Below are 52,489 nucleotides of genomic sequence, written 5' to 3'. Positions count from 1 at the left end.
GAGAAGTGTAAGCACGTGTCAACTCGGGAACCGATATAAATTCGTCTTCCGATATATATAATATGATTCCCCGTGAAATACCTCCGGCATTGTGTGGCTTATTCGAAAATCTCATCAAGAAATATGGGTCAATGTTAATTCTTGATCTTTTTCCAATAAGCTTTCCATTCCAATAAAACGTTCAAAATTAATTATTCGCAGTTAATATTTTAGCATTTCTTCTCTTGCGAACTGGAAATAACTCCTACAATTCTGTTAAATTAGATTGCTTCCTCTACGCTTCGATCTACAATATTTTGACTTTAAAACAGGCTGCATGTTCCTATATTTTATTGATTTCACAGGTGTTCGGTGAGCAATCCAAATCTTTTAATGGTCGTCTAGGTAGATACGTGAAATTATACTTCATATTTTGCTAGCCAACTGGCAAGATTCCCACTATTAATTCACAAATATCTGCTGTAATTTGATGCATTATGTTATGGCTCTGCAGTAAATAATAAAATGTTGAATTGAGATCGCTGAAAGATACTTTCCAAGTTCAACTTCAGTGGAGCAGATCATGAGCATTAAATTGAGGATTAGTATTATATTTAGATATGGTGAACGCGTACATGGAAGTAAGGAGGAGGGATATTAATATTCGTAATAATAAAAATGTTCAAAAATGCCTTCCTCCAGGTTGAAACATGAATCGATTTAATGCAAGCCAATTGCCAATTTGTTTTCTTAATATTTATCTGCCATAGACGTTCCCAAGCCCGTTTAAGAGAAGGGTATGGACTAGTCACTATAGCTTAGATGCAAAGGAATTGCAAAGGAATAGAAGACTATACTGGCCTTCTTAACCCGCCGTTCTATTATATGTTCAATTACCAATTTAGTTTTGGATTCTGAATTACACTTAAATACTTTACATTGAAGGGAAGAACCAATCTTTGTTCATTCAGCCGCGGTAGGTGGAATTATGGCGAGTTCGCATCTTGCAGCCCACAGGCACACCTTTCGCACGGGTTCTTCCAAGATGTCACTCATAATGGAGGGGAATGCTCCTGACACCCATATCATCAAGTCGTTGGCATACACCACCTTGAACCCCCTGCTGTCCAGTATTCGCAAAATTTCGTCCATTACAGAGCACTGGAGAGATGGCGCGACCCTGAGGCTTGCCTCTGTTCAGAACTCTCGTCGTTCTCCCAGATTCGACTGGATTATCCTAGTTCTTAGCATGGATATAATCCAATGCATAAGATAGCCCTGCAATCCAATACTGGTCAAGGCTTCCTTGATCGTGATGAAATTAACGTTTTTGAATACTCCCTCTTTATCGAAGAAGGCAGCTGGGGTATACTGCTTGTACTGCAGTGACCCCTCAACCGAGCCTTACTTCGTGGATAGCAGTTTCTGTGGATTTGCCTTTGAGGTAGCCATGCTGCGATTTAGATAAAGGTGTTCTCTCCATAATCGCCCTTAAGTGGACGTGCAGCATGCGTTCTAGGGTTTTCAACACGAAAGAGGTGAGGCTGATCTGTCGAAAGTCTTTCGCGGACTCATGACCGCGCCTGCCCGTATTCGATATAAAAACCACCCGCGCTCGTCTCTGAGACTGTGACACGTATCCTAAAGAGATACAGCTCCGGTAAATTTCGATAAGCCATGACACAACCTTTTCCTGGCGCTTCTGTAGCATGACTGGTATTATGCCATCTGGGCCTGGAGATTTATATGTGGAGAAGCTGTTTATAGCCCAGCCTATCTCATCCTCAGTAATTACCGATTTGACAGTCTCGCACGGCTGAGGTGGCTGCAACCCTTCCAAGCAAGGCTCTGACTCACAGTCCTCCTCGCTGGCGGGAAGTGCGTCTAACCCAGCGAATTCCTCCCAGATGCCCTCCGACTTTTTAAGAAAATTCGTCTGTCATGCCAATCTTGCCAATTTGGGCACCGGAGAGTTTGGTTTTGATTACTTGACCAAGCTTTCCTCAGTTGATCCCCTTGGGGTATCTGAAGGGTTTGCAGACTTCTGCGGCATAGTATCCAACTGTAATGAAATGTTGTAGTTCTTCTGGCGGAGCTGATCCGTCTTGAGTCATGTAAGCCGAGGAAATATACACATTCTCTTCCCACGCCTGCTCCAGTTTGACAATGACCAATGGAACTCAGTTCCAGACACAGAAAAGGGTGCGGAATCTGCCACGCGAGGATACATGGTCTAGGTCTGTCCTGGTCATCGTCTCCTGTGCTGTGGAATAAATTATAATATTTGCTTTGGAGCCCTTTGATGGTTTGGTCGCCTCCGACCCAAGGCTTCGGTATTGGGGCGATGTCGATGTCGCTCTCTAGGAGGAAGACAAGCAGTTTAGCCAAGGCGCACCTTGTACTGCGTTACCCTTAGCATGATCTGCTTGCGTGTGGGATGTCAGTCCCCGATCGTCGATCCTTATCTGCTCCAACAGCTCATTGGTGGCATCGATTGGATCTAGATCGTCGTCCGGTTTTGTAGAGCGGAACACTTTCACCTTTGCGTTCCTCATTCCGAACCGGACCTTTTAATCTACCTGTCCAAGGATTTTAGGCATTCTCCGTTTATACGGAGCAGAAAATATTGGCTATTTGCCTGGGGTTCCTCCTCCTTGATAACTGCTTCGTTATCTATGAGAATTCTGAGGTTTTGAAGGCGCAGGGATTAGACAAACTTGTCGGATCTTCGGCAACTACATACAAATCAGCGGTGTCCTGGGAATCTCTTCACAGGGGATAACTTTGAGCTTTATCCCCTTCCATACGTCACTGATCTTAGCGACGCACGAACTGAGAGCTATAACGTGAAACCCACGGACCACCTGAGAAAAATCAAAACAGGAAATGGATGGTCCAGGAGATGTTCAATGAGGCTGGCCTCAACACTGGTAAACACCTTCGACGCTAGTTTAACGCCACCATCACCACACGTAAGTGGTTCCTGGCTACGTCGCTGAAGAGTTTCGCAGTTCGAGGCCCATCGACTGCCTATTGCGGCTTACTTTTCTCCAGATGTTGCTTAGCGTCCGAGCTCTTGCCCAGCTTGTGATCTAGTTCAACCTCAGCTTAAGACCGATTGCGTTTGAGAGCGGTGGGTTTCGTCTTTTGTTCGTTTGCCAGGCGTTTGTTGTTATAACCCTCAACGATCGCCTGGTATTTAGCGAGGTCCTTCGAGGGTTTCGGGTTCGGAGTACTATATCTGGTATTCGCTATACTCAGCTTCTTGGCAGTGGATTCCAGGCTAAAAACACTATTTCGTCTGCCGCCTCGCTCCGGTCGGTCCTTGCGGTTGGTTTCAGCACAGCGGTGCTACGGCTGGCACCGAGTGTACTGTTCTCGACAGCTGCCGTCTCCTGGCTGGATGTTTGTAATTCGTCCTCCAGTGATGTATCTGGCATAACCGCCTTTTCTTCTCTAGTCGGTTTGTTTGTTTTCTGATAAATGAGTCCATGTCTTAGTCCCACGAGCAGTCCAGGAAGAACGTCCACCCTGGCGAGTTCGGTCACCAGGGTGGATTCTGGAATATATGAATGCTTCTTGTCGACGGTATTGAGGCTTTTAGGTATATAACCTAGACAAGCGAGGTAAGATGGAACTGTAGGGAGTACTTCTCTCTTTTTTGCGTCACTATCGCTGTTACATTTTCACATATCTACCGGAAGTAAGCGTGATCTCGGTGTCGGATTATTCAGTTAGGTATGCACTATGCGCGCGTCATGTTCTGAAAATGGGTAACTACGATATCCTGGTCCAGGGCGAGGAAGATTTCAATATTGGGGAGATCATCTCGGCCTTCAATGCTCAAGTGAGGCAAGACCGCTGAGTTTGACGTCCCCCTGCGAAACTGTTCATTGTGCGTTTGACTGCCTTTGCAGAGCTCCTTCTTCCACTCATCCGTTAATTTCGCCCAATTGAGAGGTTTCCCTGTGAGTGGAGGAAGAGTTAATCATCAAGGTTCCGAAGAAGGAGCTCGTCTTGAGTGCGATCGATTGGCGAGAATTTTTGTGCTTTTCGCTATTGTGGAGATATTAGCTAAAGTCATCCTGAAACACATCAAGTTAATCTCGAAAGCTTGATAGGCAGTTGGCAAGTTGGTTCCTGCTCTACATCCTCTTTTGCCGCCCATATTAAAATCCCCTGGATCATTGTGAAGCAGTGAACAGCCCTTTTTTCAAATGAACCTTCAACTTCGCTGGCCTTGCTGCCAGTAGATACGAAGAGGGTTTGTCATGCTGCAGGTTAATTTGACTAACTATTATGCTTGTAAACATGAATGTAATCTAATATGAATACCGCTGCTTACCGAAAAATCTGTTGCGTTCATGGCGGATCTAAAGGCGTTATCAGCTTGTCTTCACTTTCCGCCGAAAGTTCCGCTTTCTTGCGTCTGATTTCTCTGGATATCGCCATACTTGTTGGTGTACCAACGCCCATGCCCTCATTCTGAAGAAACTTCGCCTTTTTTCGCAGTACCTTCCGTCGTCGTCCACTGGGAGTAGTCGAAGTTTCACGGTGTCCAGGTTGTATGGATCTGTTTTTCACATAACGGAATTATACCAGTTGCGTCAACATCACCAACTTCCCGTTCTTCCGCTTTTCCCGGTAGAGGCGGAGGAGAAGGTTTTGACAGGCAAGTCTGTAGTCCCTCCTCCATTGCAGCTGAAGTTTCCTCTACTGAGCCTTCGTTTCCCGTCTTTTGGAAGAATTAGACAACAGTGTTTCCGACAGGCCGGCTGTAGTCGCATTTCCAGTTATTCTCATTAAGGTAGTTGTTTTACTATCCTTTCTGGCTGACTGCGCTGTGGAGTGCAGACACCGGGTGCAGGTATTTCACTGAAGTGGGGACCCTGTCCTCTAAAGATCGGGGAATCAGGAATTTGGTGAGGCCTCCAAAATCCGTGCCTCGGCCACAATCTAATTTCTCAAAGTCGGGGGTGGATTCGAAGTCTGTTACTTCTTTCCACTTGAGGAGTTAGAATCCTTTGTTTCCATTTTCATGAGCTTTCGGACACGCTGAGTGTAGTAGTAAACTACTACAAGCTCCGGAACCATGACTTCTTACGTTTTGGTAGAAATTCCATAAGCTAATAAGCAATACATATATGCTGGCCGACAAAGTAGACAGGAAGCACGGGAATTTCTTCCTAGTTTGGTCCTTTGGTACGGTTTGGTAAAAATCCTTCGTAGTCAAAAGGAAGGTTGGTCGACGACGTCAAGATTGTGGGGTATGTCATCTTCAAGGAAGCTATTACAAGGCCGGGGTACCATTTTTCATTAGCTTTACACACGAGAAAGACACAGCAGATGTGCAGGCTTTGCTCCTGATGTAGTCGAGAATGTCATCGGAATGGATAGGATATTCTAATCTGGATACGAAAAATTACCCTTGTGATGCAGGATTTGGCAGCACCGAGCCAGTGATATAAGTAGAAGGGGAGCTCGGAGTGATGGCAAGTGTAGCTTGAGGTGATGCGGTGGTTATCGTCAGTGGGACGTTGGAAAAGCAGGGCGTTGGAATCGGTTCAAAGTCCACATGGTGATCTGTGATGCTACGTGGCGCTACTACCGTAGGTCGCATTGATTCTGGGTGGACTTTGCTCGAAGAGATAATAAGATTGATATCAGCATATGAGATCTCACCTGAACCGTATAGAGCACGTACGCACTCAATAAATAGATTATTTGAACAAATATAAAACTTTATTGACTTCTAGAAATTAGCATATTTTTTTAATTTATCTTATATTGATCATAGCCTCTGAATTGATTATTTAATTGTACTGTTCCTCAATCCACTTGAGTAAAAGAGTCACTTCTTTTGTTGACGGTAACCGGAATTCGGCATTTGTTTGAATTTCTCCGTCTGTAGATACTCTAAATGATTTACCAACTCCTTTGCAAATCTGTAGAAAATTATTTAAACATTAATTTAATTTACTTAATTAGCTTAATTGGTGTCGTATTCGAGATTGTTAAGGAAACATTAATAACAAGTAGGCGTTTATTTTGTTGTATGCTCTACAGCAGTTTACGCCAGCTTGTGAGCAAAATATAAACTTACTTTCATTAAATCTTCATCGGTAGTGTCATCGCCAACAGCAATTGTCTTAATAGCATGTTTCCAATCTTCTCCGAAATTTTTTCGCAATAAAAGTAAAGCTGCCTCACCTGAAAATTATTTAAAATATTTTAATTTTTTATCTGTCCGACGGATTAATATTATTTCAAAAATAGATTTCAAACAGACAGCTGAGTGCGTTTTAAAGATTTAGAGTTTTCTCGGGTAAGAAATTTTTATTGACTAAGTGCTGACTTTCACTAAACTTCCCAATATCGTGTTCCATTTCATGGCCTACATTACTGGAAAATTTTATGATTTCAAGATGGATGAATTAAGGGGGTATCTTGCCAAGTAATGTACCATTATTATCTTTATTTGAACAGATGGTGGCAAGGAGGGTATTTTGTGGTCTTCCTATTAAAGGGGGTCCTCATGATAATTTTTTCAGATTTTTCGATTAGATAGTTTTAGGGAATAGGCCTTTTTTTGGTAACGACATTTTTCACCCCCAACTCGTCCCCACTCGCAACCAAAGCCGCTTACACACTACATTTGGCAAAATTTCAATGCGAAACGATGGCACTTGCTACATGTGTAATAGTTCATAGTTACAGCATTGCAACTGGAAAAACAAGGGCCAGAAACGTTACTCTAGCGTGTATTGTCTTCTAGGCGACAAGGAAATGCTAGATTCCTGAAAACTGCATAGGGACCCTACAAGGAAACCAAAACGAAGGAGGAGAAAACACAACTATTGATTTTGCTCAATGGGAGTTTACCAGATTATTCAGAGAAATACAACGAAAACCCCTTTTTGAACTAAAGTGGGGAGGCTCTGATTCATTATCATCATCATCATCAACGGCGCAGTAACCGGTATCCGGTCTAGGCCTGCCTTAATAAGGAACTCCAGACATCCCGGTTTTGCGCCGAGGTCCACCAATTCGATATCCCTAAAAGCTGTCTGGCGTCCTGGCCTATGCCATCGCTCCATCTTAAGCAGAGTCTGCCTCGTCTTCTTTTTCTACCATAGATATTGCCCTTATAGCCTTTCCGGGTGGGATCATTCTCGTCCATACGGATTAACTGACCCGCCCAACGTAACCTATTGAACCAGATATTATCCACAACCGGACAGTCATGGTATCGCTCATAGATTTCGTCATTGTGTAGGCTACGAAATCGTCCATCCTTATGCAGGGAGCCAAAAATTCTTCGGGGGATTCTTCTCTCGAACGCGGCCAAGAGTTCGCAATTCTTCTTGCTAAGAACCCAAGTCTCCGAGGAATACATGAGGACTGGCAAGATCATTGTCTTGTACAGTGCGCGGATTTCATCATTGTAGCTGTTATCGGTTGTGACTTTCGACCCTAGATAGGAGAAATTATCTACGGTCTCAAAGTTGTAGTCTCATATCTTTATTCTTCCCGTTTGATGTTGTTGGTTGGTTGATTTCTGGTGCTGACGTTGCCACTATATACTTTGTCTTACCTTTATTGATGTGCAGCCTAAGATGTCGCGCTGATTACTGCCTGCTCGATTTGGATGAAGGCAGTTTGTACGTCTCGGGTCGTTCTCCCCATGATGCCCATATCGTCAGCATAGGCCAGTAGTTGGGAAGATTTAAAGAGGATCGTACCCCTTGCATTTACCTCAGCATCGCGGATCACTTTCTCGAGGGCCAGGTTAAAGAGGACGCATGATAGGGCATCCTCTTGTCTTAGACCGTTGTTGATGACGAATGGTCCTGTGAGTGATCCTGCTGCTTTTATCTGGCCTCGCGCATTGGTCAGGGTCAGTCTAGTCAGTGTTATTAATTTCATCGAGATACCGAATTCTCTAATGGCCGTGTACAGTTTTACCCTGGCTATGCTATCATAGGCGGCTTTAAAGTCGATGAAAAGATGGTGCAACTGATGTCCATTTTCTAGCAGTTTTTCCATCGCTTGCCGCAGAGAAAAAATCTGATGTGTTGCTGATTTGCCTGGAGTGAAGCATCTTTGGTATAGGCCAGTTATATTCTGAGCATATGAGGCTACCCGGCCTAGCAGGATAGTGGAGAATATCCTTGAGGCAGGTCTAGTACTCAACGTTGAAAATTTCTACAATCGCAAATGAGAGTCCTCGGCCATCTGATTACACCTGAAGAAATCAAACCGGAGCCAGTTAAGGTGCAAGCGATTTCGAGCTTCCCGCTTCCAGAAACCGTTAAGGATCTCAGAACGTTCTTGGGCATGTTAAACTTCTATCATCGTTTCATGCCCAAGGCCGCCCATCATCAATCATTGGCTGGGCCGAAAACCAAAGACTCCCGTCTGATAGTGTGGTTTCTAGAGACTCTCCAGGAATTTGAGGACACCAAGCAACTGATGGTAGACTTCTGGCATTTCCTCAGTAAGATTCATCCCTAGCCGTATTAGTCGATGCCACAGACATTGCCGTAGGTACGGGCCATAAGCCACTCACTTTTACCTTGAAGTAAAAACCCGACTTCGGCAATTGAGTTTTATCAGACAGTTCACTCCCGACATTCAACACGTGTCGAGAAAAGATAAAGTAGCTGCTGATTCTTTGTCTCGTGTGGGCCAGACATTGTATCGCATGGCAGAAGTGCAAAACAGCAAAACATGTGAGGAAAGGGGCAGCAGTGTTCCCTCGGTCCACCAAGCCTTTTGCGAGACTCCCACGGTTTCGGGTATTGCCTGACAATCATAAATAGATTCACGCGGTGGACTGAGGCAATACCGCTGAAAGACATTACTGCACAATCTTGGGTAGAGGCACTCTGTCGAGAATAGATTCCACGCTTTGAAGTGTCGGCAATTAAAATTACTGACCAGGGAATACAGTTTGAGTCCTGGCTTTTCTTGGAGTTGGATAAACTTCTCCTTAAAAGCCACCGAGCAACCGCTTGCCATCCCCAGTCCAAAGGGATGCTCGAAAGGTGACATAGACCCCTGAAGGTCTTTACAATGGCTCCTGTAACTCGTTCTTCTGGGCCTCCAAACAGCCAATCGCGACGAGTCTGCTGCAAGTCCTGCGGAGCTGGTATACGGGGAGAATATGAGCTCCCCAGCGACCCTGTTCTCGACATTAAGTTGGTTGTCAACGTTACCGGTCTGTCGCCACTACCCGCCAACTACTCGAAAACCGTGACTGACGTGCCCAGGGATCTCGAATCTTTTAAGCATCTCCTAATTTGGACGGACGCTCCTCGGAAGCCGCTGTAGCTACCTTATGAGGGCCCCTTTGAAGTCCTCGAACGAGGCCAACATTATTATAGCCTCAATGTCGGGGGCATGACCAAACGGGTCTCCTTGGTTCGGCAAAAGCACTTCGTCCAGCAAGAAAACACGATCAGGGCGAGAGGCGCGCGACGCGTCCGCTTCGACTTGCGGCAGCCGAGCTGAGGGCGCTGTGCGTCTTGTTCCTCGCTGAAAATCCCTTTGTTTTCAGCTGAGGGTGGGGTGTTGTGGGGGAGTGAACAACTTAATGGTCGCACGCGCGCGAATTCAATTGACCACGATAATGAAGATAATGAAAACAGCCTGAGCCACAGTTAGACCGTACCGCGCATAATGGTTACCCTGAGGAGTAAGTCAAGGATAAGGGGGCTGTTTTAGTGCGAACACACAAAGGACACAAAGGTCTTTCTACAAGCGAATTAGCGTTAGTAATTATCAGCAACTTTGGTGATAAGCCATAGTTGGTGCCTCCATAAACGATTCACGGTAACCATTAAGCCTACTGGAGTGATTATGTTCATAAACGGGCAGTTAACCCGTATTGGGTGGAAATCTAGCTGGTATAAACAGTCATCCGGATAGCTCAGTGGTTAGAGCACTGGGTTGTCATACGGAAGGCCGCGGTTCAAATCTCGCTGGTGGCAGTGGGATTTGTATCGTGACTTGACGTCGGATGCCAGTCGACTCAGCTGTGAATGAGTACCTGAGTCAAATCAGGGTAATAATCTCGGGCGAGCGCAATGCTGACCACATTGCCTCCTACAGTGTTCTGTAGTGTACCGTTACGGTCTTGAATGAAGTGCTCTAACACACTTCAAGGCCCTGATCCAATATGGATTGTTGCGCCAACGATTATTATTATTATTATAAACAGTCAAGTAGTTAGGAATGCATTTGGACTCTATACTAACATAGAAGTATCATATTCAGGAACAGTATCAGAAATTCTCCAGATAGCCCCGGTACTGTAAGATTGGGATAAGTAAAGCCTTGGGACTTTTGCCACATCTGCCTCTAGTTTCATTTTGCCACGAGAGCTGCCAGTCGTCTAGAGTGCGTTGCCGTTCTTCGCGAGCAACCACCCCCCTTGGTTCATCTCCCTTGGGCTTGTATTTGGCTTGACGATCCTTAGCAAGAAGGGCAACGGGGATCACTCCCGCGATCACCATCACGGCCGGTTCAGAGACAGTGCGGTACGCAGACGTCACCCGCAAAGCTCCTCGTCTCTGTACTTGCGCGAGGCGTTTACGATATACCTCCTTGTTAAGAGCGCCAGCCTATACCTCTGCGCCGTAGAGCAGGACAGACTGCGATGAACTCATTAGGAGACGGCGCCTGCTAGACGTAGGACCCCCAATGTTTGCCATTAGCCTACTTAACGCCGAAACTCCAGCTACAGCTTTGTTCGCTGCTGCTTTGATTTGCTCAAAAAAGCTCATCTTTGAGTGAAGAGTCAACCCGAGGTATTTTACCGCTGATTTTGACTCGATTATCGAACGATATGGGATGTCAGGATGACTACTTCGGTTTTTTTCAGTGCAAGGTTGAAACCATGAGTAGTCATGCATCCGCTTACCCGTCGCATCAATATGCCGAGTCTGCTTTGCGCCTGTTTGACAGTGCGTCCAGCAACAAGCGCTGCGAAATCATCCGCGTAGCCAACCAGGCGCGACTCTTCTGGCATGTCGAATTTAAGTAGACAGTTATAGGTAGCGTTCCAGAGGTCCGGCCCTAGGATCCCTACACATCCATAATAACAGCCGTTTTAATGTACCCTTGCATCGTATGGTGGCCGAGACTTACTTTGCTAACAGCAGGAAGTTGATAACATAAGTATTGAGGGTAAATCATCCCATATTTGAGACACAAAACTGGTTTGGCATCAAATGAATGTGAACTTAGAACTACTTAATCCCTAAACAAACAATGGTTTCCAGATGTGCTTGAAAAGATATCTTGGTCGTAATCATCAAAAAAGGTCAAAGAGTCTTTTGGCATTGGGCTAGTATTGGAACATAACCCGACCTCACGAAAAATGACGTTTATATTCCAGGCGAGGATATAAGTTATTCTATTGGTGGGTGAAAAATGTGTACAATAAAAATGTTTTAATTGTGCCATTCGAATCTTTTCCGACAGTAGGCCACCGTCAAATATTCACACCGTATCTAGTCAATTGATGTGGAGTTGTCACCAGTTGCTGCTGAAACTTGCCCGGCTGAAAGAAATATTTCGGACTTGGATGACAGGGCCCATGTACAACGCTGCCAATGAGGAAGCTGACAGGCTTGTTCATCAATGATCTGGTTCGACAATCATTATCATGAACGGCGCAATAACCGGTATCGGTCTAGGCCTGCCTCAATAAGCAACTCCAGACATCTCGGTTTTGCGCTGAGGTCCACCAATTCGATATCCCTAAAAGCTGTCTGGCGTCCTGGCCTACGCCATCGTTCCATCTTAGGCAGGGTCTGCCTGGTCTTCTTTTTCTACCATAGATATTGCTCTTATAGACTTTCCAGGTGGAATCGTCCTCATCCATACGGATTCAGTGACCCGCCCACCATAACCTATTGAGCCGGATTTTATCCACAACCGGTCGGTCATGGTATCGCTTATAGATTTCGTTATTGTATAGGCTACGGAATCGTCCATTCTCATGAAGGGGGGCAAAAATTCTTCGGGTGATTCTTCTCTCGAACGCGGCCAAGAGTTCGCAATTTTTCTTGCTAAGAACCCAAGTTTCCCAGGAATAAATGAGGACTGTCAAGATCATAGTCTTGTACAGTAAGAGCTTTGACCCTATGGTGAGACGTTTCGACCGGAACAGTTTTTGTAAACTGAAATAGGCTCTGTTGGCTGACAACAACCGTGCGCGGATTTCATCATCGTAGCTGTTATCGGTTGTGATTTTCGACCCTAGATAGAAGAAATTATCAACGGTCTCAAAGTTGTATTCTCCTATCCTTATTCTTCCCGTTTGACCAGTGATGGTGTTGGTTGGTTGGTTGGTTTTCGGCGCTGACATTGCCACCATATATTTTGTCTTGCCTTGCCGCTTGCTTGATCTCGATGAAGGCAGTCTGTACGTCTCGGGTGGCTCTTCCCATGATGTCGATATCGTCAGCATACCTCTTGCATTTACCTCAGCATCACGGATCACTTTCTCGACGGCCAGGTTAAAAAGGACGCATGATAGGGCATCCCCTTGTCGAAGACCGTTGTTCGACAATGGTGGGACCAAAGCTTGCAGCTTGCTTAGACATCCACTATGAAGTCTACTATGAAAGGTGAAATGGCAAGAGTTCACGCAGTCGAAAGGAGGGATTAACTTCCCGCTAACAAGTAGAAATCTTTGTGAATGAACCTGGGACCTTTAAAGGGGTAGTTTTTTTTTCCTCTTACAAAGAAGGCATTCGAATTTTGATAAGGCTTTTAAGTATGCACTGATGCTAAAAATGGGGCGGGGGTCTCGCCTATTTGTAGCCTTTTTGAGGAACGGGAAGAGACGCCCTTGCACTTCATAGAAAACAGGGTAGTCGCTTCAGACTTTAGATAAGGATATTCTGAGAGCCGTTTTCAGACCCGCAAGAGCTTGCGAATGCCATAGGCGGTGGAAGTCTGAAGGTTGGAAGGGAGGAGCTGCACTTCCCCCCACTAAGCTAATCTAATCTGGAAACCAAATCGCTGGTTCGAAAGGATTTGAAGTCTTTTTACTTGAACCCCAACTCCCCTAATTACCAGCGATGTATGGCCCCCACTTTGACCCCACAACCTTGTAGTTTATAGTAACGAAACGAATAAACAAAAACGATTAGATAGTTATTTCCTGAGCAGAAACGACTTATCAATTAATTAATAGGAAACTAAAAAACTTGGTGATTCAAAGCACCGAAAAAATTGAAATGAAAGAAACAAACTTAACATTTCAAATTTTATTCAAAAAAGTTATCAACAAATCCAAGCTACAACTTGTTAACACGACGCATTTGGGATGAACCTAATTTAAATTCATATGGAGTTTCGTGGTTGTTTGTTATTTGTGGATTGCTAGATTGATAGGCTTGGGAATGCGCAAATGCAAATTTACCAATCAAAATTACATGTCGGAATCGGAAATGAATAAATATCTCGTAAAGTTCATTGTAAATAGATTGACCATGAATTTCAATAAATGTGCAGTGGTGAACAATCAAATGTAAACTCCATTTGCATATTCACGAGTATCTGCTCGCTTATTGTATTCTCTATGTTTTTCGGGAAGTTTTAGGAAAGAGCCAGAGTTTACCCCAAGCGATACGTCCAGCAGATTATCACATGCAAAACAGACTTTGTTTTCATACTTCTGATTGCAATTGTTGAGTAGTAATAAATTTTAGAATATACGAGCATGTTCACTCCCGTAATAATTTTGGGTGATTACACAGAATTAATGAGGCTCATGGGGCACTGGAAAAAAATATCACCCGAAAATGTCAACAATCTTGCGGGGCTGGAATTGATTAGGGGCTGAAACAATTATCTCCCAAAAATGTCACTGACCCTGAAGCACTGCTGATATGTTTGAAACTGTCTCCAGTTTGACATAGATTTTACAGAAGTAGTAAACATTTCAGGCCTTTATCTTTAGTGTACCAACTGATAAGCAGATCAGCAGACAGACGGAAAATGGCACTATATCCCCCAGCGAATTTGATAACTAAGGGAAGGAATGTATTATGTGAATCCGTGTCAAAAGTCGTTTTTTGTTTAATTTTGAGCATTTATTTTGATTCGACAATATCCAACTATACCAACCAAAGTATCTGTTACAGCTGGCTATAAACTTGACCCATTCTTGTGGTAAATCGTACCTCGAAGAATAGTTTCTTCACGTTTTGTAGTGACAAATTGATTCAAATTTTCGCTTTTTCTCAGAAACGGGAGTACTATTTCGAAAGTTCGTGCTGCGTCAAAAATTGGAAGTAGAAGTGGTTAGGCAGATGAATATGCAAGGTAAGACCAGTTTCGGAGCAAACAATAGTGCGTTTTCAATCTTTGCGAGTTTTCTTTAATGTTTAAGGTTGCCTTAATAAGGAACTTCATCAATGCGTGAAGCTTCATGAATTCGATTTAGCTAACGAGTCAGTGTCTACCATGTCTCCTTTGCTTATCATAAATCTTGCCCCTATAGATTATCTGTGATCCGCATTTTCAGATGGAGTTTATCCTCGACTTCATGGCCATGGTTTTCTTCTTAAATTTCATCAATATATAAGTTACGGAAGAGTCCATCCAAAGGAAAGCCTTCCTTCCATAAATATTGCGTTCTCGTACCGAAGTTAGTGAATAGCTTGGATCAATTTGGTGCACATTTTCTTTCTTTGTAAACCTTTCCCATCGCATGTGAACCTCTGCAAACAGTTGCTTGACTTCTAATGTTTGCCGTTGTGTTAACATTTATTTCAAAACAACGAGAAAACGTCAAAAATGTAAAATCCAGAGTGTCCGATTTCGAGTTGTGAGACCACTAGTTGAAATAAAATTTCGAATTCAAGAACAGAGTCGTTGAGTTTGTTTTATTCTTGTGGATTATGTTATTCGCGAGGAGGTTTCAAATTGGTGACCCCGACGATAATAATTAGCCTAAAACACTACGAAAATGACCATCAAAGAAAAGACTAATATCGGAAACATAACCATCTAAAACGAGCAAACACAAGAGTAAAAAAACTAAATACGGGAAATTTGTCTCCCGCGCATTGCTTGAATTTGTATGGTGCAAGGAAAGCATTGCACATATTCAACGTTCTCCAATGCGCGTGAACAGTTCGCCGCATGGTTTCGATGATGTTGTAATTATGTATGTGATGCATGATATGGGGAAACATACAAAAGAAAACCATATAAGCGTCATTGATACACGCCCCAGTTGGATTCCTCGTAACTTTCTGGAAACAGGAATTAAAGCTATGGTTTGTATATAACTGAGTGCCGACCGGAACCGGCGGATCAGCAATGATGCCAATAGCGACTCAGGCACCTAAGTAGGTTGGTGACAACGTATAAAATTTCCCAAGCCAAAATAAGTACACGAGACTCAACAAACGTATTAACTGAGGCTGATTTTAAGAGGACCGAAAAGCGTTTATTTATTTAATCTAAACCCTAGGGAGATCATCTAAACCGTAGTGCGGATCGTCGGATACCAGTCGACTCAGCTGTGAATGAGTACCTGAGTCAAATCAGGGTAATAATCTCGGGCGAGCACAATGGTGACCACATTGCCTCCTGTACGGTACTGTAATCCTGTAGTGTACCGTTACAGTCTTGAACGAAGTATTCTAATACACTTCAAGGTCCTGATCTAATAAGGATTGGTGCGCCAACGATTATTATTATAATTATAAACCATAGGGGCAAAAGCTATTCACATATGTCACGGCACATGAGGGAGCTGGCTAGTGACGATGCGGAAGACGAATTCCTTTGAACGGTTTCGATGCAATATTTAAGCGCGCTCGTTCGGGTTGTCTGAGGCTTCGAATGCTATGGTGCTATGGATGCAAATTCTAAAGAAATTGTACAAATAGTTCCGATATCCTGAGTACTTCCATCCTCCTCCATAATAAATACGTTCACTGGAAAGAAGGCGTTTGCTTGTCGAATTCTTCACAAATCGTCAGAACACATTTTCGTCAAGGCTCTCAGCAAGGGTGGGACAATATCGCAGGAAACCCATTGTACCGCCAAGATATTCGCTTTGATAGAGAAATACCTGGATAACTTACAAAAAAAAAATGCAAAGCTGAAAGATCTGGAAGTAGGGAACATACTAAAGTCTCTGACGGTTATAGGCCTGCTTGAAATATTATGATCAATAGGTACTCTATAACCAGTAAAAGGGGCACAATAGTTCTTTAAGGACGCGATGCGACTTTCCCTTAACAATCCAAGACGAACCCATCAGTCAACAAAGGAAGCATGATTCGCCATCACACTGCCACGAGAAGGCCGGCTGTTGCTATGCGAACATGTCTACCACCAGGAAAAGTTTCTATTGACCGAAAAGAATTCGTATCCAACATCCATTAGGCAAGCATTCTCCAACTCGAGCAGATTTTGGAGACTTGGTAATTATCGTTTGAATATTCAAACGGTTTCTCGGAAAGTCGTCTAAAATCAACACCAAGATCACTAGTTGTTTGCAGGAAAAACAAGTCGGGAAACCGGAAGCGGACCCTTCAGGTACGGAAGATTTTGTGTATTTCTTAGTATGTAGCGCGTAATATATGCATAGATTACGTGAGAGTATCCTCTTTCGGGTGAGACTCACATTCATAATCTTGAATTTGCAAAGAAGCAACAACTTTGAGATATTATAACTTTGTTAGTAACAGTGCGATTTCCACCAAACTTGGATCATGCTCTATATCACTGCAAAATTTCGTGGTGCTAGTATGAACGTAAAGGGGGTTTTGCAGCCAATTACTAAAAATTATAGTAATATGCTATTATTAACTTTATTTGAACAGATCGGTAAGGAGGGTATTTCGGAGCCCAGGCGCCATGCAGTGGCAGCCTCAGATTTTTCGGACGGGTAGTTTCTGAGAATGGCCCCCTTAAAGAAATGATCAATTTCAACCCCCCGCACTCCCCACCTTTCTAAACAATGTCAAAACTAAGACCGGTTTCGAAAAGCACTAACCGAGACCTTTAATTTGATACCCCACATGACTATATTTGATGAAAAAAAATGTACACCCCCCTTTTGTATGTATGGGGATCCCCCTTAAATTCGACGTAAAACTTACAGGATTATCAAAAGGCTTACGAACACTTGCAAACTCTTTCATGATGCGGTATACGGCGGTGAAATCTTTGTTATTCGAGGCAGCTTCTGCTCTTCTCATCAGCATAATGCTGGAATCCGTTTTGCCACGCGTGCACTACGTTGAACTTTTCATACTTTTCCACAGTAAGGGAACTCCAACGTATCGCGTTGACCTTGACAAAGAAGCTCTCAACTCTTCAGATGCATCGACCCGTTTTCGTATTTCGGCAGTCAACCAGGTCTTGTAACGTCTTTTTGGGACATGGCCGACAACTTCACCTGCACCAGAGATAAAGACATTTCCGAGCAGATGCAGCAGCGGCGCGGAAACAAAGATACGCAACCATTAAATGACAATCAGATGTCTCTTTTGGAAGGCAATGTCAGCGCCGCTTTTATTACGCACATTTAGAAGACAAGTCCTACATCTATTGCTGATCATGAAATGGTCGATCTAGTTACATGTTCGTCGCCTTGCGGTATCTGCCAGCAATTGTTCGACAACGACTTCGGGCATGCTACGACTTGACTTTCGAGAGAATCTAAGCGCAGTGCCGAGGGAACGGAGTATTCCCCAGAATTCCAGTAATTCTGCTTAACGAAGTCGTCATAAAGGACGATTTGAACTGGGGAGACGAATTCAATTTCGTCCGTCGAAAAAAAATTGAAAAAGGCCGGGCAAGTGCTAAAATAGCAATCTAAGCTAGTGTTAGTCGAAATAGTCGCAAAGTGACTAATCTTGTACACCTGGAAAAGTAATATAATATATCGCTTAAAGGCATGAGGACAGATCGAACCTTAATATTGACTGAATTCCTAGATACCTACAGCCATAAAATGTACCATACTGCTATATTATACTAAAAGAGATGGCGGACTTAAGACCACTTAATCATTAAACAAAAGGTTTTTGTTACTTCGGCGAACTTCGTAGGAATTTCATTTGGTAATAAGGCCCGCCAACAGTCGTTTCTTTAGGAAACAAGGTAAGGAGTCATACTTTGGTAGAGATATTGCTATAAAAGCTAGAAATGCATCGTTCTCATGAATTAGAAAGAAACCTTCGGTAGAGAGAGCATCTATGGTGGGTGAAATAATAGTTCATTCATCTTGAAAAGAAAATTTTGCATATTACTCAAAATTAGGGTCCATGTACCAAAATAACAAGGAAAGCACCTTCTTCTTAAAGGGTGCGCTCTGGCATTGAGTGTAGGCAACATCCTTGAAAACAATAAGTAAAAAATTAACTAAATCGACTGTGAGTTCACCAATCTATAAAAAGGAAGCAACCAACTCCTGGTTGCCATTTGCGCTTACGCGACTCCCATGGCAAAGAGGAGACAGCATTCGAAACTGAAGCTTGTTCTTCCAAAAAATCAGTTTTGAGTATCTTACAAATGGAGGTTTACTTTAATATCTGCCGTGAAGGCATAATCTCATGGTCCTCTTTGGACACGGGTTGGTTTGGAGTCCACTATCAGAGCCCCGAAAATACTGCACAGGAGTACTAGTGTATACTGAATGTACATTTAGCATTCATATCAGTGGATATGGGGCCCATCTAATACCTTTGCCGCAACTAAGGGTTGCGGCGCCTGAGTTGTCCAGCGCAACTCTACGCTTGAGCCCAAAAGGAGTTCTGTCCGCGATATGAGCCCAAGCACAACTATCATGATACCCCCACAAGGGCACCAATTGCAAATAACTGGGGCGAGAGCAGTCTCTTCAGGAGTTCTCCTGGCACATCACGGCTCCCATGGTACCAGGTAACGTTCGGTGAGATTTCGTGGTGAGGGTCCGTTGTGGTTATCCGCATTGAGATAACCACAACGAGCCTTTCCCGCTCTGAGTACATATGAAGCTAATATAAAATTTTTGGATGCCTCGACGTTCGAAACATTTTTTGATTGGTATTAGGGGCTTTGTAGAAAAAGCTTTGCGTGATAGCGGCTGGTAATTTATATATAAAATTTATGCATTTGTTCGCAGCTTCCTTAAATAGATACAAAGTTCCCTCTTACCTTTATTCCAATTAATTGGTGGTTTAGCTTCAATTGCACTAATAGCTTGATTTGCTCTAAATCCATAAGACTCAATAGTTTTTGTTACATTTCGCAGCAATTCGGGGGTAATATTTGCAGCAGCATCACGATAATGGAATGTTAAAGATACTTTCTTATCCTCTACCCAAGCACCTTCAATGGAAAACTAGAAGTAGAAAAGATTCTTCAATATATTTTCTCCTAAATTTTGAATTATTAATTTCTTACCCTTTTGGTCATTTCAGCAACCATCTTCGAGTAATTGTCTTTTACTTCTTGGGGTAGTTGAAAATCTGATCGGCTACCATCTGCATTTTGAATTTCGTAACCATGGTTTCCACCGTAGGTAATATTTTCTAAGCGTACTTTGGATTTGATATCACCGAGACCTCGCCCTGATATGACTGCTACGAAAATATTTGGATTTTTCGTAAGCCTTCTCAGGGTGCTCTCGGTCTCTTCGGACATTTTTGTGAAATCAGGATGATCCGCAATCGCAGCCAGAGTTCCATCGTAATCGAGAAATAGGGCCAGCTTGCTGTTTGGAGTAAGGTACCTGGAATGAGAGAGATATTATGATTTTTTGTTTTTAGAAAAATTGATGATTGTAAAATTTTTCAATTATCTATTTATTGCTCAGATATAAATGCTTTGAAAGTTTTGAATTATACAGCCTCCACAGGCCTTGTTTATGTGTAAAGTCTCTGCTTCCATCCCTTGATTATCTCCGATAGGTTGAACAATTAGGAACAACATTGACATTTTCTGGTCTAAACTGTGAAGGAATTGAGTTCAAACCGTGCCATTTAAACAAACCCCGAGATTGGTATGTATGATGCACATAGAAAGCATTCCTGAATCAAAATTGGGCAGAGGTCGGAGAGCAAGCACTAAAATTCAAAGAAAAATCAAGAAACTGATAAGTGTCTATGAGCCAAATGAGTAATGCTCGAGCGAAATTGAGGTGACACCAATGATAAACAAGTTCAGCCAGCTGCAGGCTGACATGTGTGGCACCAACAGAGAAACAAGTCGGAATACCGGAAGCTCGCGCTTCGGGTATAAAGGTTTTGTGTTCATCTTATGGAAGAAACTTCAACGCACATTTTTCTGTCCGTATATAGCTACAAATCCAACATAATCCTTCATATTTTTCCAAACTACGAGACATACGTACATATTACAGCCTAATATCTATGGATGCTCAGCCTAAACAAACAAACTGCCTATTTCCGAATACTGTACACATATATGCACGTATATAAATTGATCGTACCCATATTTCCGATTTACTTCTTATATCTATCGGAATTAGGCACTACCCGCAAAGTTCATTAGCACGCATATATTGTATACCTACATACACACATGTCTGGCTGACAAATAACTAAAAAACTAAAACAAAATAATTCTCTGCGACTCAACTCATAAGAACTCATTTCGTTGTGGTATTGACGAATTGATATGTGATGATGACGTCATGCAGGTTGTAGAGTGCACGAAATTCACGAAAAATTGTAAAGTTTCACCCCCTATAACTGTGTTAATAATAGTTGGATTTTCTTCAAACTTTACCAAACTGTGAATTATACTCTTCATTATCCGCATGCCGAATTTTGTACTTCGGGGATGAACATAAGGGGGGTGCCGGGTAAATTACTAAAATGTGGAAATATTCTATTATTAACTTTATTTGTGTAGATATCGGAACCGGATATATTTTGAGGCCTAGATTTCGTAGAGATGCACCACTTTGTTTTTTTTCAGATTTTTCGGTTGGATAGGTTCTGAGAACGAGACCTGTTACACTTTTTGTGGGTCATATTTTGAACCCTCACTCCCCTATGTTTCATCTAATATCAAATATTGAACCAGATTCGAAAAGTACTAATTGAGACCTTTCATTTGATACCCTACATGGCTACATTCTGTGAAAAAAAAATTTGCACCCTCCATTCACATGTACGGGGAGCCCCCCCCTTAAACTTAACATAAGATGGCGCCACTTACTGCATGTAAAGGGATCACCGATTACATACTCTCACCAATTTTCGTGACAATCGGTCCAGCCGTTTCCGAATAAATCGGGTGTGACAGACAGACAGACAGACAGACAGACAGACAGACAGACAGACCTGTGAGGAGTGGCCAGATCTCCCATCAGGCGCGACCCCAGCTGGCGGATAGGGGCATACCTATTGATGTGTAAATATGTGTTCATGCACTTTTCTTTTTTGACTGTGCATGGGCTAGTGTTTGCTCATCTCTGGTGCGCGGACCAAAATGGCTATGGGAAGGATACCCAGAACATAAAACCGCCATGGAAGACGAGAGAAGGAGGAAACTTACGGTGCAGGGGCTCGGAACCCCAGTACCGGCGGCTTTTGGGAGTGAGCAAGCGGGCTCCCGGTCGTCGATATCCCTCGACCGCAGTGCCTCGGTGGTGGACAACTTGGCCACCTTGGCATATAATGCTACAAGTGATTTGGATCTGGAGAAGGAAGTATTCAAGCGAAGTACGACTTTACCGAGAACACCAATAACAAGACCAAACAAAGATGAACTAAAAGCAGCTTTTTGGACAACAAAAACCGTGACAACACCCACCGCACATGTTCAAGATGCTCGACAGCAGGAGGTGCTCCAGGAACAAGGAAGAGATCCATTCAAAAGAAGCTCATCAACTTTGAGATCTCCACCAATGCCAAAGACGATGAAGGATAAAGTACAGGCCAAAAGTGAAGGACCATGTAAAAGGAGTAACCCTGCCGGGACTTATAGGGAGCAGAGTCCCGATCCGGAGGAATTACCCTTCACCCAGCTTGGGGCAAAAATAGTTGAGTTGTCCGAGTTTATCAAGGACAAGCACAACGTGCACCAAGCCATAAAGAATATGGTGAGGGCTATTAGAGTCCTCTATAATAGATCACAGATATAGGAGAAGAATAATAACAACACGCCGGACCCCGCTGTGCCAACAGTATCACAAGCGACCCAAGTGACGCCTAACCGTTCTACCATCGAATCCCAGCGAAATAAGCGAGTACGTGAAAAAGGGGGGGATCCTTTAAGTAATCAGCAGGCGCCTAAGAGAAAAAAAGGCGGACAGGACATCCGGAAAGCCAACACCAACAGGTCAGAAGGAGGAAACCCTACAGCGAATCTAGGAAACTCGACCAGCGTTGCGAAGCCTAAGACCAGCGAAAACGATGGATGGACTAAAGTTACCAATAAAAAAGCGGAACGAAAGGCAAAAGTGCGAACTCGTCCAGATGTAATTGTTATCTCCAGTAATGGCAATCTGTCCTACGCGGAGATACTCAAAAAGGTCAAAGCGGATCCCGACCTAAAAGATCTGAGCGGAAATGTAAACCGAATCCGAAGAACCCAGAAAGGGGATCTCATGTTCGAGCTGAAAAGATCCAGCGTGGGCAAAACTGATGACTTTCGCACTCAAGTGAAAAACTCACTTGGGGAGAATGCCGCAGTGCGTGCCCAAAAACATGAGATCTATCTTCAATGTAAGGATCTCGATGAAGTAACATCGAAAGAAGAAATTTGTATTGCTCTGAAGGAGCAATTCAAGTTGAATGAACTCACCGAGGAGTCTATTGTGGGCTTACGAAAAGCCTATGGTGGTACTCAAACAGCCACAATACGAGTACCAGCGGAGGCAGCGCAGATGTTATTGGCTGCCGGAAGGGTTCGGATTGGATGGGTTGTCTGCCGTTTAAGGGAACAAATTTCACTGAAGAGGTGCTTTAAATGCCTCATGTTTGGACACTTCGCGAATGCATGCACCAGCAGCATTGATCGATCCGATCGATGCAGAAGGTGTGGGGAGAAAGGCCATATTGCCAGAGAGTGCAATAGGGACCCCAAGTGCCTATTGTGCGAAGTAAAAGAGGGACAGGATAACCGGCATATTGCCGGGAGTGGTAAATGTCCAGAATTTAGGAAGGCGCTCACTGCAATGAGAAAATGAGGTTTATTCAAATAAACCTGAATCATTGCAGGGTCGCTCAGGATTTACTTGAGCAGGCCACGTTCGAATCTGAGATGGAAATCGCCATCATAAGCGAACCGTATAGACACCGTCATGGTGGCATATGGGTCAAAGATTCGACTGGTGGAGCGGCGATATGGGCTTGCGGTCGACAGGCCATACAATGTACTGCAAGTCAGGCAGGCAGTGGCTTCGTGTGGGCGAAAATAAGTGGTGTATATGTATACAGCTGCTACGCCCCGCCAAGTTTGACACTGTCTGAATTCGAGCAAATGCTTGATAATCTTGTTCTCGACGCGAAGGGACGAAGTCCAAAGGTGATTGCTGGTGATTTCAATGCTTGGGCCCTAGAGTGGGGTAGTAGGGAATCAAATGCTAGGGGGCGCAGTTTATTAGAAGCTTTTGCGCAGATGGACATAGTTTTGGCTAACGAAGGTGCTGTAAACACCTTCCAGAAAGGGAGATCAGGCTCGGTTGTAGACCTGACCTTTGTCAGCCCTTCGCTGGCGCGTGGTATGTCCTGGTGCGTCAGCGAACGCTACACCCACAGCGATCACCAGGCAGTTTTCTTTGAGACATGTGTCGAACCTCAGGGCAAAGAGCTATAATGCCCGAAACCGAAAAAGATTTCAGGCTGGTCTGCAAAATCTTTGGATGAGCAGAGCTTCTTAGAGGTGTGGTTGGATCAACCTGATATAGCAGGCGCCTCTACGGAAAGAGCTGTCCATCTGGCTCAATGCATCGCCAAAGCATGTGACGCGTCCATGCCTAGGAGGTGCGCATTCCCCCGTAGAAGACCAAATTACTGGTGGAATGATGAACTGACCGGCCTTCGATCAGCCTGCCACCGAGCGAGAAGAGCGGCTCAGAGGGCGGTAGGTAGAGTCGATCAAGGGCAGAAGGAGTGCGCCTACAGGGCAGCCCGCAAAACCCTCAAGCTCGCCATCCAGCGAAGCAAGAGGAAATGCTTTAGGGAGCTCTGCTCAGAAGCGGACGTAAATCCGTGGGGGAGAGCTTATGGAATCGTGATGGGACGATTTAGAGGCCGTTCGTCTCCGCAGATCACGTGCCCCGCCCTCTTGTTGAAAATCATCCAGGGGTTATTCCCCCAGCAAGAGGGGAACACGGACACATTCCAACCACCTCTGAATGTGACAGCAATCCCGCCAGTCACCAGAGACGAGCTCCTGGAAATCTGCGGCAGAATAGGAGACAATAAAGCACCGGGTCTGGACGGAGTGCCGAATAAGGCCCTTAAGCTTGCCGTGAAATCCAGGCCGGACATGTTCGCTGAGTTGTTCGAAGCGTGCATGTCCGAGGGAATATTTCCAGCGGTATGGAAGCGGCAGAAGTTGGTGCTTCTGCCTAAGCCTGGTAAACCACCAGGTGAACCATCCTCATACCGACCCATATGTCTTTTGGACACGGTGGGGAAAATGCTAGAGCGGGTAATCTATAATAGATTACTCCCAGTAGTTGAGAGCCAAGGCGGCCTTTCAGATCGGCAGTATGGATTCCGTAAAGCCAGATCAACCATTGATGCCATCAAATTGGTTACTGGCTTGGCCGAAGATGCAATCCACGGAAAGGGTAGTACCAGCAAATATTGCGTGGTAGTAACCCTGGACGTGAAAAATGCTTTCAATTCGGCCAATTGGAATCTAATCCGGAAATCCCTAGCGAAGGTTGGTATTCCCGCCTACCTCGCCGCAATTGTCGATAGTTATTTAACTGAAAGGAGGCTCTGGTACGACACTGATGACGGACCGCAGGAGTACGTCGTTTCCGCGGGTGTCCCGCAGGGCTCCGTATTGGGTCCACTACTGTGGAACATCATGTACAACGATGTTCTTAATCTTCCCCTTCCGGAGGAAGCCACAGTGGTGGGTTACGCTGACGACATTGCACTGGTTGTTGTCGCAAAGCATCTCGAAGATGCTGAGTTATACTCAAGCGAGGCAATCAGTGCTGTCAAATGCTGGTTGGAGAGCTCTGGTCTGACGCTTGCGGAGGAAAAAACGGAAGCGGTCCTCATCACGAAGCGCCGGAAGAGAAATTACGCCTGTGTTAGAGTCGGGAATCATATCATCACTTCCAAGCCGGCCATCAAATACTTGGGGGTGGTGATAGACAGGAAGCTCAGCTATAAGCAACACGTACAGTATGTTTGTGATAAATCATCCACTGCCAGTATGGCCCTGGCCAGGATGATGCCGAACGTGGGAGGGCCACGGCATACCTCTAGGTTGCTTATAGCCAGGGTGGTGACCTCAATCATGCTCTATGCGATCCCAGTTTGGAGCGAGGCGTTGCGGATGTCAGTTAGCACTAGCAAACTGAATGCAGTCTACAGGAGGACAGCTCTGAGGGTATGTTTTGCCTTCAGGACTGTCTCAGATGATGCAGCATTCGTCATCTCTGGAATGATGCCCATTGACATCTTGGCAGATGAGATGGCGAATATATACCATGCGAATATATGCAGACGAAGAAGGCTGAGAGGGAGAGATCCATAAATAGATGGCAAGAGCGGTGGGAACGCTCGGGAAAGGGTCGGTGGACTCACAGGCTCATTCCTGCCATCAAGGAGTGGTTGGAGAGACGACACGGTGAGGTTAATTATAATCTCACCCAGTTTCTCACGGGACATGGAGGATATCTCCAATACCTTCACAGGTTTAAATTGGAGACCTCACCCGACTGTCCAAATTGCGATGGAGTCCCAGAGGACCCAGAGCATGTTTTCTTCCACTGTCCGAGATTTGTGGAAGAAAGGAGGAACCTAGAGGAGACTCTAGGAGAGGTGCTGGTACCAGAAAATCTGGTGCCGAAAATGCTAGCATATCAAGAGAATTGGGATGCGGTCAACTCCATGATCGCATCAATTCAAGATAAATTGCGAAAGGCAGAGGAAAGGAGAAAAACGCGGTCACGTGCGCCGCGTATAGAAGAAATGGGATTAAGCTAGAGTGAGCTGACTCCGCCCCGTGATGTAATACTTTATGGTGGTTCCGCGGGGCAGGGAGGGAGTCGGGGGTGGTTTTAGTGGGTAAAAATCCCACACGCTGGTGTGTCCAGACCAGTGTCTTTTGAAGATTTCCACCTCCTTAAAAAAAAAAAAAAAAAAAAAAAAAAAAAAGACAGACAGACAGACGGACAGACGGACAGACGGACAGACAGACACCGTCTCGATTCTAATAAGGTTTTGTTTCACACAAAACCTTAAAAAGTGTGTCCTAACACTGAAACCTGCTGTTATTGTCTAGAATCGATTAGCGCCATGATGATTGACGATATACTGGAAAAACGTCCTGGGTTTTCTCCATGTTCGAATTATTCACCTAATAGGAAAGTGTACACCGTCTGTTCTGAGTGATTGAAAATTTCAGTTTTGCAAAGTACCTTTGGACTCTGTTTAGTCTTTGTTCATTCGATAACGACGTCCGCTTGTCAAGATCGAATTTGGATTTTTTTGGTCGTAGGTTTGGTCCATGGAGTGTTGCATATCAAGCCATCGTGGTTTCGGTCGACCTTGCGGTCGTTTCCTATCAGCTTCGACTTAGGCTCATTTTAGCTAGTGAGTTCTCTTCAGTACACCAAAGAGAGGAAGTTGCTCTACAATTGGTTCGGTCCGCCATCAAGTGGATGAATTAGAACCACTAGTGGGTTTTTCCTATGGATATGTTATAATTCGCACCCATGACGTGTTTGCGGATTGATATAAGGAAGCGAACAGCATCTGATAACCATTTCCGTCATGTAATTCCCAGAGCTCTGCCCTGGACGTAACCTTAGTCGTCTTTATATTTTTGAGAGGAGGAGGAGCCCGTGAACCAGACAAATTAGAGAAAGTTTCTCTTTTATTGGTCCGTGCCGCCAGAGAGAATGGTACACTCATTGCTCACTCAATTCCAAACAAGACTAAAGACAGTCACGAAACGGAAAACGCAGTATGACTTGATGGTCAGATATTTCTGGAGAAAAAGGTAGAGCTTCTTGTTCTTCTTTCACACAACTTACCGTTCTAAATAGCCGGAAAAATGTTCAAGCTTATCAGCTGGGTTTCAAGTTCAAAGCCGATGGTTCAACGTTTCAGAAAACCATAGACAAAAAGGATTTGACACCACTTATTACAAGATAGGAGCTGCTCCTGCCAAAGTAGTTGCTCACAGCTGTTAGGTTTGCGTCCTTCAAGGAAGAGCAGAAGAAATAGTTGGCAGGATACAGTAAGCTCAGCAGAAAAATGAGAGAATCAAAGCTATCATCAACGTTCTAACAGTCAAGCAGTATAAATATTTCATCCTTAGAGGTAAGGCTGCTTTCAAACTTTCAGTTGATTGTGAGTTGTTGGTCATGCCATGAACCATATAATTCAAAATGAGACGAACAACTCACGAGAAAGGTAGACGTAGTATTCACTAACTGCGTGCAATACTTGAGAATTTCTTAACCCGGGGAGAGTATGCCGCTTCAACCCCTACGGACGACACTGCATTTATTTCCGGAATCAAATCATAGGGAAAGCCAACTTATTCCTGTGGTACTTAATAGCTCAACGAAGTTTATATCGTCTGATGCTATCAAGCTTACAACATAGTCAAGGAATAGACATCACATAAATTTAAGGAAAATTTCAATGGAGAATTCGGGGTGCCCAACTTACAATCATGGCATTCTTAGAACATCATTCGTGTTACTACTGTTGCCTAGAAGAGAAAAGAGAGGGAGTTGCGTGAATGTGGGAATGAGGCGTGGTTGCCGATCCAAAAGCTATTGGAGTAATCTCGTAAAGGACTTAATAGCCGCCAGTTAAAACTCATTAATTTGTTCATGTTGAAGAAAAAGTTCTTGCGGCCGTATACCATCGTCAATGTCAAGCCTGTCAATAATTGTGATGTGCCTCAGAAGGATTAAACTTCGAAGTTTGGGCTTTATGAAACTCCAGCAATTTTTTAAAGGGGGACCCGCCAAATGGCCGAAGTCTGGAAGATTTGAATTTTGGGCAGGTTGGCTGGAGTCTCTTGTCGTTTGGGTAGAAGTGCTACGAGTAGGTATGGGGAAATGAAAGTTATAGTGTATGTTTGGTTATTACGTAACGTTAAAATAATATGTTATTAGGTAAAGATCTTCTGTGGGTATTATTCTGTCATAGGAAATATGTATTATTCTCTATATTGACACGAGATAGCCCTCGCCTTCCAGTTTAAGGGGAATTCGATTCTTTTCAACAATTGCGGTTTCTTGGGACGAATTTCCAAAATCCACCTGATACCGTGTTTCTAGTCCGTTTTCAACTTACACTAACGTTCAATTGTTCGTTAAACTTTGAATTATTGCACTCGCCTCCTTTCTTACTAAGAGTAATCACTTGCACCCACCTAAAACACATCTTTGGATGAATGTTCAAATCAGATTTTAACACTCATTTAAAATTCCTTTCTTCGTATTGATGGATTTGACTCTTCTCAACTACTTTTCGCAAACAGGTCAACGACTGTTGTTCTGGTCAACTGTGGTTGGACATCCACGCAAAATCATTTATCATGCTTCCAGCGTTATCATGATCATCTCATTTCGTAAGCATTTAATGCTATCCACTGTCTGAGCTCGACATCTAGTTAACAATATTGCCAACAATAGCACAATAACAATAACAGGAAAATTAAGAGTAAATTAACAAATTTAGAAGGAAGTGTTTTGAAAAAATAAGCGCCAAAAGAAGAAATTTTTGGTAGTTGTGGAATCAAGTAGCAAGTAAAAGAGATAGAAATCTGTGATAGAAGAAGTAAAAAAATGCTGAACTTTATTAAGAAAGGAAGGACAGTCGCAGAGAGGAAAATTCAGACCTGGGTTGGAAATCGTGTGCACCAACGCGAACTTGCATAATTGGTCTTCTACTTCTCTGCCCGAGATAACTTCCGGTCGGGGGGAATCTATTCCCTTTTCTCCCCTCCCCCTCTACAAGCCTGCTAATAAGGTATATACCATAATTAAGTAGAAATGTTTCTGACAATCTCATAGATCTAATGTGAAACTTAATTCCTCATTGGTCTGGGTTGTTCGATGGATTATAATAACTGATGCTGTTTTAATTGGTTAATAATTTCTAGATGGTATTAGAAAAGTTCAACATCCTTTATTAGAAGCTGGTATATATATATGGCTTCATCAGTATGATTATTTCTTAATTAATTTGCCAGCGATCAACAGAATTAAGCAATTATTTTGAAAAATGTCTCTTTAAATTTAACATTATCAAATTCAGTCTATATCTCTAGTTATAACATATTTGAAAATATACTATTCTAGTATACTGTACTATACCGTACTACACTATACGTGTAATTACTACGTCAGGAGGCTTATCACTGTGGCTTGAATTTTAATATAAACACAAATGGTTTTGGTAATAAAAAGTTAGGAAGGATCGAGTAGCCGGCAAAACTGATAAATTAGAAACAGATAGAACAAACAATCGAACTGTTCTATTTAGCTAGCAACAATTTTGTGCCAGCAGAGGAGTGAATCTTGAAGTACGAGAGGGGTTAAAAGCGCGAAATACCGCAGAAACTTAAGCAGCATAGTCAATGCCGGTCCCATCTTGGAGAAGCCCCTGCGCTCTTATGCAGGAAGCAGAACAGCGTACATCGGGTACAAGGAAAATTCCGAAGTTGGACTGAGAGAGTCTAATGGGGAAGTGAAATCTCCTCAATGAAGCCAGAAACTAAAAATGGAGAAAAGCCAAGAAAGTTGCCGTATGGAAAACTACTAGTGCCTACGACGAACGATGGTAAGTGTATTGAAGGTTCTATTATACTTGGACTACAGAGAAATACAAGAAAAAACTACAGAATGGAGGCCTTTTCGATGCGCTAAACATACCAAAAGCGAAAAAAGCGATGAAAGTGGGAACTGTATAAGGCGAAGAGTTGGAAGACCTACAGGGAACAATTAAGTTGCCATTGAGTGAGGCAGCAGAAGCAAAACTACGTAGATATCGCATAGTCATTGAATATGAGGATTAGGACGAGATTACTATAAAGGAGGAATTTTGTGGGATATACTGCAGCTGAGGAGTACGTAGGGTGGCCCAAAAACCGCTTCGCTAAAGAGTTATCACGGCCAGTCATGTCCAAATCGGTTGGGTCGCCTGCCGACTCAGGAATAGATAAAAAGATACTTTAGGTGTTTATAATTCGGACACGTGCAAAAACTGTAATAGGGTACAGAACAGGTCCAAGCTGTGCTATCTCTGAGTGACAGGAAAGATGGAAGAAAGGGCCACATTCCTAAAGGTGGACGAAAATCGTGCTCACATCGATCGAAGCGATCAACACTATGCGCAAATGAGGTTCTTATAGCCCAACTTGAACTATTGCCATGCGGATCAAGACTAGCTCGCCTTCATGGTACTTTAAAATAAAATCGACGGTACCGTTGTTTGCAAACAGTTTACAGATCAACACAGCGAGGTTTGGGCCACGGATAATAGCTTAAGAGCTGTGCTGTTGGCGGGCGAGAATCGAGAGAACAACGAAGATTCATGAGAGCTACTACACCAGAGAGAAAATAGGTGATATATCCATCTATTGTCGCTATGCGGTACCAAGTTTTGTGAGAGAGCCATTCCAATCAATGGCGGAGAGGATAGCGAAGGATGCAAACGGCCATAACCCTGAGAAAATAGCTGGTTGAGAAATGCAAACCCATTATTAAGAAAGCAGCCGAACTGAGAATGCCTAACTCATCTCTGCCTAGAATCAAATGCCTCCCCAAAATACATAAAGAAGGCAACCAGGGCAGAGAGATAATAGCGGCAGCGAATTCACCGACCCAAAATATTGCGAAGTGGCTCTTGGAATAAATCAAAAGGTTAGGCCTAAAAATAGGAAAACGAGCAGTGGGAAATGGCAGAGAAGTCATTACCAGATTCATCGAGGCCGGGGGGATACAAAGTGATGAAATACTAGTAGCCTTCGTCGTAAAAGCGCTGTTCCTAAGGGTGCCAATGAAGGAAGCCCTACACTTGTTCGAGAAATGGATCACGACACACGAAAACTCATCAGAATGAGGGAACAAGGCTAAACTGTATAAGAAACTGTGCATGAATGAATCATATTTCACATTCAGGAATAAATTTTATAAAACAACCACCGGGAAAGCAATGGGCAAGCCCCTCTCACCGCTGCTATGTAACGTATTTACGGAGAACATGGAGAATGAACTCGAGGAAGCTGGGGCACTCCCGAGATTCTGGATCAGATACGTGGATAATGTATTAGTAAGTGTCAAAAGGGAAGAAGCAGGAACAATCCTCGAGAAACTCAACCGGGCACGCAGGATCATCGAGTTCACCATTTGTTGTGTTAGGAGACTAACTGCGAAAAAAGGCAAAATAAATACTTTTAACTAATAAAAAGCAAAAATATCTTCCAGAAAGAAGCAAGTGCGAAACGAACAAAGGAGGACTTGAATTACTTGCAGCTCTTTCTGGTTTGAATGTTGTATCTGTAAACACTGGATAAGTTAAAATTTTCCGAAGCAGAAAGATGAGACCAGTTACATTTGTTAGCGATATTTTAGGCAACAATATCCAGTGGTACGTTAGTGAGGACAGTCATCATCAGACTGTAATTTTGGAAATCAGGTAAAATAGGAGAGCATATTGGTCCCGGAAGACGAAATGACAGTCAACAAGTTTGACGGAGAGATTTCCAAAAAAAATTTTGTAAATAAATACAACGTTTCCAAATTTATTTGGCTATCATCACAGTTAACGCTGTAAGCGACTGTGTAAGGAAGTTGGCTTGGACCTTTGCATAGAACCCACAAAACTATAATCTCGAAAGTAAAAGACAAACACTCTTCACCGGTTACTTGCCTGAACTTGTTACATGAAATAGTGACGAACCTTTTCCCAGAAAACGCGTGTTCCAGTGAACTTCCATCAATAAAAAGCCGCCTGACTTAGCATTCTCAGCAAAGCTCTTTAGGCAGCAGCCAAAATAACGCCAACCATGTTTGCCACGGCATTTACTGCATGTCTTAAAGAAGCAGCAATTTCCAGACAATGGACGAAACAAAGGCTAGTTATTTATTGTCAGGCCAAATAAATTCTTGGGTAAACATTCTTCCTACAGGCGGATATACCTTCTAAATAATACTAGCAAATTATTCCAACGAACAATCTACAACAGATAACTTTCGATTCCCGAAAAAGTGGGTGGTATTCCTGCGAATCAGTTTGAGTTTCGGAAGAGGAGTTCTATGACCGACGCAGCTTATCGCGCTCAAAGAGACAAATATATGCATTGATAACATTCGAAATGAAGAATGTCTTCAATTCCGCGAAGTGGGCCAAAATATAATACTAGAAACCTTAGTCACACTAGGCGGTGTATGACCTGCTTACCTCCTAATTGAAATGGTTTTGTGCTACGATTCAAAGAAAAGTTCGAAATCTTATCGTGAATACTTATGTATAGCAGATCTTCCTACTGCTAGGGACTTCATTGGTTTCGCCAGCATTGGAGGCATTGAAATGGAGTTCTAATAGCGTAATAGCAGGAATAATCCCTATTCATATTCCGGCGAGAGAACGACACCGTCTTTACGATCAAGCGTATGTGAGAAGCAAGAATCTTTCTCCCCCGGGCGGTAGTTCCTACGGAGTAAAACAACTTCTGAGTCGCACGGGAGGTGAAACGAACCATAAAAAAGCCGCTGGACTACAGAATTGTATAGGATATTCGCACATGGGTCCAGCGACGTCACGGGGACGTATGTTTTGATTTGACACATCTTTTGAATGGACACGGAGGTTCTCGAGTATATCCTATCCATTTGGACATGATGTTTCACCATATTGCCGAAAGCCCCCAAACGATGCAGAGGACGCAGAACATGTTTCATTTCAATACCAGAAGTAAGCAACTCAGAAGGCTTCATTTGAAGCTGGAAACATCGAGCATTTAACACTCGAAAAAATCATGGAGCTTATGTTCAAGTCGGAGGGGATATGGACTGAAGTGGAAAAGTTGGCAGCAGCCATTCATGAGAAGCTTACACAGGAACACAAATATGAAGACGACAAGTGCAAGATAAATTGTGATCCAGCCCACGAGTCAACAACATATAGTATAGAGTATAGACGGAGAGGAGTGTGATTTGAATGGGCAAATGTCTCACATAATCAATTGGCAGGAGTCAACGGTGGCATTGGGAGCTTTCCTCTTTTCATCAAATAACGAAAGGCCGCGAAGGTGTGGCAACTTATGAATGGATGTTTTTTTGTTAAGAGGGGGAGGAATTTTAATTAGGATGTCAATCTTAGATATAGTAAGCTCGGGTGTTGTGCAAGTGTCCAATATGTTTTGGGAAGGATTTGCATGATAGAACCAGTAATAACTCTGCTAATATTTTCAAATTGTACCTTCTTGTCCTCTGGCAGTTTCTCCTTGAGAATATTCCTATTTAGAGGAGGGTAGCCTTCCGTTCCTGCACGGCTGCTTTTAGGATTTTTAGAACGCATTCGCCCGCACCTCCAGCTTTTCGAGCGCCCAATGTTAGCGTCATTTAAACTTTTGTATTGACTAGTAAGGATAAGGCCAATACTGTGTTTCGTATGTAGGAAAAGTACCATACGGGGACAATTCAATGTCAAGTGAGATTTTTTGGAGTCCATCTCTTGCTTTCTTGATTTCTAACTTGTCGTCGCCGAGGCTCTACATCCCATTTCAGGATTACCTTCTTGCAACCATCTCGATCCATCGATCGCGGCTTCCAATTTCCGAACCGCGGAAGGGATGCGCGGCCTTCGTCAACAGCTCATAGTTTTCGGGATTTTCCCATCGGGCTACGCGCTTCTGTTGTCCCTTCAAATACCTTTTTATGTGTCCAACTGTCGTCTATTCTTTGAATTTCAAATTATTATTATTTTGAAAACTTCAGTGTCATCAAACATTTCATACAACCCATAGTTTTATTTCAATCTGGCGGCTTTATGGTTGATCTGGCTTTATGGAACCCATACTGCCGATCTGAAGAGTCTCCTTGGCTCTCAACAGCTGGGACCAATCTATTATAGATATTATAAATTATCCGTTCCAACATTTTGCCCATAGTGTCTAGAAGACATATGGAACTATAGGAGGATGACTCATCTGAGGGTTTGCCAGCTTTAGGCAGCAGTACCAAAGGTGGTGACAGCTTTACAGTTTCTTACCAGGGCTTCAGTATCCTTGAATAAGAAAAATCTTATCTCCATTAACGGAATGCTACTGCGTTAATTGCTAGACTGCTAGACACTTGCAGTCATAAATGCATAAGTATAATCATGACTAAATTAAATTTCCCGCGGACGTACTTTAGTCATCCTCAGAATTAAATAATTATTTTGAAAATTTCTCTCTTGAAATTTCACGTTATCGAACTCAGCCCACGTTTTCAGTGATAACATTTTCCCAGTGCAGTAACGTAAATATTCATACGTCAGGAGGCTTATCAGTGCATGGTTGGTTTGAAATTTTAATATAAACATAAATTTTGTTGTAAAAAATGCCGAAGGGCTGAATAACCGGTAAAGTAGACGCAGCTTCAGTCTTTATAGAAGGGAGGGAAGCTATAGCCCGGAAAGTTCGTCAGATAGGAACATTTGCAATTTAAAATATATTTTGTATACACTTAATATTTTTTTATTAGTTGAGTGTTCACTGTCGATAATCTCCTAAGAGCGGCATAGGTTGGCATTCAATAAGGTTTTAAAAAAGACAGTAAAATTACGTTTAGATCTTTCCTTAGATGTAAACACTCAATTGTGAAGCTTATATGAATGAGCGCATTGGTTTATCTCTCTGACAAATTTGCCTGGTTAACTGGTCCAATTTACAAAACAAGTTTTCATCTGTTTTTCCGCATTTATTTATGTATCTTTGCTTGCCCGCACGGGTTCAAAGATGCAAGATACTTGAAGTACTCTCTATGTACAAACTATCAAAATCGTTTGGTTTGAAGCTTATTAAAGGATTCGGAATAGTTGGACTACGTAGCTCCTTTCACCCCTTAGGAAGTTTCAGGAATTAATTTCTTCAAAAAAGTTTGACAGAACTTGCGATTACTGGAATAATTAATACAGGAAAGCTTCCTATCAACCTAGGGAAACCATTGTGAATGATAAGGAGGAGCATGATCGCGGCACTAGGAACAATTTGGTTTCCAAAAATCAAAATGAAGTTAGTTTGGTAAATAATACTTTTCACTTCACAAATCACCTAAAATAGAATAAGATATGAAGATTAACAGATAATAGAGAAAGATTCTTTTAAGGAAAAGTAGGACGGTTTTGTAGGTGTTATATATGAGGAGAACACACTTTTGCCAAGTCCGCTCTATATGAAACTCTCGTTTTATTTGAATTATATTTTATGAGGAAATCCATACCATAGACTAGTCAGCATAAGCGGAAATTAACAAGATTCAAGTGTATCAAAAAAGAATTAATAAACTTAAACTTACCCATTGAGATTACTCCTAAAATCCTCGGCGTTGGCCAATGTCGTCCTGACGATTTGCTGCGGCATCGTTGTACTGATCGCACGGCACTGTCCGAGTACGAACGTGGTCACAAAAAGCCCAACTCTGACTGAATCTGAAAATTTCAAATCTCAGCTTTAGGCTAACTATTTTCAAATGATCACAATCAAAACTTCTTCAGTCATTTATTTACTTTAAGATAGTCTGATTATTCTATCAGACATATCAAGTGAGTGTAATTAACATTAAACAATGCGAGGTGCTTGGCTACTCCAAAGTGAGGTTGATCCCAACTGACGGGGATGATGGTAGAGGAAAGATCCGTCTTTTCGTTCTATGCGGGTTGTTTGTTTATTCATTTTCGGCGGAGGAGTCAGTATATCAATCCATTTGGGCACATGCTTTCTGAACTTTAGAAATGCGTATGAGATTATTAAGACTTGTTTTTTATTGTCCACTGATAGCCGTTGATATTGTGATCGGTTGACTTTTTGTTAATGAAAAACAAGATCACGCTTCGTTACCACGATGATTATAGGAACGTAAAATGCCATCATTCATGCGTAACTATCTCAGGACCATTACAGAAACTCAGTGCCAAATTCGAAAAAAATATTTTGGAAAAATTAGGTTATTGTCGGGGGTTCACGTTTCCACCCACATTACACCGCGTGTAAACTATCGAAATTAGAAAAAAACATCGTTATCGTCACTAGCATTATAAATTTCCGAGCAATGACCTGAAAATAAACAGATTGGCCCTGCCTGGACAAAGGCGCCTTTCTCCTACCCGGCCCAAAGTTTCGACTGATAACAATTTGCATCTTACATATGTCTGACCAGATAGGGACCGTCTCTTTTATTGACGAATGCAAATATCGTCATAGTTACGAGATCGAAATGTTAATACATACATTTATGGCATGTGCTATACATACCCGCATTTCGACCAAGTATTTCTTTGTTTGTAAGTTTTAATGTAAAGAAAATTTGTCACCATTTTTGATAACAAGCTTCATAGTCTCTGAATTTTGAGAAGAAAATAGATGAATAATTCATAGTCATACGTGCGCGGATTAGTTCATCCCTTGATGCTTATTAAGAGATCTAAAATGGAAGTCATTTATCGTTATATAAAAATTTAGCAACAATTTAGGATTGGGTTGTTATTTAACATGGTCAAGTGTGCCCCATTGACCTTCAGTTTCATGGCAAACGGCGTGCTATTTGCATGGACTTTACCTTCAAGATAATCCAATAGTTCAAAAGAGTCAATAATTATAAAACGTCCTAAAATCGGTTAATTTTTGGGAAATGTTCACCAAGCAAATTCATAATTCTCGTTGTGGAAATTTTCCTGAAACTATTAGTGTGAGGAATGAGATGGATAATGCTTGCCAGATTGGGAAAAATTAACTTCAATATTAATATGCGTCGATCATGCACCCAGTTCGAATCTATCTCTAGACTTATGAGTGTCCATTTATCGCCAAGTTCACCAAATAATAATTCTGGGGCCTTATCAAGGTGGTTAATTTTCCACTTAAGCAATTTTATCCTTATGAAGTCCAGTATCAGGAAATGGAGCCCACGCCCCACAGCTTGAAAGAATCTTTTCACCCACGGTTGAAGCTACTTGTCATGCTTCATATTTGTATGACTTTATGGGTCCGAAATCCGACAGATCCAACAGCACTTTATTGCAAAAACCGTCAGTATCTTAGAGATACACATTTCATTGGAATTTGGCCACTTCACCAGGGGGAACTAACTCGTGGCATAATTAAATTGTGAACATCCTCTAGATGTTAGAAAATTATCGAAACTCTAGAATAAGAGAGAATCAGACATAAAATCCAGCTGGCAAAAAAATCTTGACCTTAACTGATAATGTTTAATGATCTATACATTCTTAGGTCACAGGGGAGGTATCTGTTTTGGATGATTAATTAAACTGACTAATTAAAACGATGATATTATAATACTAGTTGGCATTAATACTGATACCTTTCACATCGTTTTGCTAACAGAGTATTATATAATATGGTTGGTTCACCTTTTAGGGGGTATAACAGGTTAACCTCACCTACACATTATCGCTAGCGGTTACCTGAGATGCCCTTCAACTCCCACGACGATTTCCTAAGACACATGCAATCCTTCTTTATTATTCTAAGCCAAGTCCTTTTGGGACGACCCATCTTGGGAGAGTGTATTCCACTGCATTGCGTAGCCAGTAATACAATTGTCGCCGTTCCTTAATATATGACCTATCCACTGCCACTTTCGCCTTCCGATCACAGTGCGTATGAGTACCAGGCCTGTGCATCGACTAAGTTATTTGTTTGACATAGTAGCAGGCCAGCGTACTCCAATTATACGACGCAGACAAGTGTTGACGAAGGCTTGGAGTTTTTGAGTAACAGTGGAGTTCATGCGCTACTCCCAAACTTTTGACCAAGGTCCATAGCCCGGTGAGAGAGCAAGCGAATGTCATCAGCGTAGTCGAAGTGTTTGAGGAAAGATGTCATCGTCCATTCAATTTTTCCACGCCCTCCGGACAAGGTGACATAAAGAACGTCACCGATAACAGGAAGTAATAATATCTGTAACAGGATGCAACCTTGGCGTCATCATATGTCATTGTGATAATACCTGTTAGTTTCTCCGGAATGCCTCTCCTACGTAGAGCACTCCAGATTAACTTCTCGTTTACGTCATCGAAAGTATTTTTGAAATCGGTGAGAACTAGGTGAAGCAAAAATGTAAACTCTGCATACCGTTCCAAAATGGCCCGTAAGGTGTTGATGTGGGTAATGCAAGCCTGCTCTCTGTCGATCAAGCTTTCGGGTTGTTCTTTGATGTGTTCCAGGATTATTTTAACTATTACCTTTGCAATGGCAGGGAACACGCAGATGTCCCACTAATTGTCACAATTAGAATGGGTGCGCTTTTTTCGAATATTAACGACCACCTTCTTCCAGTCTTTGGGAAAAGTCTTGAATTTCCCAAGTTTCCCTACGAGTGGGAGTAGCCGATCTGCAGTAACTGCAGGTGCCGCGATAAATAATTCTGCGGAGAGCATTAAGAGGAGTCTGTGGATTACAAAAGAGGAAGTAAGTTGCTTCCCAAGTGGTCCGGTCCGTCACCAAGTGGGTGTGGAATCAGGATTTCCAGCATCCTCAACAAAAAATTTACTTCGGTCATTTGTACCTATTACGTGTTTGCGATTATATTTAAGTGGAGCGACTTTCATCTGCCGTTACTTTCTTTCACGTTGCTCCGAGGGCAGAGGTGAGGCAGCGTCTGATGAGTTGCCTCTGCCCTGGATGAAACCGTCAGTCAGCTTTTTCGTTCTTTTTTGAGATCATTTAGCCCAGCGGCTTTATTTCGTTTGAGTACATTGATGTCCGAAATGATTAATCCGTATCCGCATAGTGATTGGCCATTTCACTTACAAGAGGAGGGTCCATACCGGATGCGATACGGTTAAGAATCATGGTGAAATGTTCTTTCCACCTTTTCAGGTGCTGATCATCATGCATGAGAAGTTGACCGTTGACGTCCTTCAAGGGCCATCGAAAGATTTGCGACCACATGCAAATCCTTTCGTGAAGCGGTATACAATTCTAAAATCACTGCGATCTGCGGCGTCTCCTACTTCCCTGATCAATGCAATAGCAAATTATCCCTTGTCATAGCGTACACTACGCTGAACCTCCCGGGATTTCGCTCGGTATCGGAGTTCGTGAGCGTCACGCCCGCCGCCACTCGCAGCCATCAATACTCACTCAATACTGACTGACTACGAAGCCGTTCCCTATGAGACCATCGCACTTCAACATTGCCCATTGATAGCCGCCTTGCGAATAAAACCGTCGATAAAACAACGTAAGGAACATACTGGCCCGCCGCGTACTAAATCGTAGCAATTTGGGGAGAAAAATGCGAAATGATCTCACTTACGCGATTGTGGAAGAATGATGGAAAAAAGTTAGAAAGACGCTTCAAAAAGCGGCATATGCAATCCGCGTGTTCAGGACGCCAAGTAGATCGTTTATCAACTGAGATAATTGGAATGACGATGTTCAAATGAAGGTCCGTGAAAAGAAACTCCGCTACTACAAGTTTTTCAACGACAAATCCCTGGCCAACTGGCAAATTTACAAGAATGCCAATGGGGAAGCGAAGAAAGAGTTGTTATCTGAACAGTCCAGTACAAAGTTCTATCTTTAAACTGGACACTCGGGATGGCGAAAGAGATCTATGTCAACTTATCAAAAGCCGATACCAGCGCACATAGGATGTCTAACGATTCTGTTGCGTACGGTACTTTGTTGCTCGGCGACCGACGATTTGTTCATTCTCCATAGGCACTGCCGATGTTCGGAACTGGGCCCCAATGCAGGTTATTGAAGAAGTCATCATCTAACGGACTAAGAGAGCATCATAGTTCCAATCTGGAAAAAGGAAGGTACACCAGCAGGGTGTCCAAATTGTCTCCGATCCAGTTGCTGTCCGGCTGCTTCGTGACAACCGTATTCACGAGATGGTTGAAATAACCGTGAATGAAACCGGATTTGTCAAGAACTGCGAAACTGCTGACCCCATACATGCTGCGTAGTTACTTATGGAGAGACAGCGTGTGAAGCTATGCGTCCTTACATTGGACTCCTGGATTTAGAGACGGTATTTGACCATGTGCCACAGGAACTCATTTGCTATGCTCTACGATAACACCTAGTACCAGAGGAAGTCGTGCGGTTAAATTGCTCAGCCACGATCCGAAAAGTAAAGTCTAAAGTGTGACAAATGTATGAAAACCGTTTCGTGCCTCAGTGTTCATCAAAGAAGCGCTCTCTCACTATTCCCTTTTGTTCTCGTTATGGACACTGTCACACGGGACATCCAACGCCCAGTGCCCTATACACTGCTTTATGCAGATGATGTTTTCCTAGCGTCTAATAGCTACATGGCTTCATATTGAATTTGAATAAAACTGAATATTTGACGACCCCCATGAAACAATCATTATCATCGTCAGCGGCGGTGTCCTTCCCAGAACTGAGTGATTTAAATATCTCGGGTCGATGCTGTCAGCAAATAGAGAAGTGCGTCATAAAATTGTTTCAAGCATTAAAAAACCTGGGTCAAGTGGCGCTCTACAACTGGCGTTTTTTGCCATCGACGTATCAATGAATGTCTCAAATCTAATATTTACGCCCTGCCGTCCTCTATGATTCTGAGCGTTGGCCGTCTATAAAAGACAATGAACGGCATCTTGCCGTAATGAAGACGAAGATGTTGCGTTGGGCTAGTGGTGTGACATACCTTGATCACGTTCGAGATGAGGATATCCGCGATCGATATGGGGTTGTACCGATCGTGGAAAAATAGCGAGAGAGGCGTCTTCGATGGTGTGGTGATCTAATTCGCGCTAACGAGAACTGACTTGCCAAGATAGGTCTGAACATCGAAGTCGGCGAAGTAAGCGACCAAAAGGCCGGCCGAAACAATGGTAGCTTGATAGGCTGGATGGTTATTTGAGAGCCAGATCAAGCCTTGGATCCAACAAAATGGCCTTTTCTATAATTTTCTCCTGAATGAGGAAAGTTTTTGGACATTAATTTTAATTTTCTAGATATTCGAATGAGATGTATTCCGAAACTTAGAGCTTATCCTCATGGGACAAATGAGTGTCAGCCTCTGGATCTTGTTGTACCAGATTCGAATTTTGGTCATCATGGGCCTGTCCTCACATCAATGAAGGCAAGACAAAATACATGGTGGCAACGTCAGCACCGAAGACGAATCAACCAACAACATCAAACCGCACTGGTCAAACACAAACACGAACAAGAATAAGGATAGGGGAATACAACTTTGAGACCGTTGACAATTTCTCCTATCTAGGGTCGAAAATCACAACCGATAACAACTACGATGATGAAATCCGCGCACGGTTGTTGTCAGCCAACAGAGCCTACTTCAGCTTACAAAGACCGTTCCGCTCGAAACGTCTCACCATAGGGTCAAAGCTCTTACTGTACAAGACTATGATCTTGCCAGTCCTCATGTATTCCTCGGAAACTTGGGTTCTTAGCAAGAAAAATTGCGAACTCTTGGCCGCGTTCGAGAGAAGAATCCTCCGAAGAATTTTTGGCCCCCTACATGAGGATGGACGATTCCGTAGCCTACACAATGACGAAATCTATGAGCGATACCATGACCGTCCGGTTGTGGATAAAATCCGGCTCAATAGGTTACGGTGGGCGGGTCACTTAATCCGTATGGATGAAGATGATCCCACCCGGAAAGTCTATAAGGGCAATATCTATGGTAGGAAAAGAAGACGAGGCAGACCCTGCCTAAGATGGAGCGATGGCGTGGGCCAGGACGCCAGACAGCTTTTAGGGATATCGAATTGGTGGACCTCGGCGCAAAACCGGGATGTCTGGAGTTCCTTATTAAGGCAGGCCTAGACCGGATACCGGTTGTTGCGCCGTTGATGATGATGATGATGATGATGGGCCTGTCCTCGTTTTTCAGCTGGTCTCGCTACCTATCATTTCCGTAGCATTAAGTGAAGTGATAATGAACCGGAAGCATAGTGTGAAAAAAAATTAATAAGGCGAAAATCAAAAGATCGATATTTAACGTATAGAAGGTTTTGTGTATTTTGTATATTCGATTGGTCTGTATATTTAGTAACAATTTACCCATTGGTGGGGTAGAGCATCCATCAGACCTACGCGCCATCGTTCGCGATTACTTGAAATGCGCTTCAGCTTCCCACAGGACTTTCCGAGATGCCCGGACTTCTTCTCTCCTGTTATGTATCAAGTGCTCTTGGTATGATCCACTCGTCGGCTTCTTTTTAAAGTGGATTCCCGTTAATGTGTGATCCATTCACTGCAACTTTCGCCTTCCGATCACAGTGCGGCGACCTATTTGTTTTTTGTAATAGTATCAGGCCTACGAACTCCTATCATAGTCCGCAGAGAGGTGTTGATGAACACTTGGATAGCGAGGGTTACTGTTCATCTCTAACATGCATATAGCAACACAGAAGGGATACTAGCGTGGAACAGTCTTAACTTGATATTTTTCTTGAAATAATTGCATTTCCAAATTTTAGACAGACCAACGAGAGTGGATCTTGCGGATTATGCAAAATATCCGACAGAAGGAGCAAATTGTCGAGGGGCACGGAATGTCGTGCGTATTTGCGGGGAAGCGAAGCGGTATCTAACTGTTCCGTGGCCTGTGTGGTTCATATATTGATGTGTCGATGGCACTTGTTGGTTCCTCCGCCCCATGTGGCAAACCATAAAGAGCTGCGCTCACAGGCAAATGTTCCCAACCACTTGGTTTCACACCAATGCACACATCACATACACACCAGATCTAATGGGCGGATTTTTTTTTTTTTGGTCACGTATCGAAGAAGGTCGAACATGCGCAATTATTTTTTTCCACCATTCATTTTCAAGCAAGGTGGCAGATGTGGAATTTCCTGTGTGTAGTCTTCTTGTTCCAAACTAAGTTAATCTAGAGAGTTAGTGTTATTTAAAGTGGTCGCACCAATATTGTTGAAGACAGACCCAGAAAACTGAATATAGAAGGAGCGAATCCTGCAGTAAAGCAGCACGGAATCTCAAGGTGTATCTTTGACCCATGTGGTTAATGCATTCGTTTGTCGATCGCGCTTAGATGGTTTTCTTTTTCATCTCATGCGGTAAGCCAGAAAGGGGATTACAGGTGAAATATAATCACTTTCAAGATGACGTCGGAAGACGCAACATGTGAGTTAACCAGGGTGATACTAATGGACATTCTCGTGATTGAGATGAAATGTGTGTTGAGAGGCTGAGTATGCAGAGGTTGAATGTGGGGTCAACTAACTTGAGTTCGTTATTTTGCTTGTAAACCTTATTAAACAATAATACAGAATATTATCAGAAACAGTGAAATACTATGCAAGAAGAATAAAATTAGTAAAAAAGTAGTGTTCCATGACCTCGGAAACCCCAAAGGTAAACTAAAAAAACCTCTATGAATTTTGGGGATCACAATAATTTAATTTTGTATCTTTGTTTACATTTACTTTTTTTTTACTATCCACATGTATTCGGAAAATTAATTGATTTATGATTCAAGACGTTGTGCTTTGCTATATAGTGTTCATTTCATATGTTTCTGCGATAGTAATTTTAAATATAAGTGATAAAAGCTCTAATGAAAATTTATAGTTTTGAATATTATATGATTTGCATAGTTTGATGAATATTAATAGTAAGTATGTGTATATCAGAATAATAGTTATAAAATTCATTTTATTTTGGAAAATTAGCCTCACTACGGAAACAGGCATAATGTATTATTAATATTGACTTCATTTGCAATTGCAATTGCAATTATGCATTATGTAAAGGCACATCCATATAGCACATTCAAATTGGGGTTTCACTGTTAAACATTTCTAAGGGGCGATAATTCAATACAACAGAGACTCAATTCTGAGGAGATTCTAACTCTCAATCAAAAATAATTCAGATAGAGTATAACGTTTTTATTACTACGTCAATTGAAAAGTATTCTGTGTTGAATGTGTTGAATGAATTATTATACATATTTTAATGAATTCCAAAGGAGGGCAAATGTGGCATTTCTTATCGGAAATTGATTAGCTTATGGTTGGTTTCTCTTTAAGGCATATCACTCTTAATGAAAATACTATTTCGCAATTACACTAAAACCAATGTTAGAGATCGCAGAGAATACGAAATACAATATTTTTATTGTCATTCAATTGCTTTGAATTTGAAATTTTTACGATTCTCGTCGTAAAATCGCTACTCATGAACATTGATGATAGACCCTGTCTAGATCGGGGTACTATGAATCACTGGAAAGTACGTACACGTAAGTGAAGACACTTGTGTATACGTTTGATTGAAGTCTATTCCGTTTTGAAAGGTTTTGATGCTTCCTATATCATGGTACATGGTAAAAACGCTGGATTCAATTGTCTTTTAGAATTTAATAATAGTAATCTTTACCGATGACTTTATTTTTAGTAAATTCATAAGAGCTCCCTTCAGAGGTCGTCAATGATCCTTAACGGGTCGCTTACAATACGGGGAGTGCCGTCCCCAGGTGCCCGACCAAGTAGTTCTGACCCCTAGCTGGTATAATACTTGCGTCCTAGGTAGTAACCTCGAGAAAGTTTCTCGGTGAAGAGGGAGCTGCTAATGACCGATACACCCCGGGACACACTGGGAGTCAGCCGAGCTATCGACAACTTCTTTTTAAAGTCGATGGGGTGATATGAGCCTAGCTCTGCCAAGGTCGTAGTTGTGACGTCTATCAGGAGGGAGCCCCTTCGGGACCCTGGTCGGAGAGTGTACATTGAACCAGTATTAGTAGACCGCGTTGCCCCGAGCGATCGCTGATCTGTCTGTGAATTCTGGGATCAACTAATCGTAGGTTAGGCCTCAGGGAACTGGGGTTGGACTTTGTCCCCGAGGGTATACCCGTTCCTAACTATTGTGCCCCAGAAAAACGTCAGCAAAGGGGTGAAAAACAGGATAATGGAACCGGAGGAGCTCCTGGACAAGATTTCATATTATAGACGGACATGGAGAGTAAGAAAAAAATTCACGGGAAACGAAACAATTGGGCCTCCTGACGAGAACACTACGAGTACCAAACGGATTGCAGACAACCCATTGCAGAGCGAACTAGTGAAAAAACGAAAGGAAGAAGGGACATCTGAAGGAGACTTCACTCAGGTCCTCTCCAGGGCTCAAAAGAAGAAGACGAAGAGGAACAAGAGACAACAACACGTCGCGCCATCAGGAAAACCTCTGCCTATCATTAAGGTGGATACGAAGAGCGGAGCAGCAAAAAAAAGCTGGGGAGACGAAGAAGGACTAGACCGCTGGCTCTGCTTATTAAGCCGACGGAAGGCAAGACTTTTGCGGAAGCCCTCAGTTAAATCCGTTGCAAGATCAAACCCGAAGATAATAGAGCAGAAGTGTCTTCCATTCATAAAACGAAGGGTGGTGGAGTCCTAGTCGAACTGAGAATGTCCGGAGATAACTAATGCTCGGATTGGTATCACCTCTGCGAACCCCTGAAGCCAAACACTCGCTGTGGTGGAAGTTGGCGAACAATACGCGAGGAAGCTTCTAAACAGCGGGCAAATAAGAATTGGTTGGGTGGTGTGTAGGATACGAATCCAGGCCGCCCCAACCAAATGTTACAGATATTTGGATTATGGACACACATCTGCAGCCTGCGGGGACCTGACAGAAGGGCAACATGCCGTAAATGCGGTCAGTCAAGCCATAAAGCGAACACCTCCAATTAAAAGGAAAGCTATGTTCTACGCAGGAACCGTGACGCGACTGATGAGAATGTTGCGCACACTGCGGGCTTGGGGCGGTGTCCAGTCATCAAAGCAGCATTGGAAATGATTCGCATCCTACAAATCAATACGCACCGGAGTGTAACCGCTCACGAGTTGCCACCGCAGTTAACTGCGGAGACCAAAATTGGTTTAGTACTCATCAGTGAGCAATACCAAAACAAGGACCCAGTTTCATGGCACCAGGGTGGATTGGGAACTCGTAACGCTTGACGTCAGAAACGCCTTTAATTCCGAAAGATGAAAAGACATTCTAGGCACACTAAACAATAATTATCACGTGCGGAACTGTCTCTTACGGATGTTGAGGGGCAATCTGAGGAACCGCTCCCTGCTCTATGAAACACTAGAAGGTCAGAGGAGAATGGAGGTCACGTCGGGGGTAGTACAGGGATCCATTCTAGGGCCGACCTTTGAAACGCTACCTATGATAGTCTACTTAAACTCGACATGCCAGAAGAGTCGCGCCTGGTCGGCTATGCAGATGATGTAGCGGCGCTTATTGCTAATTCCCACCCTGCGTCCCATATCGTTCGGCTAGTCGATAATTGAGTCAAAACCAGCGGTAAAGCAGCAGTGAACAAGGCTGCAATTGGAGTTTCGGCGTTACGTAGCCTAATCTCTTGATGAGTTCAACGCAGTTTATCCTGCTCTACGGCGCAGAGGTATGGGCTGACGCCCTTGGCAAGGAGGTATATCGTAAGTATTTCGCACAAGTACAGAGATGGAGAGCTTGCGGGTGGCGTCCGCGTACCGCACTGTCTCTGAACCGGCCGTGATGATGGTGCCGGGAATGAACCCCGTTGCCCTTGCTGCTAAGGAGTGTCAAGTCATATACAGGCGCAAGGGAGAAGAGCCAAGGGGGGTGGTTGCCCGTGAAGAACGGCAACGCACTCCAGACGAGTGGCAGCTCTCTTGGTAAAATGAAACTAGAGGTAGATGAATTGCGCGGCTCATCGGCAACTTAGGTGGCTGGTTGAATCGGAAGCATAGTGAGACTGACTATTGCCTTACCCAATTTCTAAGTGGGCATGGAGGTTTTCAGTGTTACCTGCACAAGATTGGAAAGGCACGGATTGTGTGTTTTGTAATTGAGTTGTGGACGACTGGCGAGGTTCCTCCTCTTGTGGATAAAATGGCTAGTCACCGTAACATGCGGATACGGACTGTTCCCTCAAGCAGAAGGGAAAACAACAAATCTTCGGAATCCCAAACCTTTACCGGAGAGTGAAAGAAGCGGGTGATCGTTAAGATTCCAATGAAAGGGCATACGTTATGAGTATGACAGTTGGAGAGGTATCTGCGTGCTCCTTGCTGTCACAAAGATCATAGCTAAAATAATCCGTGAGTGTATCAAAGAACATCCCGAAAGCTTGATCGACAGAGAACAGGATGGTTTCTGCTCTCGATCCTTCTGCATCGACCACATCAACATCCTACGGATTATTTTGTAACAGTGCGCAGAATTTAGATCTTCGCTGCATTTGCTCTTCATCGATTTTGAGAAAGCTTTTGATAACGTGAACAGGAGTGTATCTGGAGTGCTCTATATAGAGGGGGCATTCCGGAGAAATTGACAGTTCATATCAGAGCGACATATGCTAGCGTAAAATGTCACGTGCTGGATCGAAGTAAAATCAAGGAGGATTTTGAGGTCCAAAGCGGAGTCCGTAGGATTGTATCCTGTGACCTATATTATTTATTCTCGTTATTGATGACGTTCTTTATGCTGTGATGTCTGGAGGACGTGGAGGAATTCAATAAACGATGACATATTTCTTCAAACCCCTCGACTACGCTGATGACATCTGTTTGCTCTTCCCCCGGGTCATGGACCTTGCCAATTGTCTCTGGATTTAGAAGGTGAGGCAAGTAGAATTGGACTGAAGATAAACACCAACGAAACCAAGGTTCTCAGTCTGATGGGTCATCCCACTCTCCCTACCTGAATTAATGGGGAGGGCATCGAAAGCGTCGATCAATTTGTATATCTTGGAAGCGGAGTACGCTGGTCTGAGACTATCTTAAATGAAGAACTTGGTCACCGCACAGGCTTGGCATTCGTATGCGATGGGATTGGACGACAGAAGTGGCAGTGGAAAGGTCACACATTAAATAGTGGCGACAATTGCATTGCATGCTATGCTATCCTGAATCTACTTTCCAAAGAGGCGACGAGAGGGTCGCTCCAGGGGCACTAGGCGCGATGGACCGGGATGTCTGCAGTTCCTTAATAAGGCAGGCCTAGACCGGATACCGGTTGTTGCACCGTTGATGATGATGATGATATCTAGATAGAATTGATGCATGCTCGGTTCCCACACCTGGAATGACCCCTTAACCACGGTGTATAGCGCACTAAGGCTTCGCATGTTAATATTTTGGGGTTGAAGTTATGTTGTTGGTCACCTTGGATGGTCATTGTGAACACTCCAACATCATCAACGTTGGGCGTCAACTACGAGGGCAGAGCGTCCCCAAAATAAAAGTGGTGAAAGATCACGTATAAGGGAGTAAACTGTCTAAAAGGATTACTACTTCTTCTCTAGCCTCCTTAGCACAGAAGCTTACAAGTGTGTGTTGATGGGACACTTCAGTGGGGCTGCACTTAGATAGACGCTAGGGGACCTGTGTAGTCAACTTTCGCCGCTTTGCTTTTAGGATTTTGGGACAGCTCCTTGCAAGCCTTGGAAGCTGACATCGAGTTTAGGTCGGAGGGAGCTTCTTACTAGAATCATTTTTTGTCAATCTCTTTGTCACCAAATACTCAAATACTTTTTAATACGGACATATTCCAATAGATTTACTCAGTTATTTATACATTTGGAAACTTTTTTTATTGTTTTATTTTCATAAATTTAAAGGATATGTCACTATTAATAGAACATACACATATTCGAAATTATTACACCAAACAAATAAACACTTACACATGATGGATGCTTTTCTTATTCCAAACACAACCTAATTTCACTCTTCTCCTTCAAAACTAACTAATGCACTATTCTGACACTAATATCTTTTGTGATCAGAATTTTGCATCTGATCACTTTGACCTAAAGAAATTCTCCGAAACTCGATTTCTTTTGAAACGAGTTAAGTAACACCACGTGGACAATGGATTGAGAGAGAGTAATCAAAATTTGTAATTATAAAACAATTTACAAGAAAGCTTTCCCCACGACTACAAACTAAGTAAAAATATTCAATCTGTATTTGAATCTATTTTTGCCTAAATTCTCTTTCGTGTTCTAAGAGATGAGTGTGAATGGGTAAATCCCACAAAGCTTGAAATGATTTTTCTTGCCTTTTATTTTATTGTGTAACTTTAAGGGGGATGTTAACTTTTTGTTTTCTTGTAGATATTATACAAAGATACTTTGTAGAAGAAGAAAAGATTGTATTTCTCAATTTATTTATATAATTTAAGTTTGATAACGTCTATCGTATATACTCGTATTCAGAAAAAAAGTATGACCAACAGTTTAACAAAGCCAATACAAGTGAGCTTATTGGGAAATTAGAAAAAAAACCAGGCAGGAAGTTCAAGAAGAAAGGTCGATCTTCCAAAAAAGATAGTTACCAGAAAATGAGCCGATGACGCTTTACATTTGGAACATAAGAATTGTAAACTTCTTAGTTGGTTTTGGCCGAGTTGGATGAACATCAACTTCATGAGCTCATTACGCTGGGGTCGATTTATAGTTCTTTTTTTTATATTTCTATTTTTTAAGGTTTTGTGTAAAACAAAACCATATTAAAATAGGTTAACTGTCTGTCTGTGTGTCCTTCAGTCTGTCTGTCTGTCCGTCACACGAATTTTTCTCGGAGACCGTTTTAGCGATTCACACAAAATTTGGTGAAAAGGTGGGAACTGTGAACGCTCACGCATGCGGTGAGTTACATAACTCTACATAGAATTTAAGGGTGGGTGCCTATACATGCAAAAGGGGGTGTACATTTTTTTATCATCAAATGTATGTTAGTTATGTGGGGTATCAAATGAAAGGTGTCGATTAGTACTTTCTGAATCCGTTTCAGTTTTGACATTTGCTGGAAAGGTGAGGAGTGCAGGGGGTTGAAAGTGATTATTTCTTTAATGGACCCATTCTCAGTAACTACTCAGCCGAAAAATCTGAAAAAAAATCAGAGCACTGCCACTATATGGTGCCTGAGGGGGCGATCAGTAACAGATAAAGGCAGAAATTCAGAATCATCGAATATGCCTGGATTGAAAGGACACATTCAACTAAAACGAAATTTTGCAGTTATATTTGATGGAGTCAAAGCAAATGGGAATGCAATGTTCACTATTGACGGAATATGATAAATTGTCATTGTTTGTCCTGGGTTGTTCGTTACCCAAGAGTCACAGGTAGAGTTAAGATATTTTTTAAGCTTCCCGAAAACACTCCTGTCCAAAGGTTGTAACTTATGATTGCAGTGCAGAAAAAATGATAAAATCACAACCCTGTTCTCTTTGAGCAATTCAAGAGCCTTAATAGACAAGCGGGAGTTGTGGTTATCAAGAAGAAGAAGAACTTGTTTCCCTTTCGAATATCTCGTAAAATGAATGAAATGTGGAATACTTTCCTTTGAAGATATTTTTCTTTTTATTGGTATAAAGTATTTGGTAATGTATACAAATTCGTATTTCGAGGATCAACTGTTCCCTTTTTCAGTATTTTATCTTCTGAAACTTTCTTTACAATTTGGGTTTTTTATAGTTATTCCTGTAATTATGATATGTTAATTATGCTTCTATTCTTCTCCTAGTCCTTCCTAAAAATTAAACCAAGGTGGAAAAATTGTTGTCCAAGTTCGTGTTTAGCCTTTTTTCGGGAGTAATTTTCCAGATGTGGAGGCTCTCCCCTCTTTCCCGAATTATTTTAAGTCTAGGAACGGTATCTCCTCTACCTTTTCGATATCCATGGTGAACTCGATGTTCCTGTGTGCCCGGTTCAGTTTCTCGAGGAGTCTTCCTGCTTTTTCCCTTTTGATGATTGCTAATACATCGCCTACGTATCTAAACTAGAATCTCGGAAGTAGCCCAGCCTCCTCGAGTCCATTCTGCAGTTTGTCCATTGCTGCCCCGGAAGTTATTTTATAAAATTTATTCCTGAATGTGAAAAAGGATTCACTCATGCATGTGAAGGCCAGTTTTTTATACAGTTTAGCCTTCTTCCTCCATTCAAATCAGTGTTCGTGTGTCGTGATCCATTCTTCGAACAATTATAGGGCTTCCTTTATCGGTCCGCTTGGGAACACGTCGAAGGATACTAGTATTTCATCACATATGTCGGTCATTTCAGCCTTTCTTTCATGGGTGTTTTTATTGATTTTTAAGTGTGCGGAGTAAGCATAGAGTGTGTTATATTCGAGCCTCGTGTAAAGAGACTTAATGTTTTGTGTTATGGTCATCCTTTCCATCTTTTTTCTTTGGAATTTGGTGTTACGCAGGGCTGATGAGACATGTATTGTGTGGCTTTCAGGAGTAACGTTCGTCCGATCCTGCCATCTTGTTTATTCCCCATGTCTGGGGTATTTTCGTCAAATTTGCTTTTGCATACTGATAGGCCAATTTCCTCACCTCTTTCGGTGAATGCCCAAAGTATATATCTGCAGTCAATTTTAAGTATTCAGACAGCAGAGACTCTTATTCTGGTGTAAATACTTGTAAGGAAATGGAAGCATAACCTAATAAGGTAGATTACTCAACTGCAAAATCATAATAAACGCAACGGCTTATGGAAGAGAGGCCAGGGACCGACTTCGGAATACAGCGCCATAGAAGAAGAAGAATAAAGGATGCATATTGTAGGTAGTAAGTACCTACCCTCACTGTCTCAAGAGAGTAGATTGCTCGCTCGAACTTTCTTGTATAAGTTTCCACCATGGTGATTTGCGAAACTAACGTTAAGTGGAGAAAAACAGATATATATGTAGGATTTACTTTAGGTAGGTATCTACGCATTCATTCTGTAATTATATTTCAAATCTGCGTCTTATTGCACGTAATAGCTTATTTTTAATTCATCATCAGTCAGCTAACCATTCATCTCTTCTTCGTTTTAAGTAAATGGATAACTGATCGTCTCCTCAGGTAACAACAAAATGGATAGCTTATATAAGTTTTCGCAATGTTATCTTTTTTTGCGATTTCGAGCCGCAGTGATTTCAGTAATCCTATTAATTACACTGTTTAACAATCCTCTTACCTCCTACCTATGTCGAGAGCGCTCCAAGGATTATAAGTGGAAAGAACTCTCAATGAGAAATATAAATGGCCTTCTGAAATTCTGTCGTAGATTTATATTTCCTTTCTGAGGAATTCCGAG

At 42.7% G+C, this 52,489-nt stretch overlaps 1 protein-coding gene and 1 long non-coding RNA gene across 3 annotated transcripts; one reads left to right on the top strand and one right to left on the bottom strand.

The window, feature by feature from the left end:
* Window positions 1–5,746: 5,746 nt before the first annotated feature.
* Window positions 5,747–49,272, bottom strand: LOC119646437 (probable trehalose-phosphate phosphatase 2). 2 transcript variants are annotated; one of them, XM_038046888.1, is made up of 6 exons: window positions 49,082–49,272; window positions 35,702–35,834; window positions 19,411–19,738; window positions 19,162–19,348; window positions 6,083–6,189; window positions 5,747–5,924 (listed from the first exon to the last, which is right to left on the bottom strand). In XM_038046888.1, exons 1-6 carry the CDS (start codon window positions 49,083–49,085, stop codon window positions 5,793–5,795), a joined length of 891 nt encoding a protein of 296 aa, XP_037902816.1. In that variant the 5' UTR covers window positions 49,086–49,272; the 3' UTR covers window positions 5,747–5,792. The 2 variants fall into 2 exon arrangements, with proteins under 2 accessions (XP_037902816.1, XP_037902817.1); XM_038046889.1 differs by lacking the exon at window positions 49,082–49,272 and adding an exon at window positions 35,913–36,064.
* On the top strand, window positions 14,012–14,666 carry LOC119646438. Its single transcript, XR_005248739.1, has 3 exons — window positions 14,012–14,169; window positions 14,245–14,322; window positions 14,525–14,666. It is a non-coding gene; the product is annotated as an uncharacterized LOC119646438 (long non-coding RNA).
* Window positions 49,273–52,489: the final 3,217 nt, after the last annotated feature.

This window comes from Hermetia illucens, chromosome 1, assembly GCF_905115235.1.
Source record: "Hermetia illucens chromosome 1, iHerIll2.2.curated.20191125, whole genome shotgun sequence".
In the NCBI taxonomy this organism is placed as follows: domain Eukaryota; kingdom Metazoa; phylum Arthropoda; class Insecta; order Diptera; family Stratiomyidae; genus Hermetia; species Hermetia illucens.
Note: the sequence above shows the minus strand (reverse complement) of the source record. Positions and strands in the feature narration are given on the sequence as shown.

Bases quoted from the DNA above. Each gene is read 5' to 3' on its own strand.
- LOC119646437 (XM_038046888.1), bottom strand. The intron at 19,739-35,701 runs GTAAGTTTAAGT...CTCTCATTCCAG, and splicing joins TTTAGGAGTAATCTCAATGG to GTACCTTACTCCAAACAGCA. The intron at 19,349-19,410 runs GTAAGAAATTAA...TTCTACTTCTAG, and splicing joins TTGCTGAAATGACCAAAAGG to TTTTCCATTGAAGGTGCTTG.